Source organism: Macrosteles quadrilineatus, unplaced genomic scaffold, assembly GCF_028750875.1.
Source record: "Macrosteles quadrilineatus isolate MER2022 unplaced genomic scaffold, UCM_ALF_1.0 Scaffold_8__2_contigs__length_117827958, whole genome shotgun sequence".
Classification (NCBI taxonomy): Eukaryota; Metazoa; Arthropoda; class Insecta; order Hemiptera; family Cicadellidae; genus Macrosteles; species Macrosteles quadrilineatus.
This window is the reverse complement of record NW_026542601.1, coordinates 38,121,557-38,193,645: the sequence shown is the minus strand read 5'-3', so window position 1 is coordinate 38,193,645 and position 72,089 is coordinate 38,121,557.

Sequence of the window (72,089 nt, the reverse complement as noted above, 5' to 3'; positions counted from 1 at the left end):
CGCATTAGATTGCTTATTTCTCAGTGAATCGCCGAAAAGACTAGAGCACCTTTGTAAATCAAAATGTCAACCAGAATAAAGTGTGCAATGGTGAGGTAGAATTTTAACTACCGGTACTTTATACATTGTGGGAAGCTTTCAGTTTTACCTTAGGACTATGAATCATAGATCTATAAAGATGCTCTTTAGTTTAAGCATTGACTATTGGATCCTAAAGGTTTAATCATTAGATGTAAAATATAAACTAACAAGTTTTATTTCCGGATGAAATTTAATTGCTAAGCATTTGCTTTGGCTTGAAACCATAAGATGTTGTATTTGCAAAGGTTTGTGGGTATTCATTATGCCAGTACGTAGTGTGTTGTGAAATTTTAAAGCCTATTTTAAATTTAATTTGAATTTCCCGCCCTTAGCGCCACCTGCGGTGGCCGAGGTCGGCAGTGCTTATCTGTCCGTTGGGTTTTAAAATCATATCATTGTACTAGTGGGGGTGCTGGCGACAAGTTTGCATGGCTCCTGTGATAATGTAAGTGTTACATTTATTTAGTTTAAGGATTTTTATATTCATGTTTAAAATACTTTTTCAGGTGCTACAATTTAGTTGAAAAACATAATTAACCAATTTGTACAAGTCTTTATTCACTGTTAAATTTCGTTTGCCACGTGTGGTCAAGCCTGTATGAGTTTGTAATTTCTTGAATAGTAAAACATCAGAAGAGTTTTGAGAGCTATATAAATTTAAAATGAAAATTATATAACTTTAATATTAGGTTCTGGTCAAATGTAAATTTTTATTCAATTTAATGTTACTTAACTCAATGAATGATTTTTTTTGTATTGAACACTTTATAAGAAATCCGAATCAATGTTTTATACCTTTTATGCTTTTCCAACAGGTCTCTTGTAATATTTATTTTATTTTAATTTAAGCTTGTGTTAATGGTTTTGCAGACGGGAGTCAAATTTGTTCAGCTAATTCTTAACATGGCCCAGCCCACCCCTGCTGTATTGAGTAATGTACCATTTCATAATTTTGGGTACTAATAACAATTAAGGCTAGCATATGTATAAAGGGTTATTTTGTTTAAAATTAATAAATTGCTGAACCGTAATTCACTGAGTCGTTATTATTCGACTCCCCTTGTTCACGGGTCAACTTGGCGACCCCCTTGGCTCTGATCTGCAAGCTAATGGAAGTGGATCTAAATTCACTTCATAATTATATTCTATTGGCCATCCTGGAATATCATAAAATAGTAGTTTTGCCTACATATCAGAAAAAATTTACACTAAAAATGCAAACCAACTGCAGTTTGTTCTGATTGTAAGATGGTTTCAACTAACTACAAGATCCCCGCCCGTAGAACAGATATAGAGTTAGTAACCTGTAGGAGAGGTTTTGTTTTTGTTTATAACCACTAATTACCCAATATAATCAGCTGGTGTCCGACAATAGTATATTACGTTACTAGTCCTGAAAATAAGTGTTTGCTGGACGAGTGTGGTCGTTCCCGTGCGAGACGATGTCGAGTACGGGATTACCATACGAGTCCGGTAAACACATTTTGGACGAGTGACGTACGATATTTTACGCCATTCTACTAAATCTGTACAAATCCTTATATATTACTACCAACTAAAGGACTAAAAATCACTAGTCAGTCAAGAGAGGTTATGTTTTTGTTTATAACTACTAATTGCCACCCAAATACAGTATAATCAGCTGATTGGTGTCCGGTAAAACTCATTACAGTATAGTAGTACGCAATGAAACCCCATTTAAATAAGCTGGCGGCAAACAGCTGTTTTCTGGACTAAATCCTTGCGTGGGAAGTTCGTCAAAATAGTGTAGTGTGGCGTAAAAAATTAATTACAGTACAAACCCATTACATTTGATGAAGCAGGTGGCAAACATTGGTATCCGAATTAAAACCTCCATGAAACGTTCATTAAAAGAGAGTAGGGTTCAACAATTATTAAGATACGTTCTTATTTAATAAAATATCGAGCTAGATATCCCGTTACCTGTACTGTTCCACGGTGTTTTAGAGTGAACACGTTTTTGTACAGTACGTTTCCATTTCAATAATAAACTCCCCTGGGAAATGGGGTTTTGAGATAGAAAGCTTCACGGCTTTAAACTGATTAAATGCGCGCCGTCATTGCCAACCAGGTTTAAACACGTCTGTTAACTCTGCATACAAACCCCCGCTACAGCAAGCCTGCAGACCAGGCGAATTTCCATTTGCCTGATTGAATCTTTATTGTAAATTTACTTCATATGTCAGATCTATTTGCTAAAAAATTGTTATAACAAATTCGTTGTGTGTTGCCACAGGGAAGGCATTTAAGTGTGTTATACGTTAAGGGCTTAGCGTTAATAAATAATTAATATTAATAAGTATTAATATTAGTAAATTAATCTACCAGATTTGATAAAAATGTGTCTATAAACAAGCAAATTGAAACAATTCACAGATTTTCTTATAACAATAAAAATGGTATTAATAGTTATTGTATTTTTTTCGCACAATAATTCTTCGGCATGATGAATTTATTTAGAGATATGAGGATTTAGGTGTTTCGAGGGTTAAAGAGGGGAACTATAATTTCGATCTAAACATCCATGTGTCCTTAGTCCAATTAAGCTGGGTGAAGAATTTCCTCAAATAATCGTAAATTAACAGGTTCTTTGAGAAAATAACTCGGATGATTCTTACTCTAGTTATCGTGCTAGCGAACACACAGGTTAGGAAAACAGATTTTTAAGGCTATTATGATGTTAAATAATTATACACAAAATTATGTATTTTACTCGACGTACGTATGATGTTAACGTCATGTAGTGAGTATTACTTTCCAAACATAGAAATTGTTTTAACTCAAAATCGTAACGGAAACAATCTCTCTAGTTTGGAAAGTTAAAACTTTTAATTTCGCCCCAGAGATCGAGAAGTTCACATTTGTACTCCAGCATCGACACTGTCGAAGTTACCTTTAACTTTTAGTGCCATTTTATTGTAAAGTAATCACGTTTTAAACTTTAAATCAAATGACTATAAATTTAATGCACATACATTATGTTTTCATCCTTATTTACTATTTCAATTTTTTTCTATCCAACATGTAAACAAAACGGTGTGTTTTAAAAGAGATTGGTGACCTCTTTAACCATGCATTTGCCCATTCACATAAAAGACAGATCTCTGCGTGGAACGTATCCAGTAAAGCAAGGTGAGCCGGGACAGTACGAGGGTAAACTGTACTGATAAAAAGTAGGGGCAGGAAATAGGATCCGAACCCACGACACCACTACCTTGGGCCTGAAGTCCGTGGCGCTAACGACTGAGCCCCTGACTCACATAATGTACCTTAAGGTGCCTCAATAAAGCTAGCCTTTTATTGAATGCTCTCATTGGACTTATACAGTGAAGTTGAAATGTCCCGAAACGGTGTAATATGTTTTTTGCCAGTATAGATAAAGTAAGTATGGATAAAAGACTTGGTATATCAATAATAGCCATAAATGTATACTCTTATAAGATATTATCACTTTTTTATCCCTTAAGAGAGAGCGGCCCATGAGGAGTCAGACGAAATTCTCAAATAGCAGCTTATGTCAAGTTTGGTATCAAATTAAAGGAGTCCGTTAGTAAAACACAATGCCACAAACCCGAACACAAACGGACAATGGAGTAAAAAACTTCAGCTTTTCAAAAATCATTAAATTTGCATTGCTTATTATACTGTGGGGCACCTGCTAGAAGTCGGAAGAAAATCATAAACGTAGGCAAAGGTCGATTAAAGGTTGTCAATGGTAGAATACAGTGCCGCAAATTTGAGCTCAAAATAACAGCTGTGTAAAAAGTCCAGTCGTTCAAAGATTAAAATGGAAGATTCAAGAAATATTTGAACGGCTGCCAATTTTTCCTCCGGTTGAGTTCTGGTTTGCAGCAATATATTTTACTAAACAGGACCTTTAACTCGATTCCAAACTTGACCTATTATGCTGTTTAAGAATTTTGTGTGACTCCTCTTGGACCATCTTCATTAAGGGATAAAAAAAAGGTGATAATAGCTTATAACAGTAATTTATTGCTCTTATTGATATACCAAGTCACATTACTTTATCCATATAGGTAAAAAATAAATTACACCATTCCGGGACTTTTCAACTACACTGAAAACACATTCTCAAAGGTCACTAATATATTAGTTAGTTGAACCTGATTCCCTCAGGCGGGAACCCCAAGCAAAGTCATGTATTTTGGTATTACAATATTCCGATCAGGCTAATCCAAGTTGTTTACAGTGTCTTGGCATTGCGAAGATAGATAGTTTGGTTTGGTCATTAAATCATACAGTTGAGGGAGCTAAGCTGACATTATGGTTATCGATTTCTACAAGCATTAATTCACAGAAATACCACCTGCAGCCAGTATATAGACAAAGCAAAATGTTAGTATTTTTTTAAATTAGTTAATATACTAACATTAGTGGTACAATTAAACATATTATAAAAGGTTATTTAGGTATTTCACTGTGTAAGTGTTTTAAATTACGAAGTTACTTCTTTAATTTCTCGTTATTGTAAATTTTGTTCTTTTTTTCTAGATCCTTCAGAAAAATTTGCCAAAAAAACTGAGGAGATGAATTTAATAAATTAATATTTATTCATGTAAAAGCACTGCGTATGAATTAAACATTGTTAATTATGGCATCTTTATTTTATTTCACTTTCTATTTCAGCTTAATTCTAACTAAGCCAAAATCTTTCACTCCATATAACAATTTTCTTAAGAGCAATTTTTAGGAGGCAAAAATGAATAATTTTCTCTGAGCAAGGATAATGAGAGGTATTCAGGATAAAAATTGTGGTGGTTATCGATGAAATGTCTGCCTCTGGCATTATTGTTATGGTAAAAATCCTTTCATGAAGCTTTTAAAAATTACTCTTTAATTATACATAAATGACTTTTCTGTAAATTTTCAAAAACCTTAAGAACAAAATACGAAGGAACATTATTATTAAGATAATAATAATATGTTTTTTTTAATCATCAATAATTTGTCCCTGTTATTATCATGGCCACAACCAAAAATATTGTAATAGGAGGGATAAATATCTTGATAGAGATCTTGTTTGGCAGTTTTGGGTGAGTAGTCTAGAAGTGAAAGTTAAAGAAAACCTTGTTAATTTGCAGAAGGCTGTGGCTTTAAGTATTTCGCTGTTATACTTGATCATGGAGTCAGTTTTGTGAGAATAGTAGTGGTGTTGTGGTGTACTGGAGGACAGGGTATTTTTGAGGGAGCTGGTAAGACCATCAAGACATCATAAATTTTTTTTAAAAAATGGGGTTTAGAGTCTTTTTCCAAATTGGGGTTTCTGTTTCAAACCGAATTATCAACACTGTTCCAATCTACTCTACCTTTTTATTTGTTGTTACTCTTTATGTTTTTTGTGTGTTTATGCTAATAAAAGAGTTCGTTTTTATAAGCGTGTACTTAGTTTAATATATACTACCTAATATATATAGGAGTTTGATTCCTGAGTTTCGTCACTAATGTAGTACTTTTAGCAAACGCTCAAAATAGCCCTGTGGTTACCCACTTTTACACTATCATATTTTTTTGTAACGGTCTGATTCGATATTTCCCTGTCTAGCATTAAATCCCGGAAACCACCTGCCTTGATATCAAAATCTGCTCAAAGGTCTTTCAAATGATCTATCCTCCACTCATCAACCCGAAAAAAAATCATACTAACAGGTGTTTTACATTTAAAGGTTCCATCTTCCCTTATAACAAGAAATTTTGATATAAACACCTAAGTTTAATGGTTCTAAGGAAAAATATTGCTTATATATTTATTTCAAAAAATTTCCGTTAAGTCGAATTTCCCTCGATTTACTTAAAGCATAGAATAATCTGATTGCAAAGAGTGAATATACATTATTACCCGTAAAAATGTCTTCGTTGTAAAATAAATTTCGATGAAAGAAAACTGTATTCTATAATTACGATCTTAGTAAAGGCTGACAGCCACTAATTGATACTGCTTTAAGAAGATTCTTTTTAAAGAAGACAGAGAGTATTTTTAGTACAGTGTTTCTTGTAGATTTTCTTGGAAGAGTCGTTTTAATTCCTGTCAATGGATGAAATCTATATAAATAAAATTAGAGTTTTGTCTGTACATTGCTCAGAATCATACATTTTTAGGTTATTTTTACGTTTTATACATTAAAGAAGCCGAAACAAGTCTCATTTAAATTTCTGTCTGTCTGTCTGACACACTCAAGATGGCATTTTACGCAATCTTCTCCAGGAAAACGAGAGTACCTATCAAGACCCAAGTCATTTTAATGTATTCACTGGATTGGCGAGAGTGTCTTTAGCCATTAAAATATGGTCTCACTACTTTGTAATTAAAATAACGGCCGTTCAAAAATGCAGTTTTGTGCGATTTTTTTCCAGTTTTCTTCCAATTTGTATCACATAATCATCTATGAAACAACGAACAGCTGTTCGGATCAAGATTATTTTTTCTAGCTGTCACTGAAATGTTTACAAATGTTGTTTACAAACACCACAAACATTTCCGATCACGTTTTGAAGGCAAATCCCATCCAAGTGAGATTAAAAACGTTTTTATTACATAAAGGATTTAATTAATCGCAAGTGGAATAATATAGTGTAACCGTAAATTAAATAACTAGGCATCATCCAGGTCAGGAACCAGAAATATGTGTATAAAATTGTTTTGGAGTTTTGATAACCAGAAAGAAGACATTGAATCAAGATTGAATCAGTGTTGTATACGGCTGGGAAACTTAAATTTACTAATGACCGTCGCCAATAGCTTAGAAACAATGTTCCACTCATTGACGGCTCTTCAATGGCGGTTGTGTAAAGTGTAAAGCAAAAAATTACAACTGCAGTGGGTGATTGTAACAGAGGTTTACGGATGATGCTGAACTCGATTTTCCAATGTGTCATTTTCTGTTCCTACCATAAAGTCAATAGTTCCTACTCACCGTGTGATGCAATCGCTGGACCATACAGCCAATAGGCCCATAGCCCTTCTCTTGGGTACGTGTGGTACGTATGCTTACCCAATTATTTATAACAACCCTTTCGACAACGATCCTTGATACCGGTACTTTTCCATAGAATAAACGGCCTACCTAGGTACTTAAGAAATAAAATTATAAACGTCCAAAAACCCAACGTTGTGTGATTTTTGTCACATTTCCTTATAATGTTAATATATATACCAGCAACCATTGTTTAGAGAATACGTAATCTATTAAATAACAGAAAGTTATGTTGTATAAGGTTTTTTTTTTCAAACTGACACCGATAAGTTTACATTAAGAGTTGTGTACAAATAAAGCAATTAACGGGAAATAACTTTGATTGCCGATAACTTTTTACGAGAAAATCCAAAACCAAGAGATCAATAACCTTGATTAACGCATATAATTGGTCGGCTGTACTACAGTTCTTAACTGTAAACGTTGGTTTTTGGTACGGTACTGGTTCTTTTCCTTTTAACCTTTAGTAGCAGCAAGAATCATTTTTACGTACCAACACATCACAGTAATTTACAAATTAGTTATCGTTGGTGTTGCACCTTATTTATTACAGGCGTAGGCCTATTCAATTTAATTGATTCCAAAATGTTATGCTAAGAAAACTATAACGCATTTTAGTAAAACATTTATTCAGCAAACCATCGTGAATTGTTCAAACACTTTGAACGTTGTTTATGTATCAATAGTTCGTGGCCTATTTTGTTAATTTTTATTACAAATTACCAATCTAAATCGTCTATAGTAGGCCTACTGTACTTCATTTCATATAGCAAACCGATTCAGATAGCATTTCAACAGAATTTCGAGTCATCTCCGGTCCAAGCAATTATAAATTGTTATGATCAAATTTTATGGCATTAACAAAGATTTCAAGTACTAATTTTATATGTACCTTTTTATGCTTAAAGCGTAGCAGATTCCCTAATTAAGTTCGGTATTTTTGTTTGTATGTATGATGGTAACGCATTAATGTCCTTGTTTCTCAATGTTTCACGGAAAGGACAAGAGCGCCTTGATAATGAAAATGTCAACCCGAATAAAGTGTTAAATTAAGAGGTTGAGGTAGTACCTTAAATACTTTTAACCATTATGTTATAGTCCTTTAAATTCTGAACAAAATTGTACAAATCCCATTTCCGTATATTTACTCTCACCGCTTACACATGATAAAGGTTGTTGACAAACTTAAGGGAGAAAGTATGTGTCAGAATGCTGATACCGTTTATTTAGTCATTGGATATAACATATGGACGAACAAGATCCGGGTGACATTTAATTGCGAAGCATTAGTTTTGGCTTGAAACTGTCAGATACTGTATTTGCGAAGGAATAGTCTTGTCAGCATATCTGAAAGTATGCAAACCAACTGCTGTGCTTTATATAAGAAGGTTTTAACTGACTATGATAAGATCCCCGTGCGTAGAACGGGCACACAGCTAGTATTTAATAACTGATAAACTGGCAGATCTTTACTTCTTTATTAAAATTTACTAAAGAGTAACGTTGAAATTCCAGTGACTGAACATTTTATAAATTACTTCATCTTATGTCAAAAAATGTAGGCCTACAGATGTCAACCCGGATCTTTTTTTCGTTTTGATTTCCCCAGAGGCTAAAACACCATCCGTTCAAATTCATATATATATATATATATATATATATATATATATAAAAGTATATTTATAAATGTGTCCGTTAGCGAAAAATGATCCGATTTTTATGCGATTTGGTATAAACTTGTAGACCTACATTTATTCGAACGAGTTCGGGGGTTTTCCCATTTTTCACCCTGTAAACATAAGATTTTCCAACCCATTTTGTAGAGCTCAAAAAAACAAATAGTTTAGTTTGTTGAAGCATTGTTGTATGCCTAACGGTTACGAGAAAAATCCCAAAAAAGTGTTACTTTAAAATTGACATGTTACTCTTATGGATAATAAATAAACTGATGTAGCTTGCTTGTCTATGAACATATTTTAATGAAATTTTGATTTGTTTTTACTTCTTACTAAGCAATCACTATTTCAATTAAAAACCCCTTTTTCTCCCTGTTGCAGCAAACCTAAATACTCATTAAAATTAATGATCTCTAATAGGAACTAAATCTGAAAATTTTATGGGAATAATTTAGTGAAATTCCAGCCAGGAAGATGGAAATTCGCATAGTCTGCAGGTTTGCTACGGCGAGGGTATTTTGTTTTCTATTGTTCTCTTACCTCCAAAACATACATTGCTTTTGATACTTGATGTATGTAACACTATTTAATAGTCGCAAAATATAATGAAATTAATGTTGTGTAGTGTTGTGGCTATTTATGTTGGAATAAGTTATTTCATAACTTAACAGATGGCAAGAATTTTTTGTGAATAACTAAGGCTATGGAGCCGAATGTAGTCGATAGTTCCAAAAATCAAAATAAATGTCAATCTTAAATCGAAATGAGGATTTTTTCTTAAATCAAAATATATCACTATGGTATGACTTGACATACTTACTTGACTTATTTCCTTGAGCTCCTAGGGGGAGCATAGGGCCTCGACGAACACTCTCCAACGGTCTCTATGGTTTGCCAGTTCCTTTGCTCTAGCCCATGTCATGCCCTGTCCCTCCAACTCTCTTTCCACCGTCCGTCTCCAAGTGGTTCTTGGTCTCCCTCGCCTTCTGCTTCCTTGGGGGTTCCAGTCCAAGGCCTGTCTCGCCACTGTATCCTGAGATTGTCGTAGGATATGCCCGATCCACCTCCACTTTCTTCTTTTCAGCTGCCTTATAATAGGCTCTTGCTGGGTTCTAGTCCACAAATCTTCATTGGAAATTACATCGGGCCACCATATGTTTAGTAGGTATGGTTCTAAGGCATTTGTTGAGGAAGGTTTGGAGTTTCCTTGTGGCAACAGCTGTTATTTTCCACGTCTCACAACCATAGAGAAGGACAGATTTGACATTCGAGTTGAAGATTCGGAGCTTTGTTTTCCTTCTAATCTCGGAGCTGCTCCTCCAAACTGGTCTCAGCTGGGCGAATGCCGCCTTTGCTTTGTTGAGCCTGTTTGTTATGTCCTGGTCAGCTCCTCCATCCCTGGCCACCAAGCTACCCAGATAGCAGAACTCATTGGTTCTTTCTACCTCTTCCTCTCCAGTTCTAAGGGGGGTGTTATTCCGGTTATTCAACCTCATTTCCTTGGTTTTCCTTGCATTTATCTTTAAGCCCACCTGTTGCGCTTCCACTTTTAAATCGTTCAGCTTAGTTTCAATATCTCTGAAACTTTGGGCCATGATGCATAGATCGTCTGCAAAATCCAGATCTTCCAGCCTTGAACTAATTCCCCACTGGATTCCTCTGTTTCGATTCATCGCTTCCCTCATAACGAGATCAAGGACCATAAGAAAGAGGATAGGTGATAATAGGCATCCCTGCTTGACTCCTGAATTGGTTTTTATTGGATCCGACAAAGACTTATTGTGCACTACCTGGCATGAAAACTCTTCATACATGGCTTTTACCAGTCTAATAATCTTTGGAGGTACCTATACCAAAAGATTTCATTGCCTTCCAAATGCTTTGTCTGTTAATTGAGTCGAAGGCTTTCTCAAAATCGACGAATACTAGATACAATGCTGCTTGGTGTTCGGCAAACTGCTCGAGTATTATCCGCAGGGTATTTATGTGGTCGATGGTCGATTTATTTTGCCAGAATCCCACTTGTTCTTTCCTGATTTTTTCATTGACAGGAATTGTAATTCTATTTAAGATAATTCTAGCAAGAATTTTGCTACAAACAGGAAGCAAAGTTATGCCCCTCCAATTGTTACAGTTGGAGAGATCACCCTTCTTTGGTAGTTTTACCAGTACTCCTTTACTCCACTCCTCTGGAATCCTTTCTGTTTTCCAAATTGTTACTAAAAGAGGATGTAGAATACGAGCTGTTAGGCCTGGATCAGCTTTCAAGGCTTCTGCAGGAATATTATCAATGCCAGGAGCCTTACCGGATTTCAATTCTCCTACCGCTTCCTCAATTTCATCCAAGCCTGGTGGTGCTTCTGATATTCTGGGATCGGGTCTTTCATTGTGTAAGTGGTGTTCAGCTCCCTCATTTCTATTTACCTCTAAATTCCCTGTCACATTCAACACTTCCTGGAAATGTTCACACCATCGCCTGATTTGTTCTTGTTCTGAGGTCAAGATGTTTCCCTCTTTACCTTTGATTGGCTTGTCACGTCTAAAATGTTTGCCTGCTAGTTGTTTTGTGATTCTGTATAGCTCTCTGGAATTACCATAGTCGGCCGCAGTTTGAGCTTCTGTTGCCAATCTGTTGGTAAAATCCCTCTTGTCACGCCTCAGTCTTCTTTTCACTCTTTGATTGACCTCATTGTAGCGTTCCAGGGCTTCAGCTTTTTGACCTCTCGTGCGGCTATTGTTAACAAAAGTTTTACACAGCCTCCTTTCCTTTATAAGAGACCAAGACTCCTCTGTTATCCATTCCTTCCGCCCAAAATCTTGGTATCCTAGGAATCCCTCACAAGTTTCTTCAACAGCTGCTCTAATGCAGCTCCACTGCTCTTCGACGTCTTCTTCTGGTATTTGCAGCTCCTGGAATCTATTCCTCAATTCCACAGAAAAACTTTCCTTACCTTCGAGATTCTTCAATTTGTTTGTGTTATAACGCCTACTTCTACCACTCAGCTTTCCCACTTTTATTGCAGAGATCTTGAGACAAATAGTCGCAATCATGAGATGGTGATCGCTCCCCACATCAGCTCCACGCTTGTTTCTCACATCCATAAGTGAACGTCTCCATTTTCGGCTTATGGCAAAGTGCTTTGCCATAAGCATCACTATGGTATAGAGAGTTTAATTTAGATGTATTATAGTCATCATATTTAATAGAATTATATTGTATCAGGTAATTAGCCTTGTTTAGAAAGCCTTAGTGAACTCGGATAAAAACTTGTTTCCGTGGATTTAAGGCTATTAGTTTAATAGATGAGTGAACGAAGTGAACGAATCTATGTATCGTGTATAGCGGAGTCGGAGAAAAGTTGTCTGTGGGTCCGTGAGTGTGTTCGCACCTAAAACTCAAGAACCGTTGCACTTATAGCGTTCAAATTTTGCACAAATAGTTATGACACCAGTGTAAAGACACCATTAAAATTCTAGACGATTCCGCTCAGTAGTAATTATAAAATACGTAAAAAACATTTTTAAATTTGTCCCATAAGAATAACATTAGGAGCTACCTTCTTCTTCTTTTTATTTGTTTACGTTTTGCGACCAACAAGTTTGTTGTCTACTTAAGACAGAGAGAACGACTTTTACTCTAAGCTCTTTCATTCATGGAGTAAACAGTTTGGCGTCTATGAATATATATCATTATAATTTCACAGCTTTCAGAATAATGTTATTTAAGTTATTTAAATTTTACAACTTTCAGAATAATAAATTGAACTTAACAATATTAGTCGGCAGTTATATACCGTTTATGTTCAGTATTAAAATTCACCTTTAAATTAAAAGTATATAGGTATGTATGTATTTAGAACAAAGCAGCTTTTTACATTATTCAATTTAAAGTTGGCATTGAATATTAAATATTCAAAGATGTTGGTATATTTTTATATTAAAATGCTATGCGAAGGGGGGGGGGATCAGGTCCCCGACGTAGAGGAAGCGGAAAGGTGAGCAGTGAAAAGAAAGGAGTACGGAAACCCTTTATGACTGTTAAATTAACGTATCGGTAATACTTAAGGGAGAGAATAGGTCCACGATGTAGGAAGTGGTGAAGGAAGTAGTCAATGTGAGCAGTCCGGAGTGTGGAAAGGCCTTTATGACAATTAGAATAATGTATCTGCAATTCTAAAAATGCTATAGGAAGGGAGGGAAATAGGTCCACGACACTTAGGAAGTGGTGAAGGAAGTAGTCAAGGCGAGCAGTCCGGAGTGTGGGAACCCTTTGTGGCAATTAGATTAATGTATCTGCCATAATAAAATGCTATAGGAAGGGAGGGAAACAGGTTCACGACGTAGGAAGCGGTAAAGGAAGTAGTCAAGGCGAGCAGTCCGGATTGTAGAAACCCTTTGTGGCAGTTAGATTAATATACCTGCAATACTGAAATGCTATAGGAAGGGAAGGAAACAGGTCCACGACGTAGGAAGCGGTGATGGAAGTAAAGGCGAGCAGTCCGGAGTGTTGAAACTCTTTGTGACAGATAGATTAATATACCTGCAATACTAAAATCCTATAGGAAGGGAGGGAAACAGGTCCACGACGTAGGAAGTGGTAGTGGAAGTAGTCGAGGCGAGCATTCTGGAGTTTAGAAACCCTTTGTGACAATTAGATTAGTGTAACTGCAATTCTAAAATGCTATGGGAAGGGAGGGAAACAGGTCCACGACGTAGGAAGTGGTAATGGAAGTAGTCGAGGCGAGCATCCTGGAGTGTAGAAACCCTTTGTGACAGTTAGATTAATGTAACTACAATTCTAAAATGCTATGGGAAGGGAGGGAAACAGGTCCATGACGTAGGAAGCGGTGATGGAAGTAGTCGAGGCGAGCAGTCAAGAGTGTAGAAACCCTTTGTGACAGTTAGATTAATGTAACTGCAATATTAAAATGCTATAGGAAGGGAGGGAAACAGGTCTACGACGTAGTAAGTGGTAATGGAAGTAGTCTAGGCGAGCGTTCTGGAGTGTAGAAACACTTTGTGACAGTTAGATTAATGTAACTACAATTCTAAAATGCTATGGGAAGGGAGGGAAACAGGTCCACGACGTAGGAAGCGGTGATGGAAGTAGTCGAGGCCAGCAGTCCGGAGTGTAGAAACCCTTTGTGACAGTTAGATTAATGTAACTGCCATATTAAAATGCTATAGGAAGGGAGGGAAACAGGTCCACGACGTAAGAAGTGGTAGTGGAAGTAGTCGAGGCGAGCATTCTGGAGTTTAGAAACCCTTTGTGACAGTTAGATTAGTGTAACTACAATTCTAAAATGCTATGGGAAGGGAGGGAAACTGGTCCACGACGTAGGAAGCGGTGATGGAAGTAGTCAAGGCGAGCAGTCCGGAGTGTTGAAACTCTTTGTGACAGTTAGATTAATATACCTGCAATACTAAAATGCTATAGGAAGGGAGGGAAACAGGTCCACGACGTAGGATGTGGTAATGGAAGTAGTCGAGGCGAGCATTCTGGTATGTAGAAACCCTTTGTGACTGTTAGATTAATGTAACTGCAATATTAAAATGTTATAGGAAGGGAGGGAAACAGGTCCACGACGTAGGAAGTGGTAATGGAAGTAGTCGAGGCGAGCGTTCTGGAGTGTAGAAACCCTTTGTGACTGTTAGATTAATGTAACTACAATTCTAAAATGCTATGGGAAGGGAGGGAAACAGGTCCACGACGTAGGAAGCGGTAGTGGAAGTAGTCGAGGCGAGCAGTCCGGAGTGTAGAAACCCTTTGTGACAGTTAAATTAATCTATTTGAAATTTTAAAATGGTATAGGAAGGGAGGGAAACAGGTCCACGACGTAGGAAGTGGTGAAGGATGTAGTCAAGGTGAACTGTCCGGAGTGTGGGAATCCTTTGTGAAAGTTAAATTAATCTATTTGAAATTCTAAAATGCTATAGGAAGGCCAGGGAAACAGGTCTACGACGTAGGAAGTGCGAAGTGGTGAAGGAAGTAGTCGAGGCGAGCATTCCGGAGTGTAGAAACCCTTAGTGATAATTAGAATAATGTACAGTGTCTGCAATTCTAAAAATGCTATGGGAAGGGAGAGAAACAGGTCCACAACGTAGGAAGTGGTGAAGGGAGTAGTCGAGGCGAAGAGTCCGGAGTGTGAGAACCCTTTGTGACAGTTAGATTAATGTATCTGCAATACTAAAATGCTATGAGCAGAGAGGGAAACAGGTCCACGACGTAGGAAGTGGTGAAGGAAGTAGTCAAGGTGAACAGTCCAGAGTGTGGGAACTCTTTGTGATTAGCTCTTTGTGATGGGAACTCTTTGACAGTTAGATTGATGTATCTGCAATAATAAAATGCTATGAGAAGAGAGGGAAACAGGAAATACATTACGTATATTACCAATGACTTTGGTTAATTAATGGACAAGAAATTAGGATTTTTGTTGACTGAGATTTGGTTTTTTTAAGAGGTTGGCACTGGCAGCCTCTTTTAACCTTGCATTTGCCCGTCCAAATAGACTAAGCGCCCGTGCGTGGATCGTTTACAGCAAAGCAAGGGGTGAGCCGGTACAGGACAAAGGTGAACTGAAATTTAGTGGCTGTGACCAGGATCCTAACCCACGACATCGCTGCCTTGGGCCCGAAGTCCCCGTGACGCTACCGACTGAGCCACCGAATCACCATTATTTGCCCCGACTCATGGGTTGATTTGCCGATACAAATAACATTTTTGTGTTCACCAGTGACACCGGTAAGTATGCTAGGTTTGGGTGGCCTCTTTCATTATTGCGCTCATGTTCACTCATCCCGTTACGCGCAGAATAAGCGTACTACTAGTTTAATTCCGCAGAAATATAGTATTTTATTTCACAGTCATAATAGATGAGTGAACGAAGTGAACGAATCTATGTATCGTGTATAGCGGAGTTGGAGAAAAGTTGTCCGCTTGTGTGTGTGTGTTTGCGTGTGTGTGTTCGCACCAAAAACTCAATAACCGTCGCACTTATAGCGTTCAAATTTTGCACAAATAGTTATGACACCAGTGAGAAGACGCCATTAAAATTCTAGACGATTCTGCTCAGTAGTAATTATAAAATACTTAAAAAACATTTTTAAATTTGTCCCATAAGAATAACATTAGGAGCTACCTTCTTCTTATTTTTATTTGTTTACGTTTTGCGACCAACAATTTTGTTGTCTACGACAGAGAGAAAGACTTTTATAAGCTCTTTCATTCATGGAGTAAACCGGACTAAACAGTTTGGCGTCTATGAATATATATCATTATAATTTCACAGCTTTCAGAATAATTTTATTTAAGCTAATTAAATTTCGCAACTTTCAGATTAATAAATTGAACTTAAAAATATAAGTCGGCAGTTATATACCGTTTATGTTCAGTATTAAAATTCACCTTTAATTAAAAAATAATATGTATGTATTTAGAACAAAGCAGGTTTTTACATTATTCACTTTAATGTTGGCATTGAATATTAAATATTCAAAGATGTTGGTATATTTTTATACTAAAATGCTATGCGAAGGGGGGGGGACAGGTCCACGACGTAGAGAGTGGTAAATGAAGCGGAAAGGTGAGCAGTGAAAAGAAAGGAGTACGGAAACCCTTTATGACTGTTAAATTAATGTATCTGTAATACTTAAATGCTATGGAAATATAAGGAAACAGGTCGACGATATAGGAAGAAGTGAAGGAAGTAGTCAAGGCGAGCAGTCCGGAGTGTATAAACCCTTTGTGAAAGTTAAATTAATCTATTTGAAATCCTAAAATGCTATAGGAAGGGAGGGAAACAGGTCCACGACGTAGGAAGTGGTGAAGGAAGTAGTCGAGGCGAGCATTCCGGAGTGTAGAACCCCTTTGTGATAATTAGAATAATGTACAGTATCTGCAATTCTAAAAATGCTATGGGAAAGGAGGGAAACATGTCCACGACGTAGGAAGCGGTGAAGGAAGTAGTCGAGGCGAGCAGTCAAGAGTGTAGAAACCCTTTGTGACAGTTAGATTAGTGTCCCTTCAATTCTAAAATGTTATATGAAGGGAGGGAAACAGGTCCACGACGTAGGAAGTGATAATGGAAGTAGTCGAGCTGAGCATTCTTGAGTGTAGAAACCCTTTGTGACAGTAAGATTAATGTATCTGCAATAATAAAATTCTATGGGAAGAGAGGGAAACAGGTCCACGACGTAGGAAGTGGTGAAGGAAGTAGTCAAGGTGAACAGTCCAGAGTGTAGGAACTCTTTGTGACAGTTAGATTAATTTATCTGCAATAATAAAATTCTATGGGAAGGGAGGGAATCAGGTCCACGACGTAGGAAGTGGTGAAGGAAGTAGTCAAGGCTAGCAGTCCGGAGTGTGGGAACCCTTTGTGGCAGTTAGATTAATGCATCTGCAATACCAAAAGGCTATGGGTAGGGAGGAAAACAGGTCCACGTCGTAGGAAGTGGGGAAGGATTTGGTAAATGCGAGAAGTTCTGAGTGTGGGAACAGTTTGTGGTAGTTAGATTAATGTACATTCAATACTAAAATGCTATGGAAAGGGTGGGAAACAGGTCTATGACGTAGTAAGTGGTGAAGGAAGTAGTCAAGGCGAGCAGTGCGGAGTGTGGGAACCGTTGGTGGCAGTTAGATAAATGCATCTGCAATACCAAAAGGCTATGGGTAGGGAGGAAAACAGGTCCACGTCGTAGGAAGTGGGGAAAGATTTGGTAAATGCGAGAAGTTCTGAGTGTGGGAACAGTTTGTGGTAGTTAGATTAATGTACATTCAATACTAAAATGCTTGGGTAAGGTAGGGAAACAGGTCCACGACGTAGGTAGTGGCGATGGAAGTGGTAAATTTAAGCAGTGCGGAGTGTGGGAACCGTTTATGGCATTTAGATTCATTAGTTAGATGATCATTTATTGGATTTTTAATCATTTTTAGATGATATAATAGCGCTATCGCTGTTATAAATCATCATTGTAAGCAATACGATATTTTTTTGAAGATTCCTTACACTGTGCTTTGGCAATTTATTTAAGTTAGATTAGTTCAGTTTGGCTTAGTTTTGTTTATGATAGGCCTTATAACAAATATGGAAATAGGCTTCATTTTATCAAAAGACGTTTTGTACAAGAACGATGGATTTACCTCCTATCGATAACTGTTGGAAATCCATTACGTATATTACCAATGACTTTTGGTTAATTAATGGACGAGAAGTTAGGATTGTTGTTTACTGAGATTTGGTTGATTTGCCCATACAAATAACATTATTGTGTTCACCAGTGACACCGGTAAGTAGGCTAGGTGTGGGTGGACTCTTTCATTATTGCGCTCATGTTCACTCATCCCGTTACGTGCAGAATAAGCGTACTACTAGTTTATTAATCCATGTTGAGGATTTGGTTTCATCCAAATAAGCCTGTTTCTGTTTTGCATTGTTTCCAACTGTTTATATTCCCATTCGATTCCCACGGGTGTTTATGACAGATTGTTAGATAAACCGTTGTCATTGTGTGTATAGGATGACGTGTACACATTGACGGTTGGTTTAGGACTCACTGTATAACATATTATCAAAGATCGCTTATAGACAACTTGAATGCAAATAATTTGGATCCGACTTAGATTTAGATTTAGACAATCGTGTACCTACCTATGTATACGAATACATTTTTGTACAATTAAAAAATAAAATAATTTATATGGGGATACTTTGGATATGTAAATTTGTAAATAAATAGAAAATCTATAAAATTTAGATATATTGATAGCTATCTACTAACAGTTTAGTTTGTTGTTAATAATAAACACACACCCAAACACTTACCGTACTAAAATTATAAATACTTCTTATAAAAACAAAAAAATCTTGCCATGAAGGTGATTTATTATATGCAAACGTACATGTTAGCATAACAGGTTTTCAGTAAGTTTCAATCATTTTTAATGATCTAAAATCAGACAGTCACAATGTTGTTGAAAACAATTTTTTAGGTCATACCAGAGCATATATGAGGTTGTAATTCTTAAAAACATAATGGTCGACGTCGCAAAATACCTCATTATGGATTTGAGTTAAACTGTGTGAATTTATTTACCAATTTGGTAAAAACAGGTTGGTCACATCATTTTCAATGCTTACATTGAAAGTAGTTGAATTGATTTAATTGATTCGCAGCACCATTTTACTTATACTAGGAATACACTAATTTATGAACTTAAAAACATTATTAGAGCAAAATCCGATAAAATTGTATGATATTTGTAAAATTATTTTTAACCGTATTAAAGGTATAGAAGTGAGGTTCTGATTTCAGAAAATTGAAAATGTTTGAAGCTTTGCTAAATCCACAGTGAACTGATACAGATAGGTAGTGCACATTGCTCTTTGTCAGATACCATTACAATAGTTTAACGGATATAAAGTGTAAATTCTCTCTCGAATAGTATAATTGCTGTAACATTTGTTCGTCAGTATTAAATGACCACGGTCTCCCCCATATTTAATTCAATCGGAATTGTTTAGTGACCTACAACGATTTAAATTACCTTATGCAATCAGACGAAATTATTTAATTAAGAACAATATTTTTATATCCACATTGTCATGTGTTTTACCATCAAACAATGACTCTTGGGCTTAGGTTTACTTCATGAGTAGGTTCTCTTTTTAGACTGAAATTTACAAGACTTAATTAACTAATTAACTAAGTTACTTAACATTTCGAATATTATTTTTATCGTTGATTGCGTGAAATACACAGTGATCAGATACAAATGTACCAGCTAAATAGAAGTACATACTTGGTCATTATGGAATAGTCTCTTTATCGTCTGAATGAACTAATAGAGGTTTAAATTACCTCGTTACTGTAAAAAGAATTCTTAGTGGTTTTCAAAGACAGCTGTTTCGTATTGCAGATGGAGCACATCATCGTCAGAATGTGACATTAATATTCTTCATGGTGGAATTCGTCAGTTTTGAACGATATAAATAACACGGGACATAACATGAAAAACACACGAAAAATTTAAAACTCATGGACCTGACTATACAAGCCATAGCACGAAACAGCTGTATTTTTAAACTAGCAAGAATCGTTTTTTTTATGTTATCAGGTAATTTAACAAATAATGATTAACATCAGTTTTGTAATATATTCAAATCTTTCCTTACAAATATAAACACTAAATTTTTCTACATTAAATAAAAAATATGTTCCCCCCACACTATGATGTTTTTAGGTGTTTTACAAACGTAATTGGAGGCTGAAAGCTACGTTTTGCTGTCCATACCAGCTGTCATCGTCATTTGGGGGCCGAGCAGGTGTACATCCCTAGGGCTGAAAATCAGCTATTCGGTTATTTACTTAAAACATTAAAATACACAAGCAGTGTATTTCAATACACTTGATTTACTGCACTGCCTAGCAACTATTTATTATCGTTTCTGCTGATTCCTTTAAATATTTTTTCACATAACCTTAAAGTTTTAGTTGCGTTGACTAATTAGTATGCATTTATTTATTTTTTCTACAGTTACCTAACAATGTACATGTTCTCTCACTGATTTGAGAAAGCAAAGTGGCCAATTCGCTCATCAGTGAGACAATTGGTCAGCTGTTGTACTGTTGTATTTGTCACTTCACATTAAATGCTATATTAAAAGTTCACCTCTGTGTTATAATTGGTTATGTTTCTTCAACAATTTATTTGTTTTATGGTAACTGTAGGAAAAGTATAATGTACAACTCGAGTTCAAAGTACAATTGCCTCACTCGGACTCGAGAAACCATTCCTCATTCTCATTCGAGTAAGGATTTCTCTCGAATGAGTCAATTGCTTACTTTTCTCACTAGATGCACAAATAACTAGTATATATTTTCTCAAATTTGTATAGTGTAGCGAAAAGTAGTGTTCGTACCACAGACCGAAAGGGTTTTGCATCTCGGTCGTTTTTAGTTCTAGACTTCGTCTGGATCTTAACAATGATCTTGAGCCAGCAAACCCTCATTTTCGGCCCTATGTACAAAATATACAATAAGAAACTCAAGCAACACAATGTTTCATTTCAAAAATAAGGTCAAACACTTAAAACATTAAGTTTAGGCAATGTTCTTACAAAATTTGACTAAGCTTCATTCTTGTCAAATCAATAGGAGGCATAGGTATTATTTACAGTATTTATGCAAATTACAAGTACGTGCGTATAAATCATAAATTATTATAAACGTCTAAATCATAACAAACCATGTTTGTCAATTATTTAGATGGAATCCGACGCAGCAATAGAGGTTCGCGAGTAGGTATTAGGCTTCATTACGTTGGCCAATTAGTGTAACACAACAAATACCATGTTTATTTAGCTTACTTAGTTTTGTTTTGTGTATATTGAGGTTTGTCACACACGCCACAGACAGGTATATATAATACCAATAATTAATGGTATTATGTCAGTTAACCACTAGCATTATATCAAATAGACATGAAGTGCTAAATATTTGCACTTTATTTAGTCAACCCCCTTTTTTATGTCCCACCTTCACATCCTAGGACGCTAGTTCTAGCCTGGGATTGGTTTACACATTACTTCAGGTTAGTCCTAGATGGTTCCGACATCCGGGATAAAATCCCTAGGTGATTGGTGGGATTTGAACCCGTGGCCTCGGGCATCGAAGCTCTGCGCTCTATCTATAGACCAGTTCGCTTATTAGTCAACACTACTCTTACTATATATAATAAGATCACTTAAACATGTAAATTCAATTCATTACAATTAATAACAATGTCTTTTTCATGCAGTTCTTTAAGCATTTTTATACAGATTGCAAACATACTCTCTTTCGTCTCAAAATTGGATTTGGAAATATCAGAATAAAATATCACAGGTAATTATAATTTCATATTTCTTTTGACACAGAAAAACGCAGACCTAAAAAAATCGTGTTGGATTTTACACGTACAAGTGTTCATTGTAACATAACGGAAAAGTGTGATTCTGTAAACTCAAGTTGATGAATGTAAACAATAAAACTGAATTCTACCTCTGAAATATTTATCTAAACAGAATAGTACCTCTTGAGGGTAAACAGTTTTGACGAGATAAGTTGTTTGTCTTCCAACAAATCTCTGACTCTGACGCAAAATTGAAGCAAGATGTTACTCTAAATTAGACTGCAAAGTTTACTCTGAAAATGATTTTGTAATAAAAAACAACGAATTAAGTGTCTAGTAATTGTTTAAAATTTGTATTATTTTCCAAGAACATCAAATGCATTGTACCAAATAAATTATGAATGGAGTCCTCGTGTCGAATTACTTTAAAAATTACCTTTGAACTCTTCATAAATAATATTTCAATAATGATTACTTGTTTTTCAAAGATTTAAGTAACAAACCAATAGAAAACATTGATTCAGTGACATTTTATAGAGATTACTTCAAGATTACAACTTGAAGATTGAATTTACAACGAGAAAACTGAGTTTCCAACAAGTTGACTTTGATTAACAGTATCATCTTAGTTATAATTATAAGCCATTAGTTATAAGCCATTGGTAATTGTTATTTTTTGAATCACAGATTTGCTATTATCACAGATTGTGTTTGACGCTTTTTCTAACTGTTCTGTCAATATTAGTTTTTACTTATTATGGTAATTTAATCACAGTGTATTTAGATATCAACAGATAGGAAACGAAAATAATTGTAAAATAAATCTTACTGTAAACCTCACGCTCCTAACACCATGTTTCTTATATTTATCTTACATTTAACCTCAAAAAGTGAGCTAATTTATAAAACCTGAGATTTTTATGCTTTCTCAAGATAAAGAGAATATTGTTCCCAGATCGAGGCCAAACATGTAATGCAACATAATATTAATTTCAAACAGGTGTTGAACAAGAACTATGTATAAATAGTTTCGTCATGTGTACTTTACACGAATTTATTTAATTATTTATCCATTCCATGACGATACCATTTACAATAAGAGCATAATTATATTTGATACAGGGTGTCCCGGGTGTCCCACGTAAGATGTCTCAATTTGATTACGGAAAAACGGCTTAACGAACAAGGATGAAATAAAATTATTTCCCACTAAATCGAACCCAAGGATTAACGCAAACATATTTTTAACATTTTTCTGGGACAGAGTGTGCCAAAAACTGAGAATCACTTGTTCGAATCTAGTGGTAGAACCTAAAGAGTTCCTAACCTAATTGTTACAAACGAAACAAGCATTCCTGGAGGTAAGAGGCATTTTTAACCGACTTCCCCACTACCAACAAAAGGAGGAGGTTCTCAATTTGTTTGTGGCGATGTTTTTTTTTTCTATGTATGTTCACCAATTTCTCTGTGATTCTTTTACCGATCAGTGTGGTTCCACCACCAAAATAACCAGGAGAGTTTCTATTTGGTACCTTATATATTATGTTTAAGTATAATATTTGTTTCGGTGAAAAATTCTGAAAACCTTAAATATTCAACATTTATTTTGTTTACATTTGTGCAGATTGTTTACATTTAAGCAGAGAAGGCAATAAATAATAATAACATTCCTACAGCTGTTAGTTGAAACCATTTAAATGAAGCTACAGACAATTCTTCATGAAACAGTTGCTTCATATTGATCAATAAACTATTTCTTGCCATGGAGCCTAAATGAATTACATTTAGAATAATGCATTTTGTTTTGGTTACTATAAAAAATGTATTTTAACGTTTGACCTGATTTGTGTATGCATTAATTCTGTTTTTAGTATTGAATATTCTGACTTACAAAAACATATATGTTTCAGTGAATAGCTGTATGATATTGACAAATAAAGGTGTATTGTGAAAACCAAAGCATTCGTAAAACAGGTCTAAATATAAATTAAATGCAATTATTCCTTACACGACTTAAGAAGTGTGACAGTGCATAATCGTCAATTGTCTTAAAAGTGTTAAATATTTTAATTACTAAACATGCATTTGCAGATGTGGAATGTTTATTAATATTCTCTACCCAGTTACTATAACATATCAATACTATTATGCCTGCTTCGGAAAGTCCTAGAGGAAGATGATTTGCAATTTCGACTAGGCTATATCTTGAGCAAACAAAACCCCCTGTATGGCTTACACCACTTTTAGCTGAACCAATCTTTCATATAATAGTTTCCAAAGGTACTATACGTGTTAACGACCAATTTTCCACTTTTGAGAGATTTTTAGCGCTGGTGGCTGAGGAATAACTTTCATATTGTTCCAAAAGGCTTGAGACGTTACTGTATTTCTTTTTATAATGTAGAAGTACACCGATTGCAGGAAACGATGATGTCTGACATTTCAATGTATCTAGAAAAGACAATTAGTTTTTCATTAGGCCTAATGTAATGAACAACTCTTTCTTTCTTAAGGAATATCTAAAAATGTTTATTTTCATACCCATTTATTAAACCTATGTAACGTGTACAGGTGACTCAAGCAGTTTTAAAATAATGATTGTTCTGTGGAACTTTTGATTGTTTCAAACAGTTTTGCTTATCAAAAAACCTCAAGTAATTAATATATAAAAAAATTATACAGTCACTAAAAATCATGAAATAATTTATTTTTGTAAAAAATACAACCGACTTCAAAACGCTCTAAAAAGAATGAAATAATTTTAATAAAGTAAACTTTTGTATTAGGCAAGCTCACGTATTTCAAGTCGCGGCTCAAACTGAAAATATGATTGAAATTAAATATTGTGTGTGTATTTTGAAAATCAATAAAATGTAGCTGGATAACATAAATATATAAAAAACATACTGAACTGTTTTATTTATATATTAAAGGAAATATTTTCTTGTATTTTATGTTTACTTCAGAATAAATGCATTATGAAAATAACACACACAAATGTTATATGAATAGGAAAATAATTTAGTTTGATATTATGATAGGGAAAAGAAGCTAGTTTAGTATTAAAACATTACTTTTCCAAGTTAGAAACATTTAAATGCGTTATAATCTTTTTAAAGATACTCGTTAATACCACTATAATGCCGATCTCTGATTACGGTAATAAAATAACACTTATCGCATGACTTATCGCAACTATGAAAAAGACATGCAGATTAACACCTTTAGTTATAGATAGTCACCTGCAATATGGACACCCTCTTTCAATTTTGTATCAAAAATCATCATAGAGCCGCGCCGACTTAAAATACGTGAGCTTGCCTAATACAAAAGTTTACTTTATTAAAATTATTTCATTCTTTTTAGAGCGTTTTGAAGTCGGTTGTATTTTTTACAAAAATAAATTATGCATCTACTTACACTTGATCCAAGTTACGGTATATTTGAGAGGAGAAGGTGTAACATATTTCCAGGGAATTATTTGGATTTATTTTTCATTCGGGTAGTAGTCAGTAGCCAGTGTTTCTCTATATCTTTGGTCACTTAAGATGCTCACACATATTAGTGAACTATTTCTTTTGATCTGAGTAGGAAATTTAACTAACTATGTACTCGTCAAAGAATCTGTTTCATAAAAATTAGATGAGCACAATTAACTTACCTATTTCACCTCGTAATACCTACCACACTTCTACTAACTCGTGTTAGATACTATTACTATGAATTAAAAACACAAACTACGTAAAGCGATGAATGGTTTTGCTTACTGAGTGGAAACCTTTGACAGTTTAGTACTTTAGTAGCCTTTGAATCAGATATTGTTATTAAAAAAACTCCGTAATATTGAAATTTGAACTTTTGAAAGTAGAGACTTTGGGAATAGAATCTAAGGGGAGCATTTTTAAATTTTTTTTAGAAAAAGATTGAATATGAAATACGTATTATGGAATGCCCACAGTAAATGACATAACGTTTTATTAAACATTTATGTTGTAGGGCGCTTTAGAATTTAATCTTGTGTAAATCGTTAACGAAAAGGTAAATTAACAAGTTGTCATTTAAACACTTTCTGGAAAGAGAAGTAAGGTCTTTTAGAACCAACTTGGTAGTGAATAACGAGATTATCTGTAAGCTTTCAGAGAGTGAGAGTGTTGAAGAGCTTTCAAAGCTGAGATTTGGTTCTCATTACATTTAATTACGGCAAATACACCTTAAATTCTAAATAATATTGATTGTGACGAAAAGCTGTTGATTTGATTTTTACCGTTTTAGAATTTATTGCACATACATCCTTGTTTTGAATTTGAGAGTCTTGTAGTAGTGGTGTGGTTTAATTGGTTGGTAAAGATGCTTTCTTGTGTGGATCATGGTAAACATTGTATCATGGAAAAATACAAATTTTATTTTATGACGTATTTCTATGTTTTCTGTTTTAAAATCAGGAAAATTTGCAAAACAAATTTAACAAAATAACTCTATGAGATATAGCGATAAATTGAGAGTGTGAAATCACACAATGAGTTATACGAAATGGGAGTCGTTTATCCGCTGGGTAGAAAAAAAGTATTTTCAAACGATCAGAATAATCTGCTACAGGTATGCAAAACAATCATTAATGTGTAATTCTTAGGGGCCTAAATTATAAATCCACTTCAAAAATAAAAGTAAAATAATTCCCGATCCTATCAGTAGTGTACTTTATTTTTCTGCTTTATCTAAAGTTTTACTAAGTAATAAATAAATGTTAACAAATGCCCTGAGTTAATAATGTAAAAAAGTTTAAATCCAGGTATAAACTCCAAATCGTTAAGTTTAACGAGAGGGTGTGTGCATGAAACACACATTACACAAATAAATAAACACTCACTACACAAAGGTGCGGTGTCAGGACCCGGGGGTAGTGTTTTGTCGTTTGTTTGGAGCTGTTAACATAAATGGTGACATATTATCACTTTGGCTCTATGAACAAAGCTTTTCGGCTGAATCGAGTGGATTTGTAAATTAGAGATTCAATATGTCAATACAGGAAAACAATACCTTTAAACCATTGCCAAATAGTTTTATGTTGCAGGCATTTTTAGTGAAAAGAACCTCATTTAAATAGGATAAATACTTTAAATAAAAGTCTAGAGGTTTCCACTAAATATTATTGTTTAATTTATCATACTTTTACAAGTAATTAACGATTAATTGTTTAGAGCAAATAAAAATGAACAACTTTGGTTGAAAAGCCTAAAAGAATGTCCTTTGTTTATTTTTCTTTTCCTGGTAACCAAAATTCAATAAACTATTTAAAACATCTGTCAGCTGATAAATCTGTCAGCTCACTACAGGAGCCCCCTACGAAGACTGGAAGTCCATGGAGTTTTGGAGGGTTCAGAAAAGTCACAAAAAAAAAACAAATAACAAGCAAAAAAAATAATAACAGCAAGGACAAAGGCGATTTCTATCAAACTAAAATTGGATTCTTGAATGTCACTTTTCTTCCAGACTTTGTCGTATATGACTTTTGAAAATCCACATCCTTTGAAGTTCGAGATACAGTTGAGGGCTTAACTTCATCATTCTGAAGGATATAGGCCGGTTTAACTCTGTCAAGACTAACTTTAACATTAGAACCATTCACTTTTATTGTGATAGTTTTACTGTCTTTCTTGATCACTGGATGAGGTCCGGTGTATGGATGTTGTAAAGATTTTCTCACAGCATCTACTCTCAGAAAAACGTGCGAACATGTGTCCAAATCACGAAAAATGAAGCTTCGGTTAATGCCGTGTCTCTTGATATTTGTTGGTTTTAATGATGAAATCTTGAGTTGTAATCGAGACACAAAATTAGTCGGATCCTCTAAGGGTGCTAGCTGGGTTGTTGGCATAAAATACTCGCCAGGGAGGCGTAAAACCTCTTCAAAAACCATTTCAGCAGACGAGGTGTTCAGATCCACACGGAAAGCATTTCTTATTCCAAGAAGCACTGTGGGTAAGGATTCGACCCACGTGCCTCACGAAAAATGAAGCTTCGGTTAATGCCGTGTCTCTTGATATTTGTTGGTTTTAATGATGAAATCTTGAGTCGTAATCGAGACACAAAATTAGTCGGATCCTCTAAGGGTGCTAGCTGGGTTGTTGGCATAAAATACTCGCCAGGGAGGCGTAAAACCTCTCCAAAAACCATTTCAGCAGACGAGGTGTTCAGATCCACACGGAAAGCATTTCTTATTCCAAGAAGCACTGTGGGTAAGGATTCGACCCACGTGGAGGCAGAGTGGCACATGATGGCCGCCTTGAGTTGTCTGTGGAAACGTTCCACCATGCCATTTGCGCACGGGTGGTAACTTGTTGTCCTTAATCTTGAAAATCCACACAATTTTCCCAACTCAGCGAAGAGTGCAGATTCAAATTGTTTACCCTGGTCTGTTGTTATTCGCAAGGGAACACCGTACCTTGATATCCAACAATTGAAAAGAGCTGACGAGACTTCTTCGGCAGAGATACCTTGCAAGGGGTGTGCTTCTGGCCATCTGGTGAACCTATCTACTACTGTAAGACAGTAACGAAGATTTCCAACTTGGGGTAATGGGCCGATGATATCCACATGAATATGTTCAAATCTACAATTTGGCAAAGGGAAATCGTTGATAGGTGTTTGAACATGACGAGTAATTTTTGAACGTTGACACTCTCGACAGGGCAAGGTCCACTCTTTACAATCACGATTTATTGAAGGCCAAACATATCTTGAAGTTAACATTTTATTCATGGATTTTATCCCAGGGTGACTTAAGTTATGGATTGAATTAAACGCTTCTCTGCGTAAACATTTGGGGATATACAATCGTTCTCTACCGTTCTTTGTATCGCAGTAGACAAAAACATCAGAGCCAGGAACTGGAACTGGTTGAAGACAAAGTGAAGTACTGTTTTCGAGAATAGACTTAAGTTCCTCATCATTAGATTGAGAATCTGCCTAGAGATGCAGATCAATTTTACTAGTCTTGTTGGCAGAAATAGATTCTATCCTAGAAAAACTGTCTGCTACTATGTTTGAAGCACCAGAAACATGTTGAATGTCAGTCGTGAACTGTGAAATAAATGAGAGATGGTTAGTTTGAACAGGAGGTAGTTTGTCCTTCTTTTGTTGAAAAACGAAAGTGATGGGCTTGTGATCAGTATAGACAGTACAGGAGTTAGCTTCTAATATATGTCTGAAATGTTTAACAGACGAATAGATGGCAAACAATTCCCTATAATAAGCGGGCCAACTGGCTTGCTTAGGTGTTAGTTTTTGGGAAAAGAAGGACAGAGGTTCCCATATTCCATCTTGATTCAATTGTTGTAGTACTGATCCTACTGCAGTATTCGATGCATCACAAAAAAGTGCTAATTTACCATTAGCGTTGGGGTGACAAAGTAATGTAGCTTCGGCTAAATGATCCTTGCATTTACTGAATTTTTCAGTCAATACATCGGTCCAAGGGACTTTCTGATTCCCTTTTAATGACGAAAGGACAGTGTGGAGAGGGGCTTGAAATTCTGCAGCGTGAGGAATAAACCTGCGGTAAAAGTTCAACATTCCCAAAAATCGCATAAGACCTTTGGCAGTTTGTGGCAAAGGATAATTCTGAAGGGCGTCAATGCGATCAGGCACAGGCTTGGTTCCGTCAGCGGTTACTTGATATCCCAAAAAAACTACTGAGTCAGTGTTAAATACAGATTTCTTCACATTTATAAGGACGCCATATTTGACTAACCTCTTGAACAGAATACGGAGGTGTTCTTCGTGCTCGACAGGATCTTTTGAGAAAACAAGGATATCGTCAATGTAGGGGAAACAAAAACTTAGTCCCTCTACGACTTCATCAATAAACCTTTGAAAAGTTTGACCAGCATTCCTCAACCCAAAAGACATGAACGGGAACTCAAAGAGACCGAATGGGGTCGTTATTGCAGTCTTGGGGACGTCTTCTTTATTAACCGGGATTTGGGTATATGCCTTTACAAGATCTATCACAGTGAAAACTTTACTACCGTGTAAACAATTTGAGAAATCATGGATATGTCGAACAGGGTAAGAATCTGGAATAGTGCGGGCATTCAATGCTCGGTAATCGCCACATGGTCGCCACTCATCATTCTTTTTAGGTACCATATGAAGTGGTGATGACCATGGGCTTTTGGAACGACACGCAGTTCCATTTGCTACCATGGATTCAAACTCTAATTTGGCAATTTTATATTTATCCGGAGCTAACCTTCTTGGTCTTGATGAGACTGGTGGGCCAGGAGTCGTATTTATGTAATGTACTGTGTTATGAGGAATAAATCTTGGTACTCCTAAAGGTTTTGTGATTTCTGGAAATTCCAATAACAGTGGATAGTTTGATGGGTCGGAAGTAATTAATTTAATACTAAATTGCTGAGTATTCATGAACTGACATTTACTTTTTAATTGTGTAATGTTTTCAATTAAGAAACCGTTACTACAATCAGGTAATAAAGAATATTGAGCTAGGAAGTCAGAACCAATAATTGGAGTGCTTACTTTAGCTATTATGAAATTCCAGACTAGAGTTCTTTGTAGACCAATATTTAAGTTGAGACATAAACTACCATAAGTGGGTATTTCAGAGTTATTTGCAGCTCTGAGTTCTATCCCAGATGGTTTTAAGGGTCTTTTGACTAAATTCAGTGGTATACAACTCACGTCTGAACCTGTGTCTATCAGAAACTTATAGCCAGAATTGTTATCAATTACTTGTAACCTGTTGCTGTGGTTGCTGTCAACTCCGGGTGATTCATGAGTTTGGCGTCTAGGCACATGACAACTAGTCGACACCGCATCTAGTTGCCTAGTTCGTTTTTTGTAGAAGGGTAAGAGCACGGAGTCACGCATTTGGTGGCACGTGATCCATAACGGTTATGATACCAGCAGTAGATGTCATTGTGGGGTGAGTTACTATGCTGTTTACTGGACTGGCTTTGACTTTGTGATCTGAACTTACTATTTTTATATGTCATCAAGTCATCTGAGAGACAGTTAACTTTCTCCTCCAGCATTGAAAGTTTCTCCAAAATTGCCTCAAAACCTCCTCCTTGATTGAGATTGTTGTGACTATGTGGGGTCTGAGAAAAGGTATTCGTTGGCTTACCTCGGTTTGACAAAATAGCGTCACAGCTTATTGCAGGTGAACTCAAAGGTTGAACCTCCTGAATCTTGTCCGCTGTAACTGCCAATGATTCGGTACTGACCCCAGCGCCTAACTGGGTTTGCAGGATGCCTTGAATATGCGCAGGAAGTCGCTGCATCCAGATGATCCTCAGCAAGTCATCTTGTACGCTGCTGCCAGCTAACGATTTCAGTCTTCTGAGAAAGTGGGATGGTGTATCTGTCCCGAGTTCTTCTTCTACGAATAACTGCTTAATCCTCTTATGTTCTGAGACTAATAATCTTCTTATCAGTTCTTCTTTCAGGCTCGTGTAAGGGTTTTCCAGATTTGGGTTTGAGAGTAAATCCTCTATTTCGGAGGCAGTCATCTCATCTAAGTGTGTCACAACGTGTGTGAAACGAAGGCTCTCATCGAAAATGTTCCATAAAGAGAAAATCGCCTCAATCTGTATGAACCAAAGTGCTGGTTTCTCACGCCAAAAATGGGGAAATTTTAATTGTGGAGATTGCATTGAAGTTGTGTTGTTAGACGGTATTGGATTTACTGAATTGTTTCTTTCTTGAGTTTTCTGATTCATTGGATTAACCAAAAAATCTTCTTCTGAATCATGATTTTGTCTTGAATATTCAGAGTCAACTCCAATGACATCATTAAGTTGTTTTCTGAGATCTTGGTTTTGCTCTTCCATCAGTTTTAGTCTAACCAATACTTCTTCATTGATTTCCATTATGTGTTCTTGATGTGTTCAATTCGGGGTCACCAATTTTAGTGAAAAGAACCTCATTTAAATAGGATAAATACTTTAAATAAAAGTCTAGAGGTTTCCACTAAATATTATTGTTTAATTTATCATACTTTTACAAGTAATTAACGATTAATTGTTTAGAGCAAATAAAAATGAACAACTTTGGTTGAAAAGCCTAAAAGAATGTCCTTTGTTTATTTTTCTTTTCCTGGTAACCAAAATTCAATAAACTATTTAAAACATCTGTCAGCTGATAAATCTGTCAGCTCACTACACATTAACTAATCGATCAAATAAAATAATTTTAACACTTTTTACATGGATTTTAAGAATTGCATCACATCGAAAACTTTTTAAACGCTTACCAAGTAGCGTAAGTGTAATTGTAAGAAATTTGAATGCAAAATAAAACTATACATTTACGCTTACGTAGGATTCAAAGGACGTAACTATGTTTAAAGTATGGTAAACAGCAAGACGTGAACTACCTGATGTTGTTAAAATAGTTGTTATATATGGTATTAAGAGGTAAAATTGTACTATAAATTTGGAATCCATATTTAAATGAGAAATGATGAAATAATGCACTTGGAGCGGTAAGAGAGAAAGAGAGATTAAAATATTTAATATGAACTAAACCAAAAGGTAAGCACTGTGTACTGTGAGAGAGGTGAGTCTAAACTGAACTGACTAGTACGAAGTGCTGTAGTGAACTTTGGACAGTGATGTCATCATATCAGCTGTTGTATCCTTTCAATAACTGAACTAAAAACTTGACTTGAATGTTAATACTACTTGATTAATTGTTTATATTTGACTGTATATAGTTCATATGTTATTAAATAAATATTTTATTAAATGTCCTTAGTTGAATTACTAAATATTTAACATACCGGCCCCCCCTGAACCCCTGGGTTCTGAAAACAACACAAAAAATGAGAAAATCAATAAAAAAGGGGGGTGGTAACTCCTCTTCACTATTCCATAGGAAGGACAGACACCTTTGTCACAGGACGAGAGAGGTGTCCACTTGCGGTCTTCAGGTGCACGACCCGTACTATTCCATCAGTACCAGGTGAAACGGAGAGAACTCGTCCAAGCTTCCAGGAGAGTGGAGGCAAGCTGTCTTCATGAATGACAACCAAGTCATTGACTTCAATATTCTTCTTGGGGTTGACCCATTTATTTCTCTCTTGAAGAGTGTACAGATACTCTTTCTGCCAGCGAGCCCAGATATGTTGACTGAACTGTTGGACTACCTGCCAGCGTTTTAATCGGTTGATAGGAATGCTACGCAAGTCAGGTTCAAGAGGTGTCATAAGAGGACCACCTACTAAAAAATGACCTGGCGTCAAAGCTTCTAGGTCCGAGGGATCAGAAGAAAGAGGAGTTATAGGCCTAGAGTTCATCATTCCTTCAATACGGGTGATTAAAGTCGAAAACTCTTCCAGTGACAGGGTCTGTTGTCCAATGACTCTTATTAGGTGAAATTTCACACTTTTGACGGCCCTCTCCCAAAGGCCTCCCTGATGAGGTGCATGTGGAGGTAAGAAGTGAAATTTAATATTGAAATTCTCAGCGTAGCTGTGTACTGTAGAATCCTTGATTAAATTTTCAAAGTTGCGTCTGAGTTTTTCGGATGCACCTGTGAAATTTGTAGCATTGTCACAGTGAATATCTGAAACGATTCCTCGTCTGGAGACAAATCTGGTAAGAGCGGCTAAATAGGCATCCGCTGTTAGGTCGGTTACTACTTCTATGTGTACCGCCTTAGTAGAGAAGCAAATAAATATACAAATACAAACCTTGATAGGTTGAACTCGTCTTAGTAGATGTTGCTTCACAAAGAAGTGTCCTGCATAATCTACACCAGATATGGAAAATGGCCTTGAAGGTGTAACTCGATTCATAGGTAATTCCCCCATGAGTGGAGAAGAATGAGGAGGTTTACATCTGAAACATTTTATGCATTTAAAGATCCTAGATCTTATTAAGCTTCTAGCACTGAGAATCCAGTACTTGTTTGCCAGCATAGCCTGAGTTAGAGTTGGACCAGAGTGCAAATATAAGACATGATGGTGGTCAATCAAAATATCAACTAACCTATGACCTTTAGGTAGCAAGAGGGGGTGTTTGTGATCTTCAGAGATATCAGCCTTGTTTATTCTTCCCCCTACTCGAATGAGGCCATCTTTATCCAGATAAGGAGCTAGGCGTCTAATGCGTACAGAGCAAGTTTTATTGGATTTCAAACATGAGATTTCTTCAGAAAAATATTCTCGTTGAACCAATTTACAAATCAGGTTATGAGCCTCTTTTATCTCCTGAGAAGTTAAATTCCCAATTTGTTTAACTTTATTTCTGGTGTTATGAATGAAGCGCAGCAGGTATGCGGAAACATGAAGTAGTGTTGTCCAAGATGAGAAGCGAGTGAGGAGAGAAAATGGTTTATCCGGAACAGCAGAGAGAGTGTTAACTGTGAGAATCTTAGTTTCAGGGATAGACTCTTCAGGTAAAGATTTACAGACAGACTTTGGCCAATTTTCTTCAGAGTTACACAACCAGACAGGTCCATTCCACCAAAGTGTGTGGTTAATCAAATCTTGTGGGGCGGTACCCCTTGACCCAACATCCGCTGGATTTTCTAGTGATGAAATATGTTGCCAAAATGAAGGTGGGATATTTTCCTGTATTTCTGCAACTCGATTTGACACATAAACCTTGAGTCGATAAGAGGGCATGCCAATCCATGAAAGCACGATTGTGGAATCGCACCAAGCTGTGTATGAACTAATCTTGCAGTGAGGTGAGAGAAGTTGTATACAGTAATTTAGGAGCTTAGACATCAGGTGTGCTCCGCAGAGCTCCAAGCGAGGTATGGAAATACGCTTCAGAGGTGCGACTCTTGACTTCGCTATCAGAAGATAAGTCGATATAATTCCTTGTGAATTTACAACTCTCAGGTAAACACAACTACAAAATCCTGCTTCACTTGCATCAGAAAAAGCATGTAGCTGAATATCTTTAGCAGAAGAAAGTCCCACGTAGCGAGGTATCTTGAGCATTTCAATATATGGAAGTTCATTGACGAACTTGTTCCAAACTGATATAACGCTGTCGTCTAGGGGTTCATCCCATAGAGACCAAGTGTCCATAAGTATTGCATGAAGGATTTGGACCAGAAGGTTACAGGAGTTAACCATCCTGACAGGTCATAGATCTGTGATATCACACTTAAAACAATTCTTTTTGTAGGAGTTTCCTTAATATTTTGAGTTCCTACAGAATAAGAAAAAACATCTTCATTAGGAATCCATTTAAGTCCTAAAACACTATGAACTGGTTTTTCGGGAGCTCGAAAACCGATAGGTTTTTCTTTGTGATCTTCAGGGATCGACTGTAAGAGTAATGGATTATTCGAAGACCATTTTCTTAACTCGAAACCTCCTTTTTTGAGTAACTGAACCACATCATTTTTCAACAAAAGAGCGTTTTCTACGCAATTACTACCCAATAGGGCGTCATCGACATAAATCTGATCCTTTAGAGCAGTTGCGGCTAGAGGATGATTTTTTCCTTCATCAATAATGAGTTGTTGAATGACACGATTTGCCAAGTAGGGCGATGATGTGAGCCCATAAGTGACAGTCGCTAGCTGATAGATTTGAAGAGGCATTTTATCATTCTCTCTCCAGAAAATAAGTTGAAATATCTGATCAGATTCCTTTACAAGGACTTGTCGAAACATCTGCTTGATGTCGCATGAAAAAACAACCGCATGTCGGCGAAAGTTGAGAATTATGTCACATATGTTGTTGTGGAGTTTTGGTCCTTGATGAAGAATACTGTTGAGAGACAGAGATGTTGATGTAGGTGCTGATGCGTTGAATACTACCCTTAATTTTCCATCTTTAAAAATTCCATGATGTGGAAGGTAGTAATGAGGATTATTTTTAAGACGTGGTGACTGACAGAGTGTCATATGTCCCGAAGACAAGTAATCTCTCATAAAATCAACATAAGTTTCCTTGAAATCAGGATTAGAACGAAATTTATTCTCCAGAGACCAGAATAGGGATTTTGCCATTTTGCTCGAGTTGCCTAATGTTGACGGATCGTCTGAGAAAGGCAAAGAGACAATATATCTTCCTTCAGGAGTGCGAGAGTGCGTAGATACAAAATGTTTTTCACATTTTTCTTCGGCTAAGGATTGCTTGCTTGTAAGAGGGGGTTCCTCTACAGCCCAAAACTGTTGGATAGAGGTGTGAAGATCCAAACTATTGGTGGTTAAGAGTGTGACTAATCCATGAAATGAATTTTTGCAAGTTGAGGCGACAGGGGTCGATCCTAAGAGCGCATATCCAAAAATGGTGTCAATTGCTACAGGCATATTCTCACCAAGTGACAAAAACTGGCCTTTCACAGAGGAGGCAAAAAGGTCAGCTCCAATTAGAACATCAATAGGAGCGGGTTTATCAAAAGTAGGATCGGCTAACATTAAATGTTGCATCTGTGAGCGAACTTCAGGAGTGATCTTAGCTCGAGGTAAATCTGGAGTGATATTATCCAAAATGAAGACAGGGTGAGAGCTTGCCAATACATATCCACTAAGGGACTGGAGAGTGACATGAGTTAACCCTTTTGTTTTCACCTGAGCAGACGAGATGCCATTAATAAGCGTTTTATTAGCATGAGAGCGCTAAATCCCTAAAGACTGAGCACATCTTTGAGTAATGAAGGTAGACTGAGCAGCAGAATCTAAAACTCCCCTACAAACTAGGGTCTTACCTTCGCTTGATTTTACCACAATTAAAGCAGTGGCAAGAAGAACTGTGTTCTCTGTATTTGTCAAACCAACAAAACCAGATTCATTTTTATTTGAGTCAGAACTTGGAGCTCGTTTGTCTGTGTTACCTTTAGACACATTAGGAGAGGGATTATTTTCAGAATCCATAAAATGCAAAAGAGAGTGATGTTTTCTTTTACACGTAGAACATGTACGCCATGAATTGCATTCCTTTACCTTATGCTTATCGCCAAGACAGTTGGTGCACAAATTTTTGCCTTTAACAAAATTATACATTTCTTGTGAAGTCAATTTAAGAAAACCTTTGCATTGATAGATTTTGTGATCTGCACCTGCGCAAAATGTACAAACAGTGCGAGGAGTTGCAATAAGCGCCGATTTATTTGAGCGCTGAGGGGGTTTTACTTGAGTGTGGTGGCCTAAGGTACCCTTAAGAGATGATCCCACATTAGTAAGATTAGCTGCTTCAAGATTTAAACAGTGAGACTCAATGTACTTGGTTAACTCATCTAACTTAGGAGTTACAGAGTTATCACTTCGACTCTGTTCAAAATGATGGCGAAAATCAGAATCAAATTTTCTTAACAAGTGAGAGGTCAAAATTAAATTTTCCTGAGAAATTTCTTCATCTAGAGCTTTAAGTGCTTCAATGTTTTCATTTAAAACAGACAAAAACCTTCTAAGTTGCTTCACTGAGGGATTGTGAAGAACTGGTAAGTCTAACACATTGTTGACATGAAGAGAGATTAGTAATCTTGTATTCTGATACCTTTTAAGTAGAGATTCCCATACAATAAAATAATTAGCATTAGTCATAGGGATGTTTTTAACAACTGAAAGTGCCTCTCCCTCAAGACAGCTTAACAAATAACTCATTTTTTCAACACCAGAAATACTATCATTTTTATGAATAGTATTTTCAAACAAATTTTTGAACGCCATCCACTTTTCATGTTGACCTGAGAAGGTACCAAGTTGAAGTTTAGGAAGCTGTACACTAACCTTAGTTGTAGCTACTTGGCTGATAGCTGCATTGGAATCATCCAGGTTTGGCTGGCTCGACTGGTTAGAGCTTGGGGAAGGTATCAAGTTCACACACAAAGAGTGAATAGACACATAGAGATCACTTATTTCATCTTGTAATGTTGAAATTGTAGTGATATTTTCACTTTCATCTAATTCCTCAGGTAAAGGCACAGTGCCGAACAACTTATTCACTAATTTGTCAAACTCATTATTTTTGGCTGTAGCGGTGGAATCCAAAAGAGTGAGCTTTGTTATAAGTTGAGGAGTGATAGGTTCCTTTTCGATAGCAAGCACTTTTGCTTCAATTGACTTAAGCCTGGCTAGCACAAGCTCAGATTGCTTCACAAAAGTTGAGAACCTCATTTTGAATAAGTCTCAAATTCAATAAAATTCCAAAATAAAAATAAATGCAGATTAAAATAAGTTTATAATGAGCAAAACTTATTTAAAGACAGCCAGGATTCATTGTATTAAATATTAATATTAGTCAACTTGAAATCAAAGAGAAATATTCAGCCATAGTATAGGCCTATAAAAAGTTTAAGTCCCAGAAAATATCTACCTGCAATTATTTCCAGATAATAAATTTGAAATTCAATAAAACATGTTATTTCAAACACAAACTGTAATTAAATGTTCAATCCGTATTAATAAACATTCTTCTGTCACTTTAATTTAAAGTGTAAGCAAACAATTGAGGTTATGAAAACATAAACAAAGTCTTGCATAATGACATTTAAGTTTTCATTTCTATCCATCAGCAGCGCTAGTGTTGATCAGCTGTGAAGTTGGTATGACTTCCATGATTTTCTGAATATTCAGCAACAAGAGAGAAACTTGTTTCACATTACAGGGGGGAGAGAGGGGGGCAGACAGGATGCAGCCCGATAACGCACAATAGAGAATAGACAAACTATGCATGAAAATACAGGAGTTGTAGACAGTACAGTCTGAGAACAAAATTTTCTGTCTGGGACAACAAAACTTTATGTGTTATTTCACAAATTACTGCAACAATTTAATAAATTGATAATAATGTGATCAAAAATATTTAATCCTCTTGTTAATGATACTTAATGTTGATGACAGATTTATTCAATTAATTTATTCAGTTCAAATAAATACAAAACTTAATAGTCACAGTAGATTATTTTCCATAGGCTGGGAAACTTCCGGCTCGTGAGGACCATGTTATATATGGTATTAAGAGGTAAAATTGTGAGAAATACCTTTAGATCCTAAAACTGAAGATCCATTAGGGTTTTGGTAGAACAGGAACAAGATGAGCAGAGAAGCGATGGCTCTGGCCAGAGTGACGAGAATCGAAGGACCACAGATGAAAGATGATGTTGAGAAATGACTATTGTTGTGTAGTATGTAATTCTTCACTGATTTAGATTAAAACTCTTCTTCATTAATAAAAAGAAAGCAATTCACTACTCATGAATATTCTGGACTGTACACGAAAATTTACAACACATCTACTTTAAATAAAAATATCTTCTTGGATCCTAGCTTGACACTTGGTACTATAAATTTGGAATCCATATTTAAATGAGAAATGATGAAATAATGCACTTGGAGCGGTAAGAGAGAAAGAGAGATTAAAATATTTAATATGAACTAAACCAAAAGGTAAGCACTGTGTACTGTGAGAGAGGTGAGTCTAAACTGAACTGACTAGTACGAAGTGCTGTAGTGAACTTTGGACAGTGATGTCATCATATCAGCTGTTGTATCCTTTCAATAACTGAACTAAAAACTTGACTTGAATGTTAATACTACTTGATTAATTGTTTATATTTGACTATATATAGTTCATATGTTACTAAATAAATATTTTATTAAATGTCCTTAGTTGAATTACTAAATATTTAACAATAGTGAATAAATCAGACATTTTTTTACTTATTCGAGTAGGCCTAAATCCTATTAGGAAAATTAAAATTCGCTAAGTCGCAGTTCGCAGCTAGTTCGCAGTGTAAGTTTGCTGCGGTGGGGGTAATTTACTTACGCCAAAGACAACACCTGATGGCCAGCTTGAGATGTTTAGTTACTAAAGAAGGGTCTTAGCGAGCAAGTCACGTTTCTGGCATTACTGGAAACAATAAATTATACGATGATACTTTTGCAGTGTTTTTATCCCCTGTGAAACACTGATAAGTATAAAATATATTAAGTGACCACTGATAATACTTGTAATAAGTTGTTGATAATAAGTTGTATATTTCCATATCTATTCAGGAATCAACTAAATATTTTTTTGAAAATTGCTTGTACGTAAATTGTAAACAATGCAAAACACTGTTTTGGTTATACGAATACTCAAACCGTTTTGAATCGTTGCAGACTACTTGTTTTATTCACGGGGACCCAGAACGGATATTTCCACCAAATTATACTCTAAAATGTTGGCAAATACTATATTTTCTCCATATAGTATGTGGGGGAGAATGTAATGGGGCTGTTGATATCCATAAATGGTAAACATGTTTTAAGATGCACTGATATGAACTACTTTGCTCTAATAAGTTTATTTGATGCTTGAGCAAGACAGTTGTACACACACCTTTACGGTTGAACTTTTCCAGTATATTGCATCTAGTCAATTAGTCTAGTAAAATTATGATTTGACCTGGGCAAAATTTCTTCATAAGCCATTGAAGTGGTATTCGACTCAACAAATGTTACTTTACAACATATCCAAAATCCGACAAAATCCGACCATGGGAAAGAGTCTAAAAGTAAACTTTAAAATGGCGGCTATTTTTCTTAAGAGCCATTTATTTTAAAACACCAATAGTCAGATAAATATGGGATATGGCCTTAAAACAATGCAAGAAAACATTGTACGGTTTTATTTGGTATTGTGTTAGGTGCGCAGAGTGACGTACTAAAAGTTGCCAAAAATCGGTCTACAGGAAACCCCCTCTAATGACGATTAAAAATGGCAGTTATCCCCAACATTGGACACATTAAAAAATATATCACATGCATTTTCATGCATATTTTTGAGATATTCATTTATTTGTTATTTTGTTGTTTATTATTTGAGATTACCACCGATATTTATTGTGTGGTTAGTCCTTTAATATGATAGGGAACGCATTTTGGCCGCCATCTTGGATCTGTCATATTGGCTTAGCCGTTGGCATGTATAAATAAATTGGTTCCGCCATATTGGATATAAATATATATTTTTAAACGTAATGATAGTGTTGTGACACATCATTATAAATTAGATTTTCACGCTGATTTCAATGCTAAAATCCGTTTTTAAATATATTTTTTCGTTTTGAAGATATATTCAAACGAATATTCTCCCTTATCCATTTCTTATGGACGTTACGTAGTTTGAACATTTTTTTAGATAATTTTTCTTATATCTCAAGTTTTTACTAAAGCTTGCAGTTTGTTCTAGCCTTAAAATATTCGGTGATAAAAGTGTTTTCATTTAAGCCATTGATCATTAAAATCGGACGTGTTATAGACGAGCTACAAACCCTAACACAATATTAAATTTAACTTTTTAAAAATAATTTTTTATTAAAAGATGTATATCTTGGGTTGCTAATATGTCACCAAGTTCTTTCTTGTCTCAAATTACTCAGTGGATGTTTAGCTTTAATTTTATGTATCACTTAATAAAATCCGAAAAATTTAAAATGAGTCATGAATCTTTATTTAACAGTAAATTATTTATTTTACAAAATTTGTCTTTAGTTTAAGACATTTATCCCCAATTCTAATAACTCCCGATAAGTAATCCATAGCTAAAACAAAAGTCAATAATGTTACTATTTATTTAAGACCGTAAAGACTTTTGGAGGTTATTTAGAATTGGGGATATATGTCTAAAACTAAAGACAAATTTTTAAAATCAAATAATCTACTGTTAAATAAAGATTCGTGAATCAATTAAAATTCATCAGATTTTATTAAATTGTTAATAAAATTAAAGCCAAAGATTCACTGAGTAATTTGAGACCAGAATGAACTTGGTGACATATTAACAACCCGAGATATACATCTTTTTCATAAAAATGTATATCTAAAAAGTTAAATTTAATATTGTTATAGGGTTCGTAGCTCGTTTCTAAATCATCCGATTTTAATGATCAATAGCTCACATGTAAACCCTTTTATCACAGAATATTTTAAGGCTAGAACAAACTGCAAGCGTTAGTGAAATCTGGAGATATAAGAAAAATTATCTAAAAAAATGTTCAAATTACGAAACGTCCATAAGAAATGTATGGGGGTACGACTTTTTGTTTTGTAGTCTTTTTCCATTGCCTGTTTTGATATGTTTGATGTTTCATACTATAGTATTCATGTTTACTGTTTCCTATAATAGTTATTTTTCACGTATTTGTTCAAACGTCTGCGAATAATGTCCTTCTTGGTGCAAAAACTCGTACTACCGTACAGTATCTTAAATACCGCCAACCCTAAAATGATTATTGAAACTGGTCCATTCTTCTTTATAACCCATTGCGCAACTGTGGATGTAAACATAATGGCCTGTCTTGTTCTGCTTTTTGAGGGGAGTGCCAGATCAATGAATGTAAGAACATTGAAACAAAATGACAACAGTTATTTAAATGAATAGTTTGTCCAAGAAAACCTATTAAATTTAGTTCTTTTTAAGTAACTATGGAAACTAAAATGTACATACAAATATGCCCTTGTCGTTTTAATAAAGTCTATTCTTGTAAATATTTGATATTTCAACATCCAATCTAATATTTAATTTATGTATATGTGCTTTCCGTCATCCCATACCGCCAAAAGTCCTAAAACAAATATCACAAATATATGAAACTAGCTGGCCCGACAGACGTCGTCCTGTCCTATTGTGGTTTTATGTCACATGCTCGTTCATTTTCAAGATGAGCTCGTTCGCATGGCTCAATCACGTCCTGGTTGAAGTTCGTTGGCTACGCTCACTCATCTTTAGGTTGAAGCTCGTTCGCTACGCTAACGAGCCCTGGCCCTGGCCCTACGCTCCGGGCCCTGTTTCATAAAAATACTAGTCTAGTAATTACTAGTCTAGTAAATACTAGTCCCGTATTTACCTGTCCTATTAATTTGTGTTTCATAAACGTTTTTACCTACGACCGTTTTTTAAAGTAGCCATTTCAGTCCAGTTCTTAGAATTGAAAAGTTTCACTTTACAGCTGTTTACTTTCATATCCGCATAGTTTCATTTCATATCCGCATAGTTTTCTCATATCATTGGTAACGGACCAATGAGGTTCAAGTATTGAGAGAAAAGAATTAAAATTGCAATGCTTCGAACGTCACCTAATCAGCTGATCAGCTGATCAGTTGACCAATTTAATTGTTGATCCGACTTGTTCATGTTGATACTCGCGTATTCTTAATTAAGTTGGTGGAAGTCCAAAAATAAATGAAATATTTGCCGAATTGTACCTGATACAATATTTTTATGGTAAGAATGCTGCTAGCAATGTAATATTTAACGAAGTTTAACAAACACGTAATTACAGGAAATCAGCTGATTATACAACAAGACGTTGCATCACTTTCAGTGGCAATGACAATACACGAAAACATAACCTCTCTAAAAAGTTATCACTAGTGATTGTTAGTAATTAAATCCAGACTGATAGTAATTAAAAAACGGACGTAGGTAAAGTAGTGTACGCAACTCGCGTTAATAGTCTTTACGACACTCGTAGAAGTTTTTAAGGCACTCGCCAAGGCTCGTGCCTTAAATTTTCTACTCGTGTCGTAAAGACTCACTTAACGCAATCGTTGCGTAAACTACTATTACACCACTAGTAAATACTAGTGTATTTTACTAGTCACGTGACCAAAACTACTAGTCACGTGACCAACTTTACAAGGTAAACTTTGAAAACAAATTTCTAACCTCAATCACGGGTTTTCAAACCCTTTATAAAGGGTTTTAATTTTGTTTTCATTTGATACAAAAAGTAAATAGTTGTAGAAACGCAGTATTTTCTTTTAATTAATAACAATATAGACACATAAGTAAAACAATCACATATTATCTATCAAAACGCTATTATTTATGTTCATCAATGAGCCCGCCGGCGCGGCGTCGCGTCGCGTCGCTGCAATCAACACGGTGATTGTAGTAGCCGGTTGTAGGCCTAGTTGCGGCGCTCAGCAGTTGGGTGGAAATTGATCTGTTGCTGCCGCATTCGCTGTGATTTGAATAGTTTTTGTTTTATTCTGACATATAAAACTAAGCTTGCTATGAGTAAAGAAAAGAAATCTCAAATTTTGAATGTAATTAAATCGTCTAAGGACATTTTGTTTATTGGAACGGTTTCAAGTACCCTCACCTATGTTTTCAAATATTCGAATGCATAAGGATATTTGGGTTAAAAACCATTTGGTGATATTCTAATTTTGAGTCTACAAACCATGAATAATAAGCCTAAACGTTTATTGATGTAATAAATAATTAATTGCAACGCCGTTACAAGCAATGGAGAAGTAGGTTTTTAAGTATAGTAAAACATGGCATAGTCGCTACGGCAGGGCTTAGCTCAGAGGTAGAGTTCTCGCTAGTCATGTGGCGGGTCCCTGGTTTAAATCCGTGCCACTCATTATACTTTTTATTCCATTAATTAAACTTTTACATGTTTTTACATTTAAAAAAAACATGAACAACATCTAATTTTGTTATTACTTTGAATAACAAATTCAGAATACGAAAATGGATTAAAAGTAATGTTTTTATGATAAGCAGATCAGTTCAACGCCCAAAAATCAAATATAGGCCTACAGAATTGTTAGTACATCACAGGGTTTTAGCTATTTAGGGAAGCAAATAATAAGCACCTCAAAAAATACAATGCATCTCCTCTTTAAAAGTGTCTTACTATTATTTCCTATTCAAATGTCCTTAAATAAAACCGAGAGCCTTGGGTGTAAAATAATCTGATTAATGTTGCAATGTTGGATACATTTGTTACATCTTTGAATGCAATACGGTATGCGGTTTTAATTTGGTTTCTCTCAAAGCTTAAAAATCTTTTCTCTGTGATAGCTAATAGTTTATATAACCATGAAATTTAACTCAAGTAAAATTAGACTAAAATTTCACAGAAATTGATAACTTATAATTATAATTAATTCTGATAGGGCGATTGTACTTGATATGACGCAATCTATCCAACATTTGTTGGTCAAAGATGAAGAGATCAAGTATTTCAAGTAAGTAAGTAAGTAAGTAAGTAAGTAAGTAAGTAAGTATTGTACATACATTATTGTTGTGTATTGTAAGTTTATATTTGAAATAAATAGTTAAATAAATGTAGGATGAAAATGAGCCTTATTTTGTCACTAGTTTATTTACATCAATTGAATCACATTTTTGAAAATAACATATGATTAAATTATTAAATGCATAGCATTTGAAACATAGAGATACAACAATTATAAAATTTTATTTCTCTCATTTTGTACTACGCCACATTTATTGATTGTAATTTATATCAAATAATTATCATGTTAGCACTCACAGAGCTATTTTTATCTTAAATTGCAAACGTGAGCCAATTTGCACTTGCAAAAAGAACTTAATAATTCATTTTTTATGATGTGAGTAATGAAATAACTCTCTTTCCAAAAAATACTAGTCTACTTCAAATAATACGGGTGTAGAGAGGTTGTTAGAAAATGGCAAGTATTTACCAGTGTAATTTACAAGAGTAAAACTTTATGAAACACATTGCTGTCTACACTAGTAAAAACCACTAGTAATACTAGTCCCTACACTAGTAACTAGTATTTTACACTAGTAGGTTTTTGAAACGTAGACTTGTAAAATACACTAGTATTACTAGTCCATGGACTAGTAAATACTAGACTGGTAGTTTTATGAAACAGGGCCCAGGTTGAAGTTCGTTCGCTACGCTCACTCACATTTTGGTTGCAAATTAGCTATTCTCATAGCTTAAGAAAAAATATAGTGCTGCACCCTGTTGGTAAACCTATTAACTTTTTAATGTTATTGAACATCACAGAATCAGATAGTTTAGTTGAACCAGCTGTTAAGATTCTTTAATTCCATTTAAATATGAATACTCATAAGGTTAACATGGGAAACTCCAGATCCACTGGGGTGGAGCCCTTTTGACGGATCTGCACCAAACTTCACACAAACCATCCTTGAATAATGCTTAATAATGCCTGAAATCTTCATTATAATCTGTCGAGCGGTTTTGGAGTCCATAAAGGACAAACATACAAACAAACATACATTGGATTTTATCACTGAGCTAAAATTATAACTGGAGGTAGCACTGCCATGGCAGAAGTCTGTCATAAGCGAGTCGCTGATTTTGTTAGGTTGGTATAGCAGTTGGTTTTCTTATCATAGCAATAACATGGCTTCTTAGAACTAGGTTGGTATAGCAGTGAGTTTTTTTGTCATAGCAATAACATGGCTTCTTATGGACACCCACCTCACGCAAACATGGCGGCTGGCGACACGCATCTTTGACATTCAGTGCTACCTCCAGTTAGAATTATAGCTCAGTGGATTTTATAGATATAGAAGAAGCAGATTTTTCCGCCATTTTGAATTTGATTTTTTAGTAATTTTCCATGGTCGGATTTTGTCGGATTTTGGATATGTTATAAAGCATTATTTTCTGTGTTGAATACCACTTCAATCACTTGTGAAGCAATTTTGCCTAGGTTTAAGGGTAATTTGTCGTATTTTTCCTGGACTAAATCACAAAACACAAAGTAAGGAGAAGTAAAAACAAACAATAACAAAAATGTCACTGAAGGAATAAAAACAGCGTTCTTGTTTAAAAAGGACACACTTTATGATGGAAGGTGTAACATTCAGGCCGCTCGGAAGCAATTTTGTCCCGTATTTGTTCGGAAGAGATTACTTTTTATGACGTGATATTTTACGTTTGTCACACACAAAATATCGTGGCATAAAAGCTTAGGATTTTTAATATTGTGCGAATATCCATACCGTCCGTTTTTTATACTGTTAACATTATAAAATAATCTCCACCTCTACAATGCAAATGCAAGTCGATGTCCATCTAGCAACTTACGTGATTAGAGGGGTAGTCTTGTATTATCTATTATGTCACTCATGCCCTAACATCGTAATCAAACAAATGTTTATACTATTGGTGGATTTTAAAATTCTAAAGTGATGTATTTAAAAAAAGATCTACCTGGTATCTGCCAGCTGAAATTAATAAAAAATATTTTACCTAACCCGCCAGGTTTAACTTCCCTATCCCAAGCGTGATGTATACAACTTCCTTACTTCTCGAGTGATGTAAAGTATCAAAAACTCACTCGGTGATGTAAAGAAACCCATTTAAATAACATTGAGTGCATAACTTAAAAAATATACCTCTATGGAGCCAACGACGTTCAACGCTAGAAATCAGCTGTGCGCTTGCTAATTTTCCTAACCTAGCTTTTGTTTGTAAAAGAACGTTACTGTTAGAAGATGAGTGAAATGGATAATGGAAAATATTGTACATAAACCCATGTATATTGTCAGGTCAGGTAAAATCTTGTACGTTACACGTTACGCAAGAGCGTGTTTACATCACTTAGGTGAATTATGCAACTCGCTTCCGCTCGTTGCACAACATTCACTTGCGTGATGTAAAAACGCTCTTACTACACTTGTAATGTAATAGAGTATAGGATGTATTGATTTCATACGAAAAATCTAGATACATCTTTTAAACGTCGTGATCCACTAGTTTTACTTGAAATATAAGATAAAACCATGTCAATAAATTTTTTATAATATATACAGTAGGCCTACTTATGTATGGTATACAATATAATATATTTCTTTACTTGATTTTGTCCCTTTAGTAAAAGTAATTAATCTATTAAAAACATCCTTAATTTTGCTTGAACTATAATTAATTATTGTTAATTCACAAAAAAAAAACTGTTATGTCGCTTAGCAAACTAAAACTTTGAAATTACTTGAAATATTTGTAGCTAATAATAATATATCTTTGAGAAATGTGCTTTTTAAATTCGTATAAATGATACATGGATGATCACATTTATACTTTTTTTGTTAATTAACATGTTTTTTGTTCATGTTATTTGATTTCTTTTAATTTGCTAAGAAACAAATATAACATAGTATTACAAATGCAAAAGACGTTTAAAATTGTTACCATTGTTTCCTTACCGTTATAAGGTTTATGAAGTGTAACTTTGATTTATAGTTGTTTGGTTCACTGTATGTGATAAATACAATTTTAAGGTCGATGTTAAATGTGGTGCAGATCTTTACCTTCTAGGAAACTTAATAATTGTAGGTGAGTGACAACTGGGATAGGCAAGGTCACCTATGATATACATAATAGTTTGAATATTATATTGTCACTTATCTTTCATTAATACAAAATAATTTATATTGCAGACTTATTTCACAAATGTAGAAAATATGTGGTAGATGAAAGTGTAACATTTAAAAGATTATGTATATAAAATTATAGTATTTAAGTAATTAAACAATATTCTGATTACTTAGATAATTAGATGATACTTAGATAATATTCTGGTTACTGTATTTCTGAATGAAATACTTAGCAGTTTGCATAGCCTGCAGGAAGCTGATTTGTGATTAGTCAAGTATTGTACACCTCTTTTCCCGGCTATATGTGTTACGATCATATTTAATTATTACATTTTTTAAACATTACTTAACCGCATTGTTTTACTTAACAACACGAGTAACGGACCAATGAGATTCAAGGATTGAGAGGACTGAGAGAAATGAAGTAAAATTGCAATGCTTGACGCATTACTTGAACTAATCATCTGTTAAGACCATGTTAATAGTGGTGCTTATTTAGGTGTTAATTAGTGGTTATACAATCAAAATGATAACAGCTTCACAGTGTAAATTCACAGGTACAGTTATCATATTTATAAAAGAGCTTAAACATATAATATCCATTCTGAGTCTTAGTTAAAATGGTAAATAACTTGTCTAAGCAGCACATTGCGTTGAACCAACAACGATGATAGAAATTATAACAGGTCACGGTGTTGGATATTTGGCAAGATATCAAATGTTAACTAGTTTGCCGCAGACCCTACAAAGTGTCCAATTATTTATGTTCGCCTCATTGTTTTGTAATACTCTTGACGTAGTTTATGTCATTATATTCTTGCAAATACTAGTTGAAGTGCTAGTGTTATTTCTTATGTATTTAAATTATGCTATGTTTTAGCCGGTGTAGATGTTAGTGTCCCTGGCCGTCTGTCCTGTTGGAGTTAAGAGTTCTTGTAGCCTAGCCGTGCTAATTCATAAAACAACCCACAAACAAAATATCTTACCCACTAGTGACCAAAACTATTGACAACAGTTTTCTCATAACGCCCTAGTAAATTACATTACAATCACGTTAGCATCTGAATAAATATTTTAGGATTGTAAACAACTTTTCAACAGTGGTTTGAATTAACATTGCTCTTATAGTGGGCAAATCCAAGATGGCCATTAGCCTCCAAAAACTCTTAAACATCCGCTTAGATTGTTTGTATCCCAACCTAAGCTGTAGAGCCTTTCAATAGTAAAATTGATCAATTTGTATGCACTTCATATCTAAAAGCTTTAAATTATTTTTTGTTAATAATTTTTACCTTAAAATGTGTTGAAATATTATGTTTTCCGATTTAAATGCAAAATCAGTTTGGACTTTCTTTGTATACATAGCTTACACAAATAATAGCTTGGTAACAATCTGAATTCAAGCAGGACAAGTCTTGGATCACTGATTCTTTTTACTCTCTCCCCTTAAACATAGTATATGGAGAAAGTATCGTCGTCGTCAAAGTTGTCTAGTTTGATTTTTGTGTGACAATATCGTATTTCTGATAATGAATAATATGGTCTTAAGAGACAGGAAAACAAGAAAAAATTGCAACAAATAAGCAGCATATTTATGCTGAGTTTAACAAGCTATTCAGTAGGTATGCAACGGTAAAACCAGGCAAAACAATGTCACATCTATATATATAAAATCCAATGTATGTTTGTATATTTGTATATTTGTATATTTGTATGTTTGTATATTTGTATGTTTGTCCTTTATGGACTCCAAAACCGCTCGACAGATTGTAATGAAACTTTCAGGCATTATTAAGTATTATTCAAGGATGGTTTGTGTGAAGTTTGGTGCAGATCCGTCAATAGGGCTCCGCCCCAGTGGCTCTGGAGTTTCCCATGTTAACCTTATGCGTACTCATATTTAAATGGAATTAAAGAATCTTAACAGCTGGTGCAACTAAACAATTTGATTCTATGATGTTCAATAGAATTAAAAAGTTAATAGGTTTACGAACAGGGTGCAACACTATATTTATTTTTAATTTATGAGAACAGCTAATTTGCAACCAAAAGGTGAGTGAGCGTAGCGAACGAACTTCAACCTGGAGGCGAGTTAGCGTAGCGAACGAGCTAACCTGAAGGCAAGTGAGCGCAGCGAACGAGCTCCAACCTAAAGGTGAGTGAGCGTAGCGAACGAACTTCAACCAGGACGTGATTGAGCCATGCGAACGAGCTCATCTTGAAAATGAACGAGCATGTGACATAAAACCACAATAGGACAGGACGACGTCTGTCGGGCCAGCTAGTAAGGAATAAAAACAACTTTCTCGTTTAAACAACACTTTATGATGAAGGTAAAAGTCAGGCGTTGTAAATGGTTTTGCACCGTATTTGTTCAGTAGTCATTGGGTTTTACGATTTGATATTTCACCCTTTTACTAACAAAACGTGTTGTTATCGTGTCTATTAATATTATTATCATATGAGAGGGTTATATTTTTTTCTTTATTCACTCAGAATTTTTTTAAGTAATTGGATGTTTAGTTTTATAATTCACATTAATTCATGTTGACAAATAATTCTTATTGAGCAGATACAAGGGAAAGCTGATTCGTCGTATAGGTTTGCTAGCACATATGATTGTGTGCTCGTAGCTAAATCAGTGCGATAGAAAATTAAGAACTGCAGAGATGAAAACATGCTAAGGCAAGTTTATTTCTAAAAGACATAAGAGTTTTAACAAATTGTACAAGACATGTTGTACATTGAGAACAGGCAGGGAGTAACCCTTAACACACATTAATTTTTAATGAGGTTTACGAACCCGATCAAACATTCCAAGAATACGATTCCTTAATTCAAACCTGAGTCGTGCAGCTAGAATGTATTTTACCTATAGTTATAATATAAATTGTTATCAGTCAATCGCGTCTTGGACTTGTTCAATCTTGAGGGTTATACTTTCAAAGGGATTAATAGAATTATAAAACATTTTCTAACATAAGGTTTCTAAAAATATTTCAAATAAGACGACAAATATAAAAATACCCCAGCCGCAGCAAACCTCCTAAATGAACGAATTTATATTTGTCTGAATTGATTTTCAATTAAATCTATATAAATAACATTAGGTTTGATGAGTACCTAGGTTTGCTGCTACAAGGAAACTTATAAGGTTTATTTTTTAGTAAAATATTAATAGCTTAGTATAAAATAAATACATTTGCCAAGTTTGATGAAAATATATCCGTAAACAAGAAAACTACAACATTTTACAATATTCTCTATAAGAATAACATGGGAATTTTAAATTTAAAATGTTTTGAATTTTCTCCGTTACCAATAACCGTACAAAAACACTTTGATATAGGTACTAAATTATTTCTTTTTTAAAAGGGGGCCTTTTACCGCAATGTTAAATTATACATGGTTCTTTTCTGACTACCTATAACAGATATCACTTCCAAATTTTCACAGTTTGTTACCAACATAGTATTGTACAGTTTAACAAGAGGAAATAATTTTTTTTTATTTTATTTATATATTTTAACATTTTTTTATTTGTTAAATTTTTTTACATTTGTTATACATTATACAAATTAATAGATTTTTTCTCGTAGGTATATAGTAAAAACCTTCCATTAAACCATGTATCACATCATTTTATAACTCTGGTAAAAATTTCAAAGCTCTATCTTTTACTACTCATGAGAAAAGTGTGTAAATGTGTAACAAAAAGTAGTTTCCGAGGAAACCGCGATGAAAATCAACAATCAGTCATTTTAGAGTAATTATAGAGTCTTACCTTTAAAAAAGGCCAGGACCAAAGCTGGGGTCATCCACATTGGCTTCTTCATCTTCAACCTTCCTCTTCTTCTGCCTTCTGGACTGCCTTGACTTCTTGAAGAGTTCTTGGGAATAATGTTGAGCCCAGTAAACATCCTTATCGGCCCTCAGCATAGCTTGGACCATGTTTTTCCCCGGATTTATCCTCAGTCTCTTTAGTGTATCACACTTCACAATGTAGCCTTCATTATTAATTTACGATTAGGGTTATTTTTTAGAACATCAATGTTTATATCCCCTCCTAAAATTATGTTAAAAAACCTTTTGGAAAAGAGGGAAATTAACATGCTTAATCTGTCAAAAAATATTTCACAATCCGAGCTAGGTGACCTATACACTCCAATTTCCAAAATTTTAAATCCGTATATGTGTTCAAGTTTAGCTACCATTGCCTGTCGTCCCTTTGTTGGCAGAAGTTAGGTTGTGCAAACATCAAGTGAAATATGTATGTATCAATTTAAATCCATTTGTAACTATATTTATTATAATTCTAAATCTGCTTGTTTACTCGCAAAATATGGGTCCAACCATCATCAGACCAACTAGGCGAATGACCTTAAATGGGTCTGATGATGATTGGATGAGTGTCCAATCAAAATCGATCACCCCTTCATCTGCTTGCTCACTCGCAAAATAAATGAATAAAATAAACTAACGCTTACGCTGACTGACGATGACGACAACGACGAAGACAATAACAATAACAATAGTAATTTTCTTAACTTTACCAGTTCTGAAACCCTGACACATTTAAAAATCTATTTGTAACCATATAGTACAGGTAAAACTCACCTAAGAAAAAATAAAAATTAGTCCATTCATGAAATTTGCAAGAAACGTAGTAATTACCATTAGGTTTTGAAATCTGAAGAGTCCCTAGTGATTGTGGGGGTGGAGGTACCATTTTATAGGGGTTAAAGTTTATGGGGGTAGTGATTTTGAGAAATTTTTTTTTATGGGATCCAAGCAAGTGAGGTGTCGTTTTCTATGTTTCTTAGGATGCAGAATCGAAAAAGAACATAATACAAGCAATACAACCAACAGTTTATTAGAAAATGACTAATTTTTTAATGAAAAACTAAATATGACAAATTAATTAAGGTAAAATAATCCAGTTAATATCAATTACTACAAAACTGGACATGAGTCTGTGTCACATGTTCAAGTTGTGAGGAAAATTAACCAAGAAACTGGTAGTTTCGCCTCTTTAACCACCACGTGTCATATTGTTCATCAGCTACTGATGCATCATCACCATCCATGGAATGGTGAGGGTCTCTAACTCGTTCTTCTCCATCCTCCTCTTGACTTTACACTGACAGCTAAGTGAGTATGGGTAGCAGAAAAATATTTCCGTTCTGGTGGTGATCCTGCGACTTAGGGCGAAGATAATATATGACACCAAGAATGTAAAACCGCTCGGACCCCAATTTTTAAGGACCTTGGTCGCCCGTAATGACGTCATGAATATGGCGCTCGTAAGAGGGTGCTGGGTCGCTATGAATTGGTTATACTGTAATACCAAAACGCCTAAACCGATTTTTATAAAATTTGGCTTACAAGTGCTTGAATACGATATATAATCCCAGTTTGTCAGTGGTCGAGTTTGATTAGGTCATTTCAAAATGGCGGCCGTTAATCACTAAAACAATTAAAAATTGTTTAGTGTTTTGTTTTATAAACTCTCTCCAGAAATCTGCAGCAATCTTTCATTTTCCTTGCAATCATAGGTCGTGATGCCGTCTCTGTATTTCCTGGAATAGGCAAAATACCCCCACTGCAGCAAACCTGCAGATTAAGTGAGTTTCCATTTGCCTGATTTGATTTTCAATTAAATATATTTTAATTGAGTTTAATTAGTACCTAGGTTTGCTGTTACGTAGAGGATAATAAAGTGTGTTTTTTTTATTGAAATATTAATAGCCAAGGTCAAAATAAATAAATTTGCCAAGTTTTATCAAAATATATCCTTAAACGAGCAAACTACAACAGTTTACATATTTTCCATAAGAATAAAATAAGAATGATAAATTTACAATTTTAGAATTTTCTCGGTAGGTAACCAATATTGATACAAAAACACTTCAATAAACAAAATTATTGGATTTAAAGGTATTCAAAATCATCATGGTATCCACAATTGTTTAGAGGCATCACAACCTGTCATTGCAAGGAAAATGAAAGATTGCTGCAGATTTCTGGAGAGAGTTGATAAAACAAAACACTAAACAATTTTTAATTGTTTTAGTGATTAACGGCCGCCATTTTGAAATGACCTAATCAAACTCGACCACTGACAAACTGGGATTATATATCATATTCAAGCACTTGTAAGCCAAATTTTATAAAAATCGGTTTAGGCGTTTTGGTATTACAGTATAACCAATTCATAGCGACCCAGCACACTCTTACGAGCACCATATTGATGACGTCATTACGGGCGACCAAGGTCCTTAAAATTGGGGTCCGAGCGGTTTTTACATTCTTGGTCTTATATATTATCTTCACCCTAAGTTGCAGGATCACCGCTAGAACTGAAATCTTTTTGCTACCCATACTTAGCCGCCCGTGTTAAGTCAAGACGACGACGGAGAAGAACGAGTTAGAGACCCTCACCATTCCAGGGATGGTGAAGATGCATCAGTAGCTGATGAACAATATGACACGTGGTGGTTAAAGAGGCGAAACTACCAGTTTCTTGGTTAATTTTCCTCACAATTTTAACATATGACACAGACTCATAGTCAATTTTTTAATACAGTAATTGATATTAACTGGATTATTTTACCTTAATTAATTTGTCATATTTAGTTTTTCATTAAAAAATTAGTCTTTTCCTACAGTTACCTAACAATGTACATGTTCTCTCACTGATTTGAGAAAGCAAAGTGGCCAATTCGCTCATCAGTGAGACAATGTTAACATTGTCTCACTCTAATTACTTTGTCCCACTCTAATTACTTTGTCTCACTCCAGATTTGCAACGTGAAGGCACAAAATAGTGAGCGCGTAACATGCAGGCAACGTCGTATGCGTGCGAAATACGTTGGCAGCACTGGCTGTAAATCAGCTGGTCAACTGTTGCACTGTTGTATTTGTCACTTCACTTTAATTGTTATATTAAAAGTTCACTTCTATGTAAAAATAGGTTATGTTTCTTCACAAATTTATTTGTGTTGCGGTAACTGTAGGAAAAGTATAATGTGCAACTCGAGTTCAAAGTACAATTGCCTCACTCAAAAAACCATTCCTCACTCGCCTACGGCTCGTGATTAAGGATTTCTCTCGAGTGAGTCAATTGCTCACTTTTCTCACTAGTTGCACAAATAACTATTTTCTAACAAACTGTTGGTTGTATTGCTTTTATTTTGTTATTTTTCGATTCTGCATCCTAAGAAACATAGAAAACGACACCTCACTTGCTTGGATCCCATAAATAAAAATTTTCTCAAAATCACTACCCCCATAAACTTTAACCCCCATAAAATGGTACTTCCACCCACACAATCACTAGGGACTCTTCAGATTTCAAAACCTAATGGTAATTACTACGTTTCCTGCAAGTTTCATGAATGGACTAATTTTTATGTTTTCTACTGGTTTTTTAGTATAATTTTACCTGTACTAATATCTATAAGTATAAAAGAGGATGTTTGTATATATATTTGTTTGTTTGTTTGTTTGTTTGGCAGATATAAACTCGGACACCGCTCGACAGATGGTAATGAAACTTTCAGGCATTATTAAGCATTATTCAAGGAAGGTTTGTGTGAAGGTTGGTGCTGATCCGTCAAAAGGGCTCCGCCCCAGTGGCTCTGGAGTTTCCCATGTTAACCTTATGAGAAATGGAATGAATGAATCTTAACAGCTGTTTCAATTAAACAAGTTGGTTCTGTTCTATGATGTTCAATAGCATTAAAGTTACATGGATTACCAACAGGGTGCAGCACTATTATTTTTTTTTTACATTTATGACAACAGCTAATTTGCAACCAAAAGGTGTGTGAGCGTAGCGAACGAACTTCAACCTGGAGGTGAGTTAGCGTAGCGAACGAGCTAACCTGAAGGCAAGTGAGCGCAGCGAACGAGCTCCAACCTAAAGGTGAGTGAGCGTAACGAACGAACGTCAACCAGGACGTGATTGAGCCATGCGAACGAGATCATCTTGAAAATTAAGCGTAACGGTACTTAAATTATAAATAGTCAAAGGCAAGACAACGTCTGCCGGGTTCAGCTAGTTATTATAATAATTCTAAATCTGCTTGCTCACTCGCAAAATATGGGTCCAACCTTCATCAGACCCAATAGGCGAATGACCTTAAATGGGTCTGATGATGATTGGAGTGTCCAATCGAAATCGATCACCACTTACCTTTTTTATATTTACCGTCTTGTGAGTAACAGTATAAGCGTAAATATATGTTTTAATTGTTATATGACATCTCTTTGATTTACTTTCCATATTAATTATAATTCTAAATCTGCTTGCTCACTCGTAAAATAAATGAATAAAATAAATGAAGATTCTCAACTGGGGCTAGCCGCATCCGTCAACAATTCGTTGGAGGTTATCCACAACCAACGTCAAGCGTGATTCCTCAACTGACACTAACGCTGACGCTAACTCTGACGCGAACGCTGACGCTAACGATGACGCTAAAGCACGGGTCACACTAGGCTGGCATCAGCGGCGAATTGAAAGAAGCCGCGACTGTCAGCTTAATGTGACCACAAAATTCACAGCTGACACTGAGCTGACTCAGCCTGGATTGGTGAGCCGGTGATGCTGGTGCCAGCTGCATATCACCAGCGGCTGGCGAACAGCCTAGTGTGACCCGTGCTTAACGATGACGCTAACACTTACGCTGACTGACGATGATGACAACGACGACGACAATAACAATAACAATAATAATAGTAATTTTCTTAACTTTACCATTTCTGAATCCCTGAAACGTTTAAAATTCATCTAGATTATCAGCTGTTCAAGTTTAGCTACCATTGCCTGTTAGAATTACAATAATTATGGTTACAAATGGATTTAAATTGATACATACATATTTCACTTGGTGTTTGCACAACCTAACTTCTGCTGACAAAGGGACAACAGGCCATGGTAGCTAAACTTGAACACATATACAACACACGCGCGCGCCTCTGCGTTAGCGTCAGCGTTAGCGTCAGCGTTAGCGTCAGCGTTAGCGTCAGTTGAGGAATTCCGCTTGACGTTGGTTGTGGATAACCTCCAACGAATTGTTGACGGATGCGGCTAGCCCAAGTTGAGAATCTTATTTTTTTATCCGTTTATTTTGCGAGTGAAATATGTATGTATCAATTTAAATCCATTTGTAACCATAATTATTATCAGCTGTAACCCGCGGGCTTTGCCCCGTTTAACTTCTTAATTTTCCAGATGATCTCGTTCGCATGGCTCAATCACGTCCTTACGTCCTGGTTGAAGTTCGTTCACTACGCTCACTCACTTTTAGGTTAGAGCTCGTTCACTGCGCTCACTTGCCTTCAGGTTAGCTCGTTCGCTACGCTAACTCGCCTCCAGGTTGAAGTTCGTTCGCTACGCTCACTCACCTTTTGTTCGCATGGCTCAATCACGTCCTGATGTCCTGGTTGAAGTTTGTTCGCTACGCTCACTCACTTTTAGGTTAGAGCTCGTTCGCTGCGCTCACTTGCCTTCAGGTTAGCTCGTTCACTACGCTAACTCACCTCCAGGTTGAAGTTCGTTAGCTACGCTTACTCACCTTTTGGTTGCAAAGTAGCTGTTGTCATAAATGTAAAAGAAATAATAGTGCTGCACCCTGTTGGTAATCCTTGTAACTTTAATGCCATTGAACATCATAGAACAGAACCAACTTGTATTGAAACAGCTGTTAAGATCCATTTAAATATGAGTACTCTTAAGGTTAACATGGGAAACTCCAGAGCCACTGGGGCGGAGCCCAGAGGTCGGAGGGTAAAATCCTTTCTTAGCGAGCGTCTACTACCCAAAAGGAAGATGCTTGCCAAGTTTCAGGTTCCTAGGTCTTATGGTTGTTGAGATTTCGTGACGAGTGAGTGAATGAATGAATGAATGAGTCAGTGGTATTTGAGCTTTATATATATAGACTAGCTGTACCCGCGGGCTTCGCCCCGTTTAACTTCATAAGTATTCGCATGGCTCATTTACGTCCTGGTTGAAGTTCGTTCGCTACGCTCACTCACCTTTAGGTTGGAGCTCGTTCGCTGCGCTCACTTGCCTTCAGGTTAGCTCGTTCGCTACGCTAACTCGGCTCCAGGTTGAAGTTCGTTCACTCACTCACCTTTTGGTTAGAAATTAGCGGTTGTCATAAAATTAAAAAAAATAATAGTGCTGCAATGTGTTGGTAATCCTTGTAACTTTTATGCTATTGAACATCATAGAACAGAACCAACTTGTTTAATTGAAACAGCTGTTAAGATTCATTAATTACTTTTAAATATGAAAAATCATAAGATTAACATGGGGAACTACAGAGCCACTGGGGCGGAGCCCGAAAGGGTTTTTGAGATAAGAATATGATTTAATGTTAATCGGGAATGTGAGCTATCATCATGCCAAATTTCAGCCCAATCCGTCCAGTAGTTTATGCGTGATTGAGCAACACACACACACACAAACATACACACAAACTCACAAACTTTCAGATTTATAATATTAGTAAGATAATTATAAATCTGCTTGCTAACTCGCAAAATATTGGTCCAACCTTCATCAGACCCAATAGGCTAATGACCTTAAATGGGTCTGGTGATGATTGGAGTGTCCAATTGAAATCGATCACCATCTTTTTTATATTTACCGTCTTGTGAGTAACAGTATAGGCGTAAATATATGTTTTTAAGTGTTATAAATTGTCTCTTTGGTTTACTTTCCATATTAATTATAATTCTAAATCCGCTTGCTCACTCGCAAATTAAATGAATAAAATCAATTAAGATTCTCAACTGGGGCTAGCCGCATCCGTCAACAAGTCGTTAGAGGTTATCCACAACCAACGTCAAGCGCGATTCCTCAACTGCGGACACGGAAAGTGTTATAAGACGTCTCTTTGATTTACTTTCCTTATTAATTATAATTCTAAATCTGCTTGCACACTCGCAAAATAAATTACTAAAATAACCGCTAACGCTTACACTAACGCTGACCCTAACGCTGACGCTGACGTTGACGCTAACGCTGACAATAACGCTGACGCTAACACTGACGCTGACGCTGACGATGACGCTAACGCTTACGCTGGGGAGCGAATTAGCGTAGTGGTAAGAGCGCGGGACTTCACCCCCCCTCCGAGGTCCCTTAGTTCTAAATCTGCTTGCTCACTCGCAAAATATGGGTCCAACCTTCATCAGCCCTAATTGGCGAATGACTTTAAATGGGTCTGACGTCTCTTTGGTTTACTTTCCGAAAAATTTAACCGATTTTAATATCACATTTAGGCCACAAAGTAAATTGTCACAAAGAAAATTATTGTTATTGTTATTGTCTTCGTCGTTGTTGTCATCGTCAGTCAGCTTAAGCGTTAGCTTCAGCGTAGGCGTCAGCGTTAGCGTTAGCGTCAGCGTCAGCGTTAGAATCAGCGTCAGCGTCAGTGTCAGCGTCAGCGTTAGCGTCATCGTTAGCGTCAGCGTTAGCGTCAGCGTAAGCGTCAGCGTAAGCGTCAGCGTAAGCGTCAGCGTAAGCGTCAGCGTTAGCGTCAGCGTTAGCGTCAGCGTTAGCGTCAGCGTTAGCGTCAGCGGTCAGCGTAAGCGTCAGCGTAAGCGTCATCGTAAGCGTCAGCGTAAGCGTCAGCGTAAGCGTCAGCGTAAGCGTCAGCGTTAGCGTCAGCGCCAGCGTTAGCGTAAGCATTAGCGTTAGCATTAGCGTTAGCTTCAGCGTTAGCTTCAGCGTTAGCTTCAGCGTCAGCGTTAATGTCAGCATTAGCGTCAGCGTTAATGTAAGCATTAGCTTGGTAACGATTAAAAAATATTTATCAGTTATACCGCATATGTAATCTTTGGTTATACCTTCTTTCCAAGTTTCATGTAAATAGTTTAATTCTAAGTACCTTTTTAGGCGATTGACCCGGGTCAACAAAATAAAATGAGCTATTTTGGCTGGTTTTTAGTTAATAAAATAGATAAATATTTTTTAATCGTTACCAAATTTAACATACGTGTAGAATACATGTAGATATACCTTCGTTCCAAGTTTCATGTATATAGTTTAATTCTAAGTACCTTTTTTAGGCGATTGCCCCGGGTCAACAAAATAAAATGAGCTATTTTGGCCGGTTTTTAGTTAATGAAATAGATAAATATTTTTTAATTGTTACCAAATTTAACATACGTGTAGAATACATGTGGATATATCTTCGTTCCAAGTTTCATGTATATAGTTTAATTCTAAGTACTTTTTTTAGGCGATTGACCCGGGTCAACAAAATAAAATGAGCTATTTTGGCCGGTTTTTAGTTAATAAAATAGATAAATATTTATTTATCGTTACCAAATTTAACATACGTGTAGAATACATGTGGATATACCTTCGTTCCAAGTTTCATGTATATAGTTTAATTCTAAGTACCTTTTATTGGTGATTGACCTGGGTCAACAAAATGAAATAAGCTTTTTACGGCAGTTTTCTGTTAATAAAATAGGTAACTATTTTTTAATCGTTACCAAATGTTACATACGTGTAGAATACATGTAGATATCCCTTCTTTCCAAGTTGCATGTATATAGTTTAATTCTAAGTACAGTACCTTTTATTGCTGATTGACCCGGGTCAACAAAATGAAATTAGCTTTTTATGGCAGTTTTTTGTTAATAAAATAGGTAAATATATTTTAATTGTTACAAAATTTAACATACGTGTAGAATACATGTGGACATACCTTCGTTCCAAGTTTCATGTATATAGTTTAATTCTAAGTACTTTCTTTAGGCGATTGACCCGGGTCAACAAAATAAAATGAGCTATTTTGGCCGGTTTTTAAAACGTTTTTATTAGCTCGCTTTCTTGTCCGGTACAAATTTTGCAATCAATTTTATACTAACTTCCCGATTAGCTAGAGACTTGAAACTTGAAATATAGCTCACAAATGGAAGACAATGCAATATTATACCATTTAATTTTCATATTTCCCTTGGGCTACGCCCCATGGGCTTGTTTTTATTAACTCGCTTTCTTGCAAATTTTGATACTTCCCGATGAGCTAGAGACTTGAAACTTGAAACATAGCTCACAAATGGATGACAATGCAATATTATATCATCTAATTTTAATATTTCCCTTGGGCTACGCCCCATGGTCTTGTTTTTATTAGCTCGCTTTCCTACAAATTTTGATATCAATTATAAACGAAGTTCCTAATGAGCTAGAGACTTGAAATTTGAAAAATAGCTCACAAATGGATGACAATGCAACATTATATCATTTAATTTTCATATTACCCTTGGGCTACGCCCCATGGGCTTCCAAATTTTCCATGTTTACATTTTAAAAGAATGTAAATATATAAATTAATTTAAGTCAGCTGTAAATACTTAAATTTGACAGTTCGAAGAGCAGAGGTTAAGAGGTACAGGTTATGCTCCCAAGAGATTCTTTATACAAACAAAAGCTTCAAAATAAAGATAAACAATCTGATTGCATATATAAAGGTGTTTGTTAATAATGTCAATTGTAATTTATTTAGTATTCTATTCTATAAAGTAAACAATAAATTAAATAGATTGATATATTTATAGTTAGTAGGTAGGCCATACATTCAATCTAATACATAATTCTACGAAAAGAAACTCAAATAAACCTTAGATTTCCCACGTGCCTCTGTCTTAGTCTGTTATAGACGCTTGAAATAGATTTAACATCCACACACATTAAAAACTAAAAAGTAGAAAATAATTTATAAATAAAAAACCTTTTTTAAACAAAACTTTTTTTAAACGCACTAAAAAGTATGAAATAATTTATGAATATGTGGAGAGTATAAATACTTTTAAGATTTAAAACAAAAAACGTGGGGTGCATGCAGTTGATAATAATACATTAGTTCAATAGGTGAATGTAATTGACAATTGTAAATTATCTATTGCATGCACGTCACGTTTTTTGTTTTAAATCTTAAAAGTAATTATACTCTCCACATATTCATAAATTATTTCATACTTTTTAGTGCGTTTAAAAACGTTTTGTTTTAAAAAGGTTTTTTTAGATAAATATTTGTTTATCGTTACCAAATTTTACATACGAGTAGAATACATGTGGATATACCTTCGTTCCAAGTTTCATGTAAATTTCTACATTCAAAGTGGTTTTTTTTAATATATTGAATTTGTTGACCCGGGTCAACAAAAAAGGGAGTCCAACTGAAAACAGCCTATTGTGATACTTTCCCTCCAAGTTGTTTTTTTGTAAAATTCATTTACCACCTAACAACAAGATATTCATGTGATGCATAGAGTATGTAAAACAGAAATTATAGGAAGGTCTTCAAAATTTAATGTTTTGCTTTCCTATGCATTTTAATGGTAAAATTTTGAACCGTAAGTGGATTTGGGCGAGACTATACTAAGCCAAAAAACAGTAAGGCAGAAATACTATTCCAGAAAGCCGTAACTGTTTTTTGCTTACTGTCTTCTGGCCAAGTAAACCAAAGTTACGATGTTTTGACTTAGTATTTGCACATTTGTTGGTAGATACGGTAAATAACTAGTTTGATATCTCAAAAACGGCTTGAGATACGGTGTTTTCACCTACATTTTTGGATTCCTCGACCTTCAAAACATAAAGATTTGCACTTACCTCAAAATGTGATATTTTTGTAGTTACTGCCTTTTAGCTTACGAGGGCAGCATAGTTATGTAATATACTGACATAGTTGTTATTAAATATGAAATCCCTCTCACATAGGCTACTGCCCGTGCGAGAGAAATTTCCTCTATCAGTAAATTAATATTCTAAATTGGAAAAAATAGATATTTATAAAACATGACATGACAGTTAGGTCTAATTGGTAATAATTTGGTTGAAAGAAAAAATAAATAATAACTACAATAAAAAATAAAGGTATACAAAATACCGGGAAGACAGTTTTATTATTTCGATAGTTAGTGGAACTTGGACTAATAAAATCCAGATAAAATTCAAAAAGCAGAAACCATTCGAATCGTCAAACTTTGGATTTTCGCTACTAGCCTGTTTAGAGATAGTGGCTTCTTAGAATTTAACGAAGTTGACGTTAATTGTTAACATATTTTGTTTGAATTTTTTGGGGATTTTTTACCTAAATCATCATCTGTATAGATAGCTTCGTCATTATAAATATATACAGTATACAATAAAATTCCTACCATTTTCTTGCCTTATATTATATTATTTTTGAGTTAGCAGAGACGTCTTCATAATTTTTCGTGATAGCAGGTCAACAACATCAGCGGTTGTAAGCTGCCGTACTATGACTATAAACCTCAAATCTTCTTTATTTAGTTGTGCTAGAATACTCTTTTCCATATAGGGAATAAGCTATTGCCGTAGGTCTCATTGAAAGACCTAGACCCGGGACCTATTTCATTTTTCGTTTTGATGCCCCGAGAGAGCAAAAACACCATTCGTAAAAAATGTATGTAATTGGTAATTTAAGTAATTTGGTTGTAATTCATTTCCATTCTAGCTCCTGAGCTGTTATATTCAATGTGATTTGTGATAAAAAGGTTTACATACCTTATAATACGACAAACAGCTCAAATAGTAGGTTGTTTACATGTTTCGGCTTGTATCCGCCATTGTAAAAACATTGCAGTTGGAAAAAAATACTAATCATTGTTTACTAATGTCCATAAACTTTTAGACACACATTCACGAACGAATAAAAAAATAAATAGGCCTATTACAATAAATACCCCTGGGGTCTACAAACTGTTATAGTTTGTTTATTTTATTTATGGATATGTGTTGGTAAATGTCTATGCGTATGAATTATACGATACAATTTACATAAAAAACTATTTTTTCTTCCCCAAATGGGAATAAATTTAGTCTGCAGGACTGCTGCGGCGGGAGTATTTTGTTATGTATTTAATGTGACAGCAAATCGTTTTAATGGTTTTATAGTGAAATTCTGTTTAGTTCTTTTTAAGAATATAAGATGAATCGGCGTTAATTCATAACTCGCCTTCCACTCCAAATTCTTGAGTCGCTAGCGGCACGGTAGAAAATTGACGGGTCGCTAGCGGCACGGGTCGCTTCTGGCACGGTCGCTTCTGGCACGACACCATCATAAAAATTGACGAGCACAAGCAGCCTCCTCATCCTATGAACAATCTGTGTGGGCGTTTCTTGTTGATGACGTTGAGCGCTAGTGTCGACGAAATTCTTTTCATCTTGTGTTATGATTGATTGTGTAACTAACATTAAACTTGTCTTAGGGGATCTGTAAGAATGACAAATCTTTAAATAGTATAAATTATTTGAAAATAAGTTGCCATTTTATATGGCAGATTTATGTGGTAAAAATACAGATCGTCGCCTAGTTTATTTTATTCATGGATGTTTAAATTTGTGAGTGCAATTGTCTAAAAAGGCATGAACACAAATTCTCTTTTTAGATAACAGAACCATTGTCAGACAATATTTGCCTATCTCGTTTTGTAAGGGAAATTAATTTCTGATTAATCATCACCAGCAATTCTTTTTAAGTCGTCATAAAGCTAGAAAATCTAAATTGCAATGGTGTGATGAATAATATGGTATAGTATCTGATCTGGCAAAGCATAGTAATTGAGCGGAGCGAGCGAAGCGAGCGAAGCTCTTTGGGATCAACTTCAATGCAAACAATATAACACCATCACTCAATAACGGCTGAACACATTTCAGCAAAACTTAACAAGACTACTTAGACTAATAATGAGATGGTTTGTAAACAAACAAATTTCAATTAGATAATGCTAATGCAATTTAAAACGAACTTAAAATTTCAAATTTTTAACATTAGGCTTATGGGACTAAAGTAGCTATGACAGTTTTTTTGTTTACAAGAAAAATGTAAACAAGAGAATCATAAGGTATTTCTGAACTTTCTATACTTTTCTTTTAAACGTTTTTAAACCATTCCAATGATTTTAATAAACAAGAAAATGCCGTTAAAACATTTTTTTAAGGCGCGGAATTCACTGAAAATCGAGAAAATATACGGAACTACTTTCTCAATGCGTGGAGCATAAACAAGGATTGGAGGGATACGGACCAGTGACTACTTTCTTAGGAACCTTTTTGTGTTGCCAGCTGATTAGAAACAGCCAATGTTAGAAATCAGGATTTAATAAACGATATATCGAACCACATCGAAATCGATATTTAATCCGATAATACATCACAGATTATATTATGTTGAATTACATCGACGGTGCAGTAAGTTATTACACTTATTAATAAAACCATAGATAAAACATACTCCAAAACGCAGATTGAACACTGATCTAATTTAGGCATGTGGGGAAGGTCGGGGTTTATGAGTATTCGTGACTACTTTAAGTGTTTTGAAGTAAGGTTAGATTAGGAAGGTAAAGTGTAGGTTATAGGTAGGTGATCGAGTTGTTTATTTGTGTTGCACCATATCATTTTTATCTTTTGGAATAGTTGGTTAAACGGGGAAACGATTTCAAAAATGTTTGCATATGGTCTTAACAAACCATCTACTGTATTCTAGCATTGACTTTATATAAAGTCAATGATTGTAGCAAATTACTACATAAAAACCAAAAGAAATTAACATTTTGATTTGGACCTTTGCCCATAGCAAAACTGTAGTGTATACAATAATAATGTACCATAATTTTGCCATTTTTACGATATTTAGATTTGTGTTAGAAAGAGTTGGCAATATGTTTTGCATTTGTGTCCTGACTGCGATCAGGCGACTGTGACGTCATATCGTACGATTTCAATAAAGCTCCCGGATTGGCTACAACCCATCACGCCACTATTCCCTCCACGTTTAACCGCCGTTCCAAAAGTTTCCTTGCTGACCAGTCCTCAAGATTCCAACAAACCGTAAACATGTAGTCGGCCGGGTTTTATTTAATTCCCCAAATGGTGTTTTTATTTCTAGTCATTGCACCCCAAACGTTCCAGTGGCGACGAGGTACGAAAATGACTCAACGCGTAAAAAGTTTTTAAGTGATTTAAGTGACAATCGAAGTGCACCGTAGCAAGGTACGTGTGTTTTTAAAAGTGACAATTTGAACTTCTAGTGCACCGTAGGAAGGTACGTGTGTTTACAGAAGAATTCGGTCAAGTTAACTTCGAACAGTGCGTGTGAGTGTAAACATTAATGCCGCTTGATGAGAACCTTATTGATAACTTTGGAACTTTATTAAATTTCAAGATGTCGTTCATCGGTGCGATCGGTCCTTTTGATAATTCGGAAGAAACGTGGGACTCATATATCGAGCGTTTCGAATTGTTTGTTACATGTAACGATATTACCAACGCTAAAAAGGTTAGTACGCTTTTGACGGTTGTCGGAGTGAAAACTTATAACCTGCTTAAAGACCTATGTACACCAGACAAACCTGCTACTAAGAGCTACGAGGATATTGTACGGATCATTAAGGGACATCTTCATCCAAAACCATCTTTTATTGCCGAAAGGTACAAGTTTAGTCTACGAACACAATTGGAGCATGAATCAGTCGCTGATTACATCGTCAACCTGAAGAAACTCTCTGTCAACTGCGAGTTTAAGGACAAACTACCGGATCATCTTCGGGACAGGATCGTAAGTGGGTTGAGGGACGACGCCACCAAGAAGAGGTTGCTGGGCGAAGAAGATCTCACCTACGACAAGACGGTCCAAATAGCCACATCAATGGAGTTGGCAGCGAGAGACACCGCGGCCCTGACCTACCACAACACGGGGGGAGGAAGTCGTCTCCACAACGTCGCTTCGAAGCAGCAGCAGCAGCAGCGGAAGCCGTGGCAGCGCTCAAAAAGTGAAGTAAAGTGCTATTGTTGTGGTAAATCTGGTCATTTAAAAAGTGAGTGCCGTTTTAAAAGTTTATCTTGCAATTTTTGTAAGAGGAAAGGCCATTTAGAAAGTGCGTGTCTGATGAAGAAAAACAATGGTGAGTCACAATCTAAATTTGCATTTAATTATAAGCGTAAAGATGGACAAAAGAACTGTACACCTAAGTTTACCTCTGGTAACAAGTCTCATAAGTATAAGCAAAACTATGTAGAGAACACAGGTGTCAATGACAATGACGATGATTATAGTGATTTAGCTAACTTATTTTCCATAAATGACGAGGAAACTAAACCGAGGGATAGAATAAAACCTATCACGGTTAATCTTAAAGTAGAACATACTGTATTGCCATTTGAGGTTGACAGTGGAGCATGCGTGTCAGTAATTTCTGAAAAGTGTTATAACGATAATTTCTCTGATCTCGAATTAATGCCCACTAATTTAGTTTTGAGCTCCTATACAAACCAGCCAATAAAACCTGTAGGAAAACTTAACGTAAATGTACAGCATGAATCTGAGCATAAAAAGTTAACATTGTATGTTGTGTCTAAAGGGGCTAATCCTCTAATGGGAAGAGACTGGATTAGGGAACTAGAAATATCGATCCAAATCCCTAAAGAAAATAGTTTGAACACGGTTGAAAAGCTAGATCAAAAACCTGTAATTGTCAGTAAACTGTACAGTAAATTTCCTGAGGTATTTACTGATGCATTAGGCTGTTACAAGGGAGATGCAGCTAGATTAGAGTTGAAGGAAAATGTAATTCCTAAGTTTTTCAAACCCAGACCTATACCATTTTCAATCAAAAGTAAAGTGGAGTCTGAGATTGATCGATTAGTAAATAATGGGATTTTAACTCAAGTTAGCAATAGTGAATGGGGAACTCCAATTGTGCCTATTTTGAAAAAGGACGGAAGTATAAGAATATGTGGCGATTTTAAAGTAACGCTCAACCCCTATTTAGTAGTCAATCGCCACCCAATTCCAAGGATTGAGGACATTTTTAATAATTTACAAAAAGGGGAGACATTTTCAAAAATCGATCTTTCTCAGGCTTACACTCAGGTAAAGTTAGACGATGACTCAAAGAAGTATTGTACAATAAGTACATCGAAAGGATTGTATATTTACAACCGAGTTCCATATGGTGTAGCATCCGCCCCGGGAATATTTCAGAGTATAATGGAACGCATTTTAGCTCACATTCCCGGCGTTGTTTGCTTCCTAGACGATATTTTGGTAACAGGAACTGATGACAAACAGCACCTAGAGAGGTTGATTCAAGTGTGTGAAACTTTAAAGAATCATGGTTTAACAGTAAGTCAAAATAAATGTCAGTTTTTCTGTAAATCTGTTGAGTATTTAGGGTACATATTAAGTAAACAAGGACTAGGCACATCTCCTAGTAAAATTGAAGCTATTGTAAACGCCCCAGTGCCTACCAATGTAACTCAGTTAAAAGCTTTTCTAGGTTTAGTCAATTATTATTCTAAATTTGTGCCAAGTATGTCTACCATTGTATCCCCACTGTATCATTTACTCAGAAAGGACACTCCATTTGAATGGAATTTATCATGTGACAAAGCGTTTCAATTAATTAAGAGCAAATTAGTTTCAGCTCCTATTTTGGCGCATTATGACCCAAATTTACCCTTGAGGTTAGCTACTGATAGTTCTGCCTACGGGGTCGGAAGTGTGTTAAGTCAAACGCAATCAGATGGATCTGAAAAACCTATTTGTTTTGCGTCAAGGACATTGTCTAAAGCCGAATCAAACTACTCTGTAATAGACAAAGAAGCTTTAGCTATTGTGTTTGCTGTTAAAAGATTTAATCAGTATTTGTTTGGTAGAAAATTCACACTAGTAACAGACCACAAACCATTGTTGTCAATTTTTGGCCCTAAAAAGGGACTTCCGGCTTTTGCCGCTAGCAGATTACAGAGGTATGCTTTATTTTTAGCCAGCTATGATTTTGACATACAATATGTTTCCTCTCAGGGAAATGCTTCTGCAGATTGTTTATCTCGCTTACCTTTGCAAGCCAAACATGTTAACGATCAGTATGAGGAAAATCCTTATGTAGGAACCTATTTGCAATTTTTAGCGGAGGGAGATATTCCAATTAGTTTTGTTGATATTAAGAGGGAAACACAAAAAGACACCGAGTTAAGTAAGGTATTTGGCTATGTCTTGTACGGCTGGCCTAATGAGGTAAACGAGGAATTACGACCTTATTTCATAAGGCGGAGCGAACTAACTATTGAGCATGGCATATTAATGTGGGGTTATCGGGTTGTCATTCCAAAAATGTATAAAAGGGGACTGTTACAAGAATTGCATTGTGGACATTTAGGGATAGTCAAAATGAACACTCTAGCCCGTTCTTATCTATGGTGGCCTTCAATAGATAAAGACATAGAAGAACTTGCCAATAGTTGCTCGCAATGTCTCATGGAACGTCAAAGCCCGTCAAGGTCATATTTACATGTATGGGAATACCCAAAGTCAGCGTGGCAACGATTACACATAGATTTTTTAGGCCCTATTAATTCAAAGTTGTATATGGTTGTAGTTGATGCTTATAGTAAATGGATAGAAGTGGAGGAGGTCAGTTCCACATCTGCCAAAGTAGTCATAAATAAATTGAGACCTATGTTTGCAAGGTTTGGAATTCCGGAACAGTGTGTCACAGACAATGGCCCTCCTTTTACATCCTGTGAATTTAGCAAGTTTCTTAAAGCTAATGGGGTTAGGCATACGCTGACACCACCTTACTTTCCCGCACCACCTTACTTTTTTAGTAATGGCCAGGCGGAAAATGCTGTAAAAACAGTAAAGAAAAGAATAAGAGGGGCTTTGTTTTCAAATCAAAATCCAGACTTAGCTTTAAGTAGATTTTTGTTGGCATATCGAAATGCAGTACATAATACAACCAATGAAACTCCAGCCAAACTAATGTTCGGTAGAGTATTGCGAACTACATTAGATTTGATACGTCCTTCTGTTAGTAAAACGGTTTTGTCAAACCAAAACAAACAAATTGTAAACAAAGGGGGAAGTCAAACTAGAGAACTGTCAATAGGACAGCCTGTTTTAGTTCGTGATTACAGGGGAAGAAATAAATGGACACAAGGTGTAGTGATTAAAATGTTAAGTCCTGTATCTTATTTAGTAAAATTAGACTCAGGTATTGTATGGAAACGCCATATTGACCAGCTGGTCGGGTTAAACACTAAGGTAAATTTGAATGATCAACAGAAGAATGACATTACTAGAGAGGTAGTGTTGCCTCCAGCTGAACATATGTTTGACCAGGATGTTGGTAACAATGCTCAGTCAGCTGGTCGGGCTTCACCCATGAGACCGGAAATGCCGAGTACACCTCGTACTCCAGGACGTAGTAAACGTAGTAGTACGCGCTCATCGCTTACTCCACCGGACGTGACCTTTACATCACCTGTACGATCAGCTGATCGACCCAAACAAGCATCGCCATTGAGGCGATCTGCCAGAGAAATAAAACCTCCTGAAAGGTTGAATTTGTAAATATTTATTTCTGTGTTTTGTTTCCAATTTTATCAAGGTTGTTTTGTTTTAATGTTTATTGTTTTGTATTATTTGATTGAGTCATACAATATTGTTTTATAAAAGTGTTTTTGTTTTAGGCTATTTAATGATTATTTAATTGGATTGATGTGTTGATAAAAATTTCGTATTTTAAGAAAAAAATATTTTAAACTTAAAGGGGAGGAAATGTAGTGTATACAATAATAATGTACCATAATTTTGCCATTTTTACGATATTTAGATTTGTGTTAGAAAGAGTTGGCAATATGTTTTGCATTTGTGTCCTGACTGCGATCAGGCGACTGTGACGTCATATCGTACGATTTCAATAAAGCTCCCGGATTGGCTACAACCCATCACGCCACTATTCCCTCCACGTTTAACCGCCGTTCCAAAAGTTTCCTTGCTGACCAGTCCTCAAGATTCCAACAAACCGTAAACATGTAGTCGGCCGGGTTTTATTTAATTCCCCAAATGGTGTTTTTATTTGCACCCCAAACGTTCCATAACGTAACATATAATTTATGAAATGTGAAAAGTTGTACATCATTAAATACTATTCTGTAATATTAATAATTGTTCGGCAAATCCTCATTTTAATGGCTCGGCTGAAAATGGAATCTGCATTTTGTGAAACAGTAATTTGGTAACAATTCAGTAATTTCAAATGTTGATAACAGTAGCCTATCCTATATAAATACTGTTATTTGATTGCCAAGCCACGGACTATACATACGTCCAGTTACAACCGTAATAATAAGCAAATAATTAATTACCTGGGCTTATAGAAGTACACTTTTAACCACGGTATGGATAATTGTCTAGGCCTGTCCAGAAGTAGGCTACTAATTTCTAATTATATTATATCTACATTGTATATTTAAGGCATGTCTTCCCTTTTTATTATTATTCTGTTTTCACTTAAATCAGCTGAATGCTATGTTTACTTAAATTACTTATGTTTAGGCCTACATTTCAGCCATCTTATTTTATTGTTTAATAAATTAGTCTTTTTGCAGTTTTTACGTTTTTACACATTGAAATACATGATTGATAATTCAGTTCATTTTAGTCTTTTAAAGGTGTTTTACATTGAGTCTTGCAATGAAATAGCCCTACATTTTTCGTAGGCCTATGTTTTATCTGTGACTATCAATACAACTAGACATTCCATCCCCATGTTGAATTTGTAGCCAGCATTGTCATCAAAATCTTCTGTATTCAATGGCCAATGGTATTATTAAGGCCAGTATTAAAATGCCGTCGCTAAATCGTCCTAATAATGGCAGAAGACCTACATTCCAGTTACATTACAATCATATCCTCCATCAAGAATACTTGGTATTAACAATCATAAATTATTTTCAGCAAAGAAAGCTGAGTTTAACCGATTGCAAGGGTTGAAATGAAGACCAATGTTTATGTTGCACAGTTCAATTTAAATGTCAAATTTTCCCTCCTGATGTTATACTTTAATACTAGTTTTTTAAATAGTTAATGTTTTTTTTATACTTAAATACTTTAACCGATTGTAAGGGTGAAAAATGAAGACCAATGTTTTTGTTGTAGGCTACAGTTGAATTTGAATGTTAAATTTCCTTTCTCTTTTTTATACTTTAATGCCCTTTTTGGATGTTAATATCAGATTCCAACTACTGTAATATTTTCCTGGTCAAAACTACCATAATGCACTTCTGGAAGAGGTGTCTGAATAACAAGATGTAGTAAAAACAAATTTGAATTATTATAATTTTAATCAATAAAACAAGCATTAATACATCTATTGACTTTTTTACATTTAGTTACTTATACAAATATCAAATCACGTTTGTTCCGCTCAACTGGCTTTCACCTCTCTAAAAGCAACCCTAGTATATGATG